This window comes from Daucus carota, chromosome 2 (assembly GCF_001625215.2).
Source record: "Daucus carota subsp. sativus chromosome 2, DH1 v3.0, whole genome shotgun sequence".
NCBI lineage: Eukaryota > Viridiplantae > Streptophyta > Magnoliopsida > Apiales > Apiaceae > Daucus > Daucus carota.
In genome coordinates, this window is record NC_030382.2 from 17,281,552 (window position 1) to 17,353,640 (window position 72,089).

Sequence of the window (72,089 nt, forward strand, 5' to 3'; positions counted from 1 at the left end):
TTAATAAGGTTCGTTTTAATGTCCACTAACGTTCGTAGAATAAATTCGACAGGATGTATTCTAACTTAGTGATTAAAACAATCGAGTGATCAAAGCACAGAAAACTGTGGATATAACAATTGCAAGTTACAAACAACTTGAAAGCTTTTACAATGCAATGAACACTTGAAAATGAAGAAGTGAAGCCATATTTATAGGCAAGCACTTTGAACTAGGTATGACATTGAAAGGAATGACTTTTAAGCTTAGGAATGACATTACAAAGGAAGATATGACATTGTTACACAAAGCCATGCCCTAAAACAAGACAGGAATGACATAAACAAGTAATGTCATACTGCATAGGCACGGTATGACATTCTATACTTGGCCACTAAGTCATTCGGTATGACTTTGAACACAAAAGACATTCGGTTGCCTTCGGTATGACTTTTTCAAGTCATACAAATGCAAGTCATACACACAACTGCCAAATGCCTGAGTGGATGACATGGTATGACTTTATTAAGTCATACCAGTGAATGTCTGATACCAACAAACGGTATGACATTCACAAGGTTATATCAGCTCAAGTCAGAATCAAGTACACGGTATGACTTTTAATTAGAAAGTCATACCGATTGATTAAGCCATGCAATACTCATCAGTATGTCATATTAAAGCCTATTCTGAGAATGTCTGCTCAATTGACACGGTATGACATTATCTGAGAATGTCATACCGAGTCCAATATGCATTAAAACACTTGATTTAATTAAATAAATACTTACTAATTACTCACTTAATTATATTAATTATATAAATTCATAAATTAAATTAATTCGAAGGTGAATTAATTTAATAAATAAATTATACAACCAATTTAATTAATTTGAAGAGTGAAATAATTAAATAAATATTTATAAAATTATATTCCTTTAGCAGCAGGGACTCCAGGCTTTGTTGAACGTTGTAGATTTCTGTCTTGATCGAACGGCCACTTGTAGTTGATGCAGAACACTTAATCTGAGTAGCTGACACACAAATGTACTGTCTGGTTCATCTGTATCTAGCTGAATTAAATATTCTTTATCAAATAAACATTTGAGACGTGGCTTGTTCGTCGATTCTTTGTCTTCGTAGTTCTTCTTCATTAGTAACAATAGTATGGAATCTTCTGAATAAATAAAGTATTAAAACTTTATACCTTCTGGACTTCTGGACGTGCGACAAAAGATTATTTGTACACTGAGGCTTGAACATATTAATGAACTTCTTCCAGTGGTGTGCAGCAGCATCCTGAAATTCTTCAGACATATAATTTCAATAAATCACTTGACGTTCTTCGTACGGATTCCTTCAAGAGTACTTGCTATTTACCTTGCTTTCTTATCAGAGTTGAGTTGGTACCTCTTTAATTACAAATAGGCTAAACATATGCCTTTCAATCTCCCCCTATTTGTTTGTTAACATAACATGCAAATTATCGAGAGGATAACTCAACTAACTGATAAGACAAAGGATTAACCATGATTTGTAAATAGCAAAAAGTTTCTGGTATTTCATTAAACATTCACCAGAATTCAAAAGATTACATTAGATTACAAAAGGATGTTCTTACTGAACATATATTACAAATCCCTAATGAATCTAAAGATCAACTTCTCCTTCTTCGATATCAGAAGTGTGAAGGATAGGAGTTGATGGTTCTTCCCTGGTTGGCACTTCAGATGTAGTGGATTCACCACGCTTCATTCGTTCCTTTGCCAGAGCCAGTTGATGTAGCACTTCCAAATCCACAGGGTCTTCGCGGAAGTCTGATGGCTGAGATTTTGTAACATTTTTCATCCTTCGAAAGTATTGAGCAACATTCTTTCGAGTGCAGTAAGCAAGAATCACATCATCAGCATCAGACTTAGCTTTAGAAGCAAAGCCCTTGGTTCTTAAAAGAGTGGAGACAAGAGCAAGTTGTTTAGCTGGATACTTTGGCAAGGCTTCTTCGTTGAGATAGACAGTGCTGAAGATCTCCTTGTGAACGAACTTAACACAGTAAGGATTCCTGACAACCTGAGGACTGTTGAATACAGCTTGTTCCAGCAGTTTGTCACGAAGAAGTTCATTCAGGTTGGAGCTGCGCTTTACCTTATTCCGAAGCACCCAGAGCTCAGATACAGAGAATGATTTCAGAGATTCGACAGATAGTCTGAAAGAACCATTCCTCTGTGTATAGACAATTAGCTCCCATTGCTCTAGCAAATTGTTGACCCCCACTGTCACATAATTCAATTCCAAAGCAAAGGCATGCATAAAGACATCCTCGTCAGGGTTTACCTCTCTAAGATCATAGATCAGAGATAAGAACTTGTTGTCATCGAAAGGCTCCCTTTGAGGTCCATTAAAGATTCTTCTTGCAATGTCCCAGCTTTTTCCTTCTTTCCTCCTTATATCAAGATTCTTCTGCTTGATTGCAGCATCATAGATTTTCTGTTTCTCGATCTTGATTTGTTCTTCTGTGATCAACTTGTCCTCTAGAAGTTTTTGGAAATCACGAAGCTTACGCTTCCTAGCTTCATTTTCAGCTTTGAACTTCCGGACATTCTCCTCATGTTCTAGGTCAACAGGTTCTTCATCCTGAAACAAATAACCCTCATCAAATTTACCTTCTTCTTCTTCTTCTGCTTGACGATAGGTAGCATCGAAGATGTCATCATCATCCATATCCTGTGGATAGTCATCATAACTATCAGAATTGAAAACATTGTCGGACTGATGTAACGGTTCTTTGCCTTTAGACTTATGAGTTTCCTTGTCAGGGGCAGATCCAGAAGTGGTATTATCCTTGTTGCTTTGATTTGAGCTATTGCCTCTATCATCCCTGTCACCTTTGTCTCTATTCTCCCCCTTAGTTGAGGGATCCTCTCTGGAGGGTTGATCATCAGACTTGTTGGAGTTTCTGAGGAGTTGATCTAACTTGCTGTCGATGGTCTCAAATTTGGACATGTAAAGCTCATGATTAGACCTCATTTCAACAGCCAAGTCATGGATTTCATCTTTAAGCTCATCCCTGTAAGAACTGGATGGCCTCTCCTCAGTTTTCTGTTGCAGGGTCACCAACTGTGCACCCTTGAGCTTCTCGTTCTCAGCAATCATTCTGGCAAGCTCAGCTCTTAGCTTTGCCATTTGTTCCTCAAACAGAGCAGGGTTAGTGTGTGCGCTCACCTCACGTACACTCAAAGCTGTTTCACTAGCCTCACGTGCATGTGTATCGCTCGGTGTTTACCTTACATCACTCTTTTCAGTCACTCTTCCTGCTGTACCTGTATATACTACCAATGTCCCCTGAGATGGGTTCAAAGGTAGTGGAGGAACAAATTGTCCTCCGGACGCCTGTGAGGGCAGATTAACTTGCACGCTGCCAAGTTCCGCCTGATCAGAAAATAAAGGGAGATCAGCAAAGTTTTCATAAATAATACATTGATTTTGAAAATCTGTGCACTCAGTAAACATAGTAACCTGTGTATCTGTTTGGGCTGGCACTAGCGTGAGTGCTAGCGCAGTGCTTGACTCTGTACAAGTTACCGCGGCCGGACGGTCAATTTCAATGGCCACATCCTGTAGAGAGAATGGGTCCAGAGACTGCTTATCTGCCATTTCAAAATCTGAGCCTTGTTGGGAAGGCACAGATGAGGCTACAGTTGTCTCCAAGGTTTCCACCCTTTGCTTCTTTGAGGGAGACAGAGCTGTGGGTTTATTCATTAAACTACTCGAACTCCGTTTCCTCGCAACTTTACGAACAGGTTGCATTGAAGTGTTGGTTGATGTGTTTGGAGAAACGAATATTTGTTGAAGAGAATCTTCAGCTAGGTTATGAACCTGTGTGTTGTCAGGTTCATTGCTGGTAGGCTGGAAAACAAAATCAAGGTCACAAACAAAATCACAACCATAATCTGACGTATCAACATTAAAATTAGATGATAAGTTAGAAAGTACCTGAGCTACCTGTAGGTCCTGACGAAAGGACTGCAGCTCTGGGTTGATAGGAGAGTCAGAGGGAAGGGGTTGTGAGGTAGATTGTGTTTGTGGGATGATTTGGGATTGTGTTTGGTGTGGGAGAGGTTCAGATGAAGATGGTTGATGCTCGAAGAGATCATAATCCAAAGTTTGATCTTCAAATGAAGGGTTAGATTGTTCTGTTTGATGGATGGGGGAGTGATATGATGATTGGTTGGATGAGTGGTGTGAAGATTGTGCTTCTTGGGATTGTTGAGGTGAATGCTGCTGTTGTTGTTGTTGTAGAAGTTGTTGTTGATGTTGAAGTTGTTGTTGATGGTGTTGTGTAGGTTGTTGAGTCTGCAGGGGTTGAGGTTCTTGAGGTTGCTGCTGCTGCTGCTGTTGTTGAGGTTGTGGTTGTGGTGCAGGAGCCACTTGAAGTTGATACGGTTGAAGAGGAGCATTGAACATTTGGAGCATGTGAGGAGTGGTGATTAGTGGAACATTGCCAAATTTATTCTTGTTATCCAACTGAGTCATAAGTTTGGTGCAGGCACGAGGAACTTGTGCCACAGGAGAGTTGGAGTAGTGTTCCTTTTCAGCGTCAGTCAATTTGTCATTCAGAAACAGCATAATAAACCTTGGATAGAAACAGGAAACCTTTGCATTCTGTTCAACAGATCTGTTCCTAAGAGGCCCTAACTTGGAAAGAATGGCTTGAAGAATAAGCTTTCCAAAGTTAATCCGACGATTATAAACAATGCTGAACCCAATCTTCTGAAGCAGCGAGGCTATTACATTAAAGTTCTTGCGAGTGGTCGGAGCAAACACTTTAGCCAAAGTGTCGAAGAAAAGATCCCACTCAGGCTTCAGATTGCCTTTCAACATTCTAGGCAAATTGATCTCTCCCTGATATAAGATTGTCTCGAAGAAATTTGAGAGTTCAGCTTCGGTAGGGAGTTCAGCAAAATTGTCCCTTGGAAACCCCAAAATCCTATTCACATCATCAGTGCTGATAGTAATCGTACGTCCTCCATGTATATCTCCAGAAATCCGATGATTATCCAACAAAGTGGTATTCAGGGCTGTCGTGTAGAAGTCCTGGATTGGCTGTATCTGGAGGTCTGCATGAGCTGTAATAGCAGTGCTGACGAGCGACTGGCTATTCAGAAACCGGACCCACGGTCTAAAACGAGCCAAACTAGCCTCGGGGTCAAAGAATCCATTCAAGTTTGTCTCCTCGATAACAAAGCGACCGGCCATTTTTTAAAATTAAGAATTGAATTAAGTGAGAATTTTTTTTTCAAATAAAATATTAATTCTCAAATATCTCACAAATTTCAATTAATAATTAAATATCAATTAATTAATTAATAATTCGAATTAATTGAGTAAATTCGAATTAAAACTTAATTAATCTTAAAATGGCCCAAAATAATCTCCAAACAATGCCTTGATCTCAACTTAGTCCAAAAATCCCCTAATATCTTCACAAAACCCTAATTTCGAAATACAAGTCAAAGAGGGTTTCAAATCATTTGACCCAAATCACCAACAAATCGATTTAAACCAACAATTCACAATCACAGTAGCTCAAAACCGGTGTAGACTCGGGCAAACTCGCTCGAAATCGGTTCAAAAACAGTGACTCAGTTCAACTCGGCGACTCGGTTCAAAACTCAACGAAATCGAGCAGCACTTCGACTTGTTTTCTTGATTAAAAGTAGTAACCAGCAAGCTTTATGGGCTTGAATTAAAGTAACCAGCAAGTTTTGATGCAAAAACTTGAAAAAATCGGACACAATAGCAATGGCAGTGTATGTATGCGTGAGGAAGATGAAGAAATGGGTAGGTATGAGATTATTCAGTTAAGACATACGAAGTATTGAAAGTCGGTATGACTTTATCAAGAAAAGACATACCGAAATCTTGAGAAAGAGTGAGACTGAAATTCGGTATGACATTACTTAACAATGTCATACCGAGGATAGCATGAGGGTTACTGGAGAATGCGGTATGACTTTCTCTAAGAAAGTCATGCCACACAGCGAAGTGTGCGACAGAAGCTAAACGCGGTATGACTTTATCTGAAAAAGTCATACCGAGCTTTTAAACACAGAATAATAAAAAATATTATGAATTTTGATTATTTAAAAGCAATAAAACCTTTTGCACATTTAATCAAAAATCCAATACACATAATATATAATATATTACACATATATTTTGTAAAATTCAACTTTAATTAAATATAAATACTTATGAATTTAACTTTAATTCATTAAAATGAATTAACTTAAAAACAAATATTTATGCTTGATTAATTTTGAAAAATACAAACTAAATACATATAATTATCTAAATGCATGGAGAATATTACAGGGGAGTATGCAGCACTTAGAAAATTATAGAGACGGATATGAACCTGCATAATTACACATAAGTTAATCAGATAATTTACAAACAATTATATAAAAACTAATAAAATAGATATAATTACACAGAAAATTCACAAAAATATATAATAATATATAAAATACATATATATATATACAAAGAGAATCATGGCATATTTAACATCCCTAGTTCACAAACCAACTTAGAGAAAGTGGATTCATCAAGTGGTTTAGTGAAGATGTCTGCAATCTGATCAGCTGTGGGTACGAAATGTAACACCACAGTACCATTCATGACATTTTCTCGAATGAAATGATACCTGATATCTATGTGCTTGGTCCTGGAGTGTTGCACTGGATTGTTTGAAATGGCTATGGCACTGGTATTGTCACAAAATATTGGAATTTTGTCGATCGAAATACCATAATCATTTAATTGGTTTCTGATCCAGAGAATCTGAGCACAGCAACTGCCAGCAGCTATGTACTCAGCTTCAGCAGTAGAAGTAGACACTGAGTGTTGCTTCTTGCTGTACCAGGAAACCAACCGACGTCCTAGAAATTGACAGCTTCCAGACGTACTCTTTCTATCAATCCTGCAACCAGCATAATCAGAATCTGTATAGCCGGTTAAGTCAAAACCAGTATTCTTAGGGTACCAAATACCTAACCCAGGTGTACCCTTAAGATATCTAAAGATTCTTTTGACGGCTATAAGATGTGATTCCTTAGGATCAGCCTGAAACCTAGCACATAAACATGTTGCAAACATGATATCTGGTCTACTTGCAGTAAGATAAAGTAAAGAGCCAATCATACCTCGATAGCTTGTGATATCAACTTTCTTACCAGATTTATCCTGGTCAAGCTTTGTGGCAGTGGCCATGGGTGTCTTTGCCGGAGAAGAGTCTTCTAGATTGTACTTTCTTAGAAGATCTCTGACATACTTTGATTGGCAAATGAATATTCCATCTTCCTTTTGGCTTACTTGAAGACCAAGGAAGTAGGACAGTTCACCCATCATACTCATCTCATAATTACTCTGCATTAACTTAGCAAATCTCTTGCACAAGTTGTCGTTAGTAGAACCAAATATAATATCATCAACATATATTTGAACAAATATCATATCATTATCATGCAATTTGTAAAAGAGAGTTTTGTCTATGACACCTCTAGTAAATTTATTTTCAATTAAAAATTCAGAGAGGGTGTCATACCATGTCCTTGGTGATTGCTTAAGCCCATAGACAGCTTTGAATAGGAAGTACACAAAATCAGCAAATTCTGGATTTTCAAAGCCAGGGGGTTGTTCCAGATATACTTCTTCTTCCAGCTTTCCATTCAGAAATGCACTTTTCACATCCATCTGATAAACTCTGAAGTTGGAGTGTGCAGCAAATGCAAGAAATATTCTGATGGCTTCAAGACGAGCAACTGGAGCATAAGTTTCATCGTAGTCAATTCCTTCTTCCTGAGAATAACCTTTTGCAACCAGTCTGGCTTTGTTTCTTACAACAATGCCATCACCATCTAACTTGTTACGGAAGACCCATCTAGAACCAATTGTAGACTTTCCTTTTGGTCTTGGAACCAGGGCCCAGACTTCTTGTCTCTCAAATTGATTGAGTTCTTCTTGCATGGCAAGAACCCAATCAGGATCAGCAAGTGCTTCATCTATTTTCTTTGGTTCTAATTGTGAAAGAAAACCAGAGAATAGACATTCATTTGTCGTAGCACTTCTAGTCCTTACACCAACATCAGGATCACCAATAATCAGATCAAAAGGATGATCTCTGCTCCAAATCCTTTCCCTTGGAAGTTGTGTCCTTGATGATTCAGCAGTATCATCATTAGGCTGATGTGTATGACTAGTTGATCCACCAGCTCCCCCTGAGCTGTTGCCAGGTTGACTTGATGATCCACTACTAGCATCAGTGGAATCTCCAGCATTATTGCCATTTCCTCCACCATTGCCTGGATCATTATCATTGTTGTCATCACCTGTTGCAACCTCAGGTGTCACATCATCATCTGAATCTGAATCTGGATAGTTGTCAAACTTCAGAGATTCAGATGGATCAGCAGATTGTAAACTTGGAAGTTTAGTGTCATCAAATGTAACATTGACACTAACTTTCACTGACAGAGTATCAATTACAAAAACTCTATAAGCATTATTTGTATAACCAACAAAAATTGCTTCATATGCCTTTGGCTCAAACTTGTTCAAGTTCTCTTCACCATCCTTGAGAACATAACACTTGGCTCCAAATACATGAAGATGTTTGACATAAGGCTTCTTGTTGTTATACAGATGAAATGGAGTTTTCATATGATCCTTGTTGATCAAAGTTCTATTCTGGGTGTAGCAGGCAGTAGACACAGCTTCAGCCCAAAAGTACAGTGGAAGCTTTGCTTCAGCAATCATAGTCCTTGCAGCTTCGATCAGTGTACGATTCTTTCTTTCGACGACTCCATTCTGCTGAGGAGTCCTTGGAGCTGAATACTGCCTTCTAATTCCCTTTTCAGAGTAATAGTTGATTAGAGTTTGATTCTTGAATTCTGTGCCATTGTCTGACCTTACAGCTTTGACTGGCACACCTTTATCCAATTCAACTAACTTTATATGATCAATCACTGTCAACGGGGTTTCATCCTTAGAAGCCAGGAAGTAAACCCAAGTAAATTTTGAGAAGTCATCCACAATAGCCAAGGCATATCTTCCTCCATCAATGGATGCAACATTTACAGGGCCAAACAGATCCATATGCAACAAATGAAGTGGATCTGTAATGGTATTGATGGTTTTGCCTTTGTGAGATGCTCTCTTCGCTTTTCCTTTCTGACAAGCTTCACAAAGATCATCAGTTGAGAATTCCAGGGAAGGCAACCCTCTCACTAGATCTCTCTTGACTAGAGAGTTCATGGTTTTGAAGTTGAGGTGTGAGAGCTTCTTATGCCATAACCAACTATCTTCAGCAGACGCTTTGGCGTAGAAACAATGAACTTCGTTTCCTGGTCCTGAAGATAAATCAGCTACGAATATATTGCCCTTCCTTATGCCACATAGAGAAGGACGCTTATCCTTGATATGTTTAATGATACATATCTCCTTTTCAAAATGAACATAATATCCTTTGTCACAGAATTGACTGACACTTAGGAGATTATGTTGAAGTCCTTCAACTATTGCAATATCTTCTATGATGATCCTTCCAATTTTGTACTTGCCATATCCCACAGTACGACCTTTGCTATTATCAGCAAAACTGACTGTAGGGCCAGCTCCTTCTCTTATGTCCTCCAGCAGGGATTTATTGCCAGTCATGTGCATTGACGCTCCACTGTCAAGCACCCAGGTAACACGAACAACTCCACTGGCACCCTGCAAAAGACAACTTGATTAGACAGTCTTTGGGACCCACACTTGATTGGGTCCTGCAGTCTTAAAGAACTGATTTCTATTAGGTAATACAACAGAGCCTCTTGGGCTGATATTTGGCTCACTTTTGACTGAACTTACTTCCTTAACAAAAGCCTTATAAACCTTGGTTTTAGGCTTTGGAACATAAGTTTCCTTCCTAACTCGAGGAGGACTAGCAGTCTTTGATCTAGCATGCTTGTGGTTTGTGTGTTGTCTTGGTGTCGTGTTTTCATTTTTAGCATGCAAATTATTAAAATAAGCAGACATAGTATTGAAAGCACAGAGCATACAGTTATCAACACCACAAAATTTATGACATGAATCAAATGTAGGAGCAACAGGAATATCAGTCATCATAGTAGGAACGTCAACAGATTCTACTCTAACTTTGTTAACAGTTTTAAAGTTCTCAGTAGAATGACATCTGTTATCTCTGTTCTTACTGTTCACAAAACTATTAGGCTTGTTGAATTTGGTTCTTTCAGAATTGACACCTAAACCAGCTTTAGGCAACCTAACATTGCCTTTCACTTTGATTGGTTTCAGTGATGTCGGGATCTCATCTTTCTTCTCATTACTCTCTTTCATTTTAAGGTCTTCCTGTTTGAGTTCATATTTAATGACAACAGGAGTTTCTAACAGAGGTTCAGCTTCTGAGGCCTTAAACAAAGGTTGAGGGGAATCTTTCAAAACAAAAGGAATTCCTCTCTCCTTTGCACTCTTCTTAAAGGGAGTAATGTTACTAGCCTTACCTACAGATTTGTTATAGTCAAAGCCTATTCCAACAGTTCTCTTGATCTCTTGTTTATCATTAAGTTCTTTGACTATCATGGAGGCATCCTTAAAGGCTTTACATTTCACTTTCTCTTCGTCTAGCTGAAGTCTTAAAGCAATATCACCTTTCTCTAGAACTTTGACTTTAGCACATTGTAATCCTAAATCCATAGTCAATTGTTCTATTTTAGGTTTTAATACTTTCATCTCATTCATTTTATAAGCATGAATATCTAAGACTAAAGTATCAATTTTAAGATTGGCAGCTTTCAACTTTTTAATAGCATCATCTCTTTCGAGTCCTAATTGCATAAAAAGTTTAGGGCATGTAGGATCTACCTGAAAGCTTCCAGCAGGAGGAGGTGAAGATGATCCAGCATTAGCCATGAGAGCAACATTCCCAATCTGCTCTTCTTCATCACTATCTGTATCATCCCAGCTTTTCCCTTCTGCTAGATAAGATTTGCTCTTGAAGCTTTGACTTCCAGAAGTACCATGATGCTTTCTAACCAGTGCATCATACTTCTGCTTCAGCTCATCATACGAATCTTTTCTTTTTCCTTGAACCTTGGGCTGTTTGCATTCAGTTGCAAAGTGTCCAGGTTCACCACAATTGAAGCATTTGAACTTGCTTCTGTCCACCATCCCAGTCTTGTATCCTCCTTTGCTTGTAGAAGATGAATAGCCTCCCTTCTGAAACTTACTAACAGTAGGTTTGTATTTATAGGAAGGGTTCTTCCGAAATCTCATGTTTCCAAACTTCTTGGCAAACAGTGATAGAGATTGATCTTCTAACTGTTCAAGCTCTTCCATTGTATAGAACTCTTCGTCACCACTGGAAGAAGCAGTCTGACCCATCTCAGGTACAACAAACTCCTGAGTGGTTTTAGAAGGAACAACAACATCCTTCTTTTCTTCCAGTACAGGTGACTCAACAACTAGAGCTCTCGAATGGTTCTGTGTTTTACCCCAGCCATATCTCTGTTTACTCTGAACTTGCTCCAGTTCATAAGTTTTCAAAACTCCGTAGAGTCTTTCCAGAGAAATCTCATTCAGATCTCTGCTTTCCCTGATGGCAGTGATTCTGTGTTCCAGATGTTCGGGAAGGGTTAAGAGAAACTTCATGTTGACCTCTTTCTTGTCGTAGAATTTCCCATTCAGATTTAAATTATTTATCAAATTATTAAGTCTGATAAATACTTCTGAAATCCCTTCACCGGGATGAGAACCAAACTGTTCATACTGAGCCATCAGTATCTCTTTCTTGTTTTCCCTAACTTCCTCTGAGCCTTCATTGATAATCTCTAACGTATCCCAGATTTGCTTGGCATTAGTACAATTAACAACAGCATTGTACATAACTGGATCTAGAGATTCCACCAATATTAGTTGAAGAGCATCATCTAAGTTCATCTGTTCACTCTCTTCATCTGTGTACTCAGAAAGTTCTTTCGGAATGATCTGATGAGGTATTAACACACCATCCTCTTCGTGTGCTAATATGACATTCATCGGAGTAGTAACACCTTTGTCCAAAATCCCGATGTATTTTCGGTTCGCGGTGCGGAGGAATAGGAACATGTGCCTCTTCCATAGGCCAAAGTGTTCTTTGCTGAACGGTGGGATTTTAATGCTACTGATCTTTTGTGTACTCATATTTAAGGATTTGAAGTGAATAGTGTTTGGATGAGATTTGGATTTTTGAAAGAAAAATATTTTAAATCAGAATTAATTTTTGGAATAAAATTAATTCGAATAAAAAATATTTGGACGTTACAGAGTGTGTATAGGATCTGATACGGAAAAATGGTATCAACCGCTCTGATGCCAATTGTTAGGTCCTGAAACGATTGTAGAAGGGGGGGTTGAATACAATCGTCACTAAAAATCGCGGCGGAATAATCTGATTTGAATTAAACTTGTTAATCAGATTTTAATTAATTAATATAACAATGTTTTAAGTCGTTATATAATTAATAAGGTTCGTTTTAATGTCCACTAACGTTCGTAGAATAAATTCGACAGGATGTATTCTAACTTAGTGATTAAAACAATCGAGTGATCAAAGCACAGAAAACTGTGGATATAACAATTGCAAGTTACAAACAACTTGAAAGCTTTTACAATGCAATGAACACTTGAAAATGAAGAAGTGAAGCCATATTTATAGGCAAACACTTTGAACTAGGTATGACATTGAAAGGAATGACTTTTAAGCTTAGGAATGACATTACAAAGGAAGATATGACATTGTTACACAAAGCCATGCCCTAAAACAAGAAAGGAATGACATAAACAAGTAATGTCATACTGCATAGGCACGGTATGACATTCTATACTTGGCCACTAAGTCATTCGGTATGACTTTGAACACAAAAGACATTCGGTTGCCTTCGGTATGACTTTTTCAAGTCATACAAATGCAAGTCATACACACAACTGCCAAATGCCTGAGTGGATGACACGGTATGACTTTATTAAGTCATACCAGTGAATGTCTGATACCAACAAACGGTATGACATTCACAAGGTTATATCAGCTCAAGTCAGAATCAAGTACACGGTATGACTTTTAATTAGAAAGTCATACCGATTGATTAAGCCATGCAATACTCATCAGTATGTCATATTAAAGCCTATTCTGAGAATGTCTGCTCAATTGACACGGTATGACATTATCTGAGAATGTCATACCGAGTCTAATATGCATTAAAACACTTGATTTAATTAAATAAATACTTACTAATTACTCACTTAATTATATTAATTATATAAATTCATAAATTAAATTAATTCGAAGGTGAATTAATTTAATAAATAAATTATACAACCAATTTAATTAATTTGAAGAGTGAAATAATTAAATAAATATTTATAAAATTATATTCCTTTAGCAGCAGGGACTCCAGGCTTTGTTGAACGTTGTAGATTTCTGTCTTGATCGAACGGCCACTTGTAGTTGATGCAGAACACTTAATCTGAGTAGCTGACACACAAATGTACTGTCTGGTTCATCTGTATCTAGCTGAATTAAATATTCTTTATCAAATAAACATTTGAGACGTGGCTTGTTCGTCGATTCTTTGTCTTCGTAGTTCTTCTTCATTAGTAACAATAGTATGGAATCTTCTGAATAAATAAAGTATTAAAACTTTATACCTTCTGGACTTCTGGACGTGCGACAAAAGATTATTTGTACACTGAGGCTTGAACATATTAATGAACTTCTTCCAGTGGTGTGCAGCAGCATCCTGAAATTCTTCAGACATATAATTTTAATAAATCACTTGACGTTCTTCGTACGGATTCCTTCAAGAGTACTTGCTATTTACCTTGCTTTCTTATCAGAGTTGAGTTGGTACCTCTTTAATTACAAATAGGCTAAACATATGCCTTTCAGATTGAATGATGACATTTCCAAGATTGATATTGCCATATCCCAAAATTTTCCCTATGTTGCCATCTCCATAGGAAACATTTGGGCCAGCCTTCTCCACAAAGTCTGATAGCAGGGCTTTATTTCCTGTCATATGTCCTGAGCATCCACTGTCCAGAACTAGGATGTTCTTCCTGTTGCCCTGCAATCACATACACAACTAATGATTAGTTTTAAGGACCCAGACTTGCTTGGATCCTTTGTTCTTGTTAAGTTTGTTAACACTAGCAGCGGAAGATTTATCAGAGTTTATATCAGAGTTTGTGCTAACAGACTTTTTAACAGATGCTGAACTAGGAGAATCAATCTTTTTCTTCAAAGAAGGTTTTAATTCATAATAACCATAATATAAACTATGGTATTCCTTACAAGTGTAAATGGAATGCCATAAACTACCACAATGAAAACAAGGACTCTCTGGTCTAAATCTAGTATTCCTAGTCTTAACTTCTGATTTTGGAGACATAGCATTTATGTCCTTATTTTTCCTGCAAAAAGAAGCAAGATGATTAGGATTACCACAATTATGACAAGTTTTTCTAGGAGCATATGGAATAGGCATATAACCATTGCTTTTGTTTATTCCAACCTTTCCATTTCTATTTTTCTTAGGTTCCTTAATCCTGTTTTCTTTCTTAACCTCCTTGAGCTTATGCTTAAGCTGTTTCTGAGTCATCAAACCAATATTAACCTGTTTAGGTGTATTAGTCCTTGATTTGTCCTGAGTCTTTGATTCTGCAACAAATCTTACTGGAACTACCCTAGGTTTTTCAATTTTAATGGTTTCTTGTTTATATGACCCAGTTTCATTTTTATCAGAGTAACCTAATCCTTTCTTCCAGTTTCCACTTTCTAAGATATTCTGAGTAGTCTTACCTGAGTTAGTCCAAGTTCTGATTATCTCTCTTTCCTTAACAAGTTCTGTTTCAAGAGAAGCATTTTTCTTTAAGAGTTCATTTTTAATAAAGATAGAGTCATCTCTTTCCTTCTGAACTTCTAGCATCAGAACTAGTTCCTTTTCAAGATAATCATTCCTTTTCTTGACATCTAAGTTCTCAGATTTTAGTCTTTCATTTTCGAAAGTCTGATCTCTATAACTAACATGCAGAGTTTTAAGAAACAATCTTAACTCAGTTATATCTTCAGTATCAAAAGCAAGAGTGGAATGAGGTACCTTAGTTTCAACAGTCTCAGTGTAGTTGTCCATGTTTGCCATCAAGGCATAGTTGACTTCTTCCTCTGATTCTGATGAGTATGCCCAGCTTCCTTTCTTTGTGATAAATGCTTGTTCTTTTTCTTTCTTAGCTTTCTTGCACTCAGTTGCAAAATGGCCTTTCTCTCCACAATTGAAGCATGTGTATTTAGACTTATCAGATTTTTCTTCTTTGCCTTCATTCCTTTTGAAGACCTTCCTATCAGAGTTTCTGTCTTTCTTTGAGAACTTCTTCCCTTTGTTGAAGTTCTTATAAGCCATCTTCTTGAAGCTTTTCACCATCAGTGCTGCCAGCTGCATCATCTCAGTATCACTGTCATCAGAGTCTGACAGTATATCAGAGTTTGAGTCATCATCAGAGTTTGATGACTCAGTATCAGACTTTTTGACATGAGCTTTTCCTTTGCTTTTCACAACTGTTTGTTCTTGAACTTTTAGAGCAACTGGTTTGGGTTTGCCACCATGTCGTTTGCTTCTTTGCTCCATTTCAAGTTCATGAGTTTTCAACCTTCCAAAGATGTCATCCAGAGACATCTCTTCAAGGTCATGGTTGTCTCTTATAGTGGTTACCTTCAAATCCCACTTTTCAGGAAGAGCAAGCAAAAATTTGAGATTTGAATCTTCTAAATTATACTCTTTATCCACTAGAGACAGATCATTCAGCAGCTTGACAAATCTGTCATAAAGATCAGTTAGTGATTCACCAGACTTTGCATCAAAGTGTTCATACTCTTGAGTAAGTATGGTTCTTCTGTTTTTCTTGATGGCTTTGGTTCCCTGACATCTGACTTCCAAAGCATCCCATATTTCTTTTGCAGTTTTACAGCCAATCACCCTATTTGACATAGCATTATCAAGAGCACTGTGCAACAAGTGCTTCACTTTTGCATCTTTACTGATTGATAAGATGTCCTCAGGAGTATAGTCTTTCTTCTCTTTGGGAATCATCTTCTGAGGTTCATCTCCAACTGCAACAGAGAGCTTTGTTGGCATGTGTGGACCATCATAAATCCTGTCCAGGTATTCTGGATCTGTAGACTCCAAAAACATAGTCATTCTGACCTTCCAGATAGGATACTCAGATGCCTTAAGGATCGGAACCCTAAGTGACTCATATCTACTGGTTTGTGATTTCTCAGACATGATTGTGTGATTAAGATCTCACTGTAGGTATATGAACAGAGCTGGCTCTGATACCACTTGTTAGGCTGAATAAACTCACTATATAAGATAATATAGTGAACACAATCAAAAACAAAACACCAATATAAGAGAATAATTCAACTAAACTCTTATTCACAAATCACAGTAGCTTACAAATAATCTCTTAGTGATTTATATCTTATCACTAAGAGCTGCTAGGTTACACGAATGATATTCAATTGATAACTCATCTAGAGTAAACCCTAAGCTGTGTTTATATACACAGTTACATGATATCTACTGATTGATTTATAATTATCTGCTTCCTAAAATAATCTAATCAGTAGCTATCCTTCTGCTGTCCTGATCTGCACAATCTCTCTTGATCTTTATCTTCCTTACTTAGTCAGATATGCTCCTGAAAATCAGCCGCCTGCAAACTCTGATCATTGCTTGAACTCTGATCCAGCTGTCAGTCGTTAAACTCTGATTTCCAGCTAAACTCTGATATTTGCTTCTGCACACTAAACAAGTTAGATACCTGTGACATCATCAAATATGTAACAGGCAATGATTTCTTGTTCCTTATCAAGCTGTTTTCTTATGATCTCTTCTCTTTTTAAGACAACCAAAAGATCATCTTTAGCTGTTTGACATTCAATCTTTAGTTTCTCAAACTCAATGAATTGAGTTTCCAGAGCACTGTTTCTATCACTAAGGAAGGTGTTAGCTTCCTTAATTCTACAGTTTTCCTTAGTGAGAGACTTTAAAGAGACATGCAAATGATATAATTCAGTAGACATTTCATTGATAGTAGCATTGCATTCATCTTTAGTTAACTCTACTAAGTTTGTAGTGAATACTTGACTACTGCTTCCAGTGTTTTCTTCTTGATCTGTGGAGTTGGCCATTAAAGCAAGATTGACAAACTCCTCCTCTTCATCAGAATCATCTCCAGCTGCCCAATCATCCTTTGTAATGAATGCTCTTTCTTTTTGCTTGAGAAGTTCATAATATTTCTTTTTGTAATCCATATTTTCACTGGAGCTCTTCTCAGCTTTTGGCTTTCTGCATTCATTTGCAAAGTGACCTGCATTTCCACAGTTGAAGCACTTGAACTTGGATCTATCCACCATGCTTCTGTCAGACTTGGGATTGCCTTTAAATGATTTTGCAGAATTCAAATTCTTATTGAATTTCAGTTTGGAGAATCTTCTTGACAGGAAGGCCAAGTGCTCATCAATCCCATCACTTTCTTCACCAGAATCAGCTACATCTTTTCCTTTTCCTTTGCTTAACTCTGAGCTCTCTTCTTTGACCAACTTCTCAGTTTCTTCAACTTGAGATTTTCCCTTGTCCTTGACAGTATCATCAAGAGATGCAACTAGAGCAACAGATGAATACCCTTTCTTTTGGCTTTTCTCTATCTCTTCATCTTGTTCCATTTCAAGCTCATAAGTCGTTAAGGTTCCATACAGTCTCTCAAGAGTGTAGTCTTCGAATTCTTGAGTGTTTCTGAGAGAGACTGTCTTGGGTTTCCATTCTTTGGGAAAAGCTCTCAAGAATTTCAAATTTGAATCCTTAACTTGATATACTCTTCCAAAAAGTTTCAAACCATTTAACAGCTTTTTAAATCTGTTAAATGTGTCACTTAAACTTTCTCCAGCCTTGAAATGGAAAGACTCATATTGTTGAATCAGCAACTGCATTTTGTTTTCTCTCACTTGCTCATTCCCTTCAAAGATGGTCCTGATGGTGGCCCAAACTTCTTTGGTAGTTGTGCAACTGATAACACTATCAATCATTTCTTGATCCAAACCATTAAACAGATGGTTCATGGTTTTCTTATCCTTGTGCACTTCTTCAGTATCTTCATGAGAGTATTCATGGATAGGTTTTGGAATCATCTTGCCTACCATGTCTTCACCATCAGCTCCAATACTGGTGCAGACCTTCATGGGGACATGAGGTCCTTTTTGAATGCAGTTCACATAACTTTCATCAATGGACAACAAATGCAGGTGCATTCTAACTTTCCAGTGAAAGTAGTTATCTTTGTCAAGAACAGGAATCTTCACTCCAGCATCCTTCTTTCCCATCTTTCTCTAGAAGTGTTGATCTTTTTCCCTGTTTGTTAGGAACCTCGCTCTGATACCAATTGTTATTTTACACGAACTATAAGAAAGATTGTAGACGGGGGGGGGGGGGTGAATACACTCTTTTACAAATTAAAAGATTCAAGAACACAAACACTTTAAAACAGTAAAACAGAAAAACACCAAGTATTAAAAATACGGGTGGATTGAATGATCCACCCGTGAGATTTTATGTTGAAGAATCTGTGGATTGATTACAATTCGCACAGCTGCAGGTTCATCACTTGAACAGTTTCTAACTCTCAAATTTTCTCTCAAGTTTTTAGAACACTTTCAAATTATACTACTAACTTGGTTATATACTCCAAGTTTTACAAAGCTTTTAACTAGAATACAAATTGCACTCTAATCTAAACAATGCTGCACATCTTTGTCCTATGCATGCTTTCTGAGATATCTTCATCTCTGACCATCATCTTGATTTGATTCAGATTTCCTTGCATGAGATAAGAATGTTTCCGGCTCTTCTTTATTTTCCTAATCAGGATTCATGTCTATTTTAGTGTAATTCGATCCCTGTGATTTGTCAGGCTTAAGCTCTAGTCACTTTCAACTGCTCTTTGCTTCATCAGTTGAAAGCTCTAGTTACTTTCAACTGCTCTTTGCTTCATCATTTGAAAGCTCCTTCCTCAGTTGAACGAATTACAGACTTCATCGGTTGAATGTTGTTCCAGTCTCATCAGTTGAATTCCTTAGCATCATCAGTTGAACACTTTGTCTTCAGTTGAATGCTTGGTCATCATCAGTTGAAACAAGATCCAGTCTTCATCGGTTGAACAGTTACATCTCATCAGTTGAATATCCTTCACTTAGATAGAATTACATGGCATTGTATATTTACAATTAGCCACCCTATTCAACCTATCCGTTGATAATTCTCAAAGACAAGAAGTATAACAATTACAACTGAAATTTTGATAAAGATTCTAAAGAAAACATGTTACAAAGTGATTATGTTATCATCAAAAATTATTGATTCCTAACACAATACAAAAACTATTTTTGGTTCAATTGTGTTTATCTTTTGAATTAATTGTTACCACTGTATTCAACCCCCTTTTTATAGTGGACTAAGGCCTATCATTTCTAATCGAAAATTTTGAATATATAATACTTGAGTGAGAACTCCATTTAAGATGACTTCACTTGACTTTTTTTATATATAATCATGTGGTTTTCTTTTACTTCAATAATCGCAAAAGTACGGTGTATTATAGTGAATATTAGAAAATATTAGAATTAACATATTGTGTCCCTAAAACATATTTTCAAAAAGGATGCAAACTTTCTCACGGTACTCCAATCATCACTCGTAGGCCTTCCATCAATGTTATTCAACTTGAGATGTTTTTTTTATCTAGGATCTTGTGTATCATACCTATCAAATGCCCTTTCATATTCCTCCGCCACATCTAGCGTCTCATATGTTGAATTCCATCTAGTATCCACATCTAGAATAAAAGATCTTTTTACCTCAACTATCTCATATTTTGCACATTTCATAAACACCACCTTTTTAGCTGGTGAATGTCTTATATATTTAACGGCAATTCTCACCCTATTAATTGATACATCAAATATCCCTAACCCATATTTACCAACTAAATTTAAAATATGAGCAACACACCTTATGTGTAAGTTCTCTCCATTCAAAACACTAGAATCCCTATTACTGATTCTACCTTTTAATCTGTCCAATGCAACATCATTAGAACTAGCATAATCTATGGTGATAGATAACACCCCAGTAATTCACCTCTCCACCAAACACTCCTCAATAGCCAATACAATTGCCTCACCTTCATGGCTAGTAATCGGACAAAAGTTTAGTATTGTTTTATGCAAGTTCCAATCTTTGTCAATAAAATGTGCGGTTAAACACATATAATTAATTCTTTGATAAGAAGTCCATGTGTCTGTACTGAGGCAAAGACGTTGTTTTTGTTCAAGTAATGAGATATTTAAATTATTTCTCCTAAGAGCATACATTCTATAAGATTCACGTGCAACCGTCCATCTTGTTGGAATTTGAAACATTGGTTGCACGGTAGCCTAAAATTCTCCGGAACCCTCCCCAAACTTAAATGGTAATTCATCAACAACAATCATCTTAATATAGTCCTCTCTAGCCAAATCCTTGTCAAAAGTCCAACTATTCAATGTTGTGAGGCCACTATCTCTATTATTTTAAAAAGCTAATTTGGATGGATCACCTTGAACACCATATAAGTGGAAAGTTTTCAAATGATTATGCAAATTACTGTACCATTACTTGAAGAATTTGCACTTAACTCCTTACCACAATACTTGCACTTTGCTTTCATTTTGTTGTCCTCACTTTCAAATTTAATATAGTTATTCCATATTTGAGCTCTAGATTCCATTTTATTTTGATTTCTTGGCTTTGAAGCTACAGTTTCAGTTTGAGTTTCGAGTTCATCTTAATAATCTCCTTCGTATTCCATCTACATATATAATAAAATAACTCATACAAGTCCATGCTTGGAAGTCTACTGTGCCTACTGTTGTGTATACAACTATACAACTATACACAAGTATGTAACATATATACACACAAATCTGAAATACACACAACTCATAACACAAGTATAAAATTCCCCAATTGGCAGTGGCACGAAAAGAAACAATAGCCACAAATCGATTCAAGAATAATGACATAAAACTGAATCGATTCAAGAATATATACCTGGAGGCTAGATCACACCCGATGTAGTTGGGATTGATTGTTTGAGGTTTTGAGCTCAGTTTGGAAGCTGATCGCAGCAGGTCGTAGGCTTGAGGCTCGTAGGTAGCGATGGAAGTTGGTCGGTAGTTAATGAACTGGTTTCTAATTAGGTATTTAGGTTTAGGCCATAGTCTTAGTAGATACACGATTATAATGTTGGAATATTTATATTATTCACTTAAATACTATTTCTTATAAAGTATATAAAATCAGTTAACCATTCGGTTTTCAGTTATTCGAGGTTTAAAAACCGAAAAACCAAAATTTGGCTACCGAAAACCGAACCGAAATTTAAATTTCGGTTAACCAGAACAAAAATTATTTTGGTTTTTCGGTTCGATTTTCAGTTAACCGAACGGAATGCACACCCTTACCTAGGAGAAGTTATATGTTCTCAAGACCTGTGAACTTGAGATCCAAAAAGATGAAAAAATGGACAAAGGATGAAGGAAGGGAAAGAGTGTGGCCTTGGTTGTTGAAAAGGATGAAGAACATGGGATGACACTTTAGAATGTGAATACTAAAGCTACACCAAAGATGAATGCTTGTGAAGGGAGGACATAAGCTGGTAAAGGAAATGGAAAGCTGATAGAAGAGGATGATGAATCTTCTACACAAGCTGAGCTTGATGATATTCATGAACATCTGGCCTTTTGTCTTATAAAATTCTTCAAGCTCAAGTTCAAGAGAAACTTTTTAACGTGTAAACCATTTAGAAGGGGTAGTCATCCAAAATCATCAAACTTGGTTGACAGATCAAAATTTAAATGTTACAAATGTGGTCTAGCTACTTGGTCAATTCTCTAATGAGTGTATAGAACCCATAGCTGAAAGGAAAAGCTCCTCAACTGAATATATTGATTACATAAATAAATACTTTAACCTCCGAAAGCAAAAGAAAAGAGCATTCATCACTACGGAGAAAGTCTGGGCAGCTGATGGAGATGATTCAGATGATGATCTTCTTGTGAATATTCCTTCATTCCTAAAGAGATGAATCAGAAGCCAAACACCTATAAGCAGTTGACTGTTAAAAACCACTAACACTTCCGAACTTTCTAATATTGTGAATGCTAGAAAATTATTGATGACATGTCAAATGAAATATAAATCTTATAATTTCTCTAAATCAATAACCAAAGAAAATTCTAGAATAAATGGCGCTAATGATTTATTGGTTGAGAGAAATGCTACACTAGACTCTGAATTACTTGAGCTTAAGAAAATCAAAAGGATTCCAATATAGCAAGGAAAGAGATAGTGGTTGTGTTTAAAACCGAAGATATATTTAAAAAGCGGTTGGAAAGAGAGCAAAAAATTATTGCTAAGTGAAAGGATACCATCAATGTCATTGATGGTACGCAAGCCTCGAACAAAGATTGAAAAACTTTTGAACAAGAAGCTGATGAATCAACGGATGATGATCATCCCTTCACGTATAATCCACCAACTGATAACAGTTATCCATTGAAGACTCAGAAATAAGTTAGGCTGAAAAAGCTTAATAAAAGATTTGGGTTCATTAACAAATATTTTGTAGGAGAAAGCAACACAACCAATGGAGTTGAAAAAGCAAATATATATAGGGCACTTACCTTTTGACGGATAACTTGAGACGGCTCAAGGATTTCCATCCAAAGATATATGTTATATTCATTTTTTTGGTGCTTAACATATCCTAATTTGAAAATTTCCGCGTAAAGTCATACTTTGGACAACCAATATACATTCCGTCTAAAGTTAGGAGCAAACGACAGTTTCTATAACATCGTCAAAAGCTCCAGAAGCTTAAAAATTTAAAATATTGAATGTCATCAAGTACTTTTTACGGCATGTTGACTTTGAGTTAAATTTAAAAGGGTCCATTGTTCTCACGAATTTCGCATTGGCGTCTAAAGATCCCTTACAGATATTGATACACTCACCAACCAAAAGAACATATGTAATGCATCTGTTACTTGTCTATAACTTACGTAAAATATATTTCACTTCATAAAATTTATTCACTCCAAGATTTAATATTGAATCTTGAGACATGATCAAGAAATGATCTTCTTCAAAAAATTCTTTAATGCAGCTTTATTTTTCTGTGATGAAAAATACACTAGTAGTTTATTCTACATCATTTTAAGGACTTCACTGTATAGTATATTTTGCACTTAAACTAAACACAAATAATTGATCTTAAGGAGTCAAAGTGACAAATGAATTATTATCGTGTTATATATTACTTGCCCAAAAAATCATATATCGAGTGTTATTATAGTAACAAAAATTTGTCATAATATTATACATTATCTTTGTTACAAGGGTTTTTCCAATATAGCAATAAACATTTGATAAAATCATTATGTATATTCTTGAGAGATATACCACAAACTAATTATAGGGTAATAATTTTGAAATAAGGTAGTAATTTGTCCTGCATAAAAGAAAATCTTAATTTAAAGTTGATATGCTTTCCTTTTGACAATTACAAATAACTAGCACAAGCTTTATATACCAATTGTATCCTAAATTTTAAAATCAGATTACAAACTAGTTTAACTATGTATCATAACATAATTTATCAATAAATTTCTCAAGATAAGAATTTGCACAATATAAATGAAATACTGCTTTTAGTCATTTGCAACACCATTTTTAATGATATGCAACATCATGTTTAGTCTTATGCAACACCATATAAAGTCAAATGCAACATTTCAAAAATAAAAAAATTTGACATAATTGTTCTGCTTTAACATTATTCCTTCCAAACAAGGCATCCAACAGTCAATACAACAAGTATCCAACGAAATTTAAAAACTTACTAAACCGGTTCTAACGTCTTATCAACAAGCATAGTTTAAATCGGATACATACTTCGGTTCTAACTATCAAAGTACACAAATTTAACTTCAAAAGAATAAATGAGCAATTTTTTCTTTTCTTTTCTAAAATAATGTCACCAAATGATATCAACTCTAGTCTCTGGAGGCAACTCATTTTTATTTATCCTCAATGCTGTTGTTCACTTCCCACGTGCTAGGTCAGCACAGTGGGCCCACATGTGGGCCCCCACCTGCCAACATTATCTATAATAAGCAACTGTAGTTTAACTGTAATGCAATGCTTCATTTGCTATGTTGCAAAAGATCTAATTCTTTATAGAAAATGCAATACTTTTGATGCAACGCTTGCTAAAAGCCGTTGCCTATGTGCACTTATGGCGTAGTGAAGTTGAAATTGAACTTGAAGGTATGAAATGTTTGTATGTGTATATACGTGTATTATTTGTGTATATATGTGTGTATATTGTTTTGAGTTTCTTGTGTATGCTTGTATGCAGATCTCGACCAATGATCGTAGTTGGATGAATCGTCGATTAGAAAGTAATCGAATAATACTTATCACAGAATGACCTTGGTGGGCTAGGGTTTATAGTTCTTTTTAGAATTTTTTTATCTGTGACAGCAATTTTGCTACACTCGAGAAACCATAGCACTGATTAAAAATCCTATCTTTCATACTAGTACCAATCATATTAAACTTTATTATCATTTCATTGATGACCTGGTGCAAGAGGAATAAATTTGTTTGGACAATGTTGGGACAAAGTTAGTCTCAAAGTTAAAAGTTCCATACTTGAGATATCAACTAGGAATTTTTAATTAGGAGGGGAATGCAATAGATAATTTATAATTCTCATGAATCAGGTGGCCAATATATTGTAGTCTTAGGTGAATTAAGTACAAGAGTCATGTTTAATGTATGAAAACATGAGTCTCTGAAATTATTCATTTGTCTTATTTATGATGAATTCTAGGAACAGTCCAGATATTTGCCTCAAATTTTAGAAACAAGATAAAATAAAATATTTATGATAAAAATTCCCTTTAACTTTTTTCCAAGTTTTGTTCAAGTTAAAAGATAGAGGAAGGAATGAGAAAAAAACTTTGTCATTAAGATTTTAGGGATGCACTAATTGATAACGAATTAATCTCATAGTGACGGTCAAAGCCACCAAGACGAGAGAATTTGACAATGTATGTATTTAGTAATTCCTTTGAAGAAATTTAGTAATTTCATTCATAAAGGTAACCATAATTTCTACCCAAAAGGAAAAAAAAATTACGTACTCAAATATGTTCCCCATGTTCCAAATTTGGAAGTAAGACCTATGAAAAATAATTTTTTGTTTTGTTGTGGCAAATTTTTTTCATTATAAACACATGTATGAGAGTAAGTTAATTTGTTTTTACACGTTGGTGCAACAGCATACCTAGAAAGTAAACATGAAGGTAATAAATGATATGAAATGGAATATTATTTGTCAAAAAAATTTTAGGTTAATATTCTGTCACATATATATGTCTAAATGTCTCTTGGTATGTTTATCTTTGATATGACTTTTTTTTTTTTATGCATATGATCTTGAACCTAGTCTCGGGCCAAGGTCATGGGCATGTATAATTAATAAGTGTTTGACAAATTGAAGTCTTATGTTTCTTGACAATTTCAACTTTGAGTGCTTAAAATGTCGGTCAAACCTCAAAAGGTATTTTGTTCACTAACGAAGGCAAAATTTGAAGACACAAACACAAGTAAACCAGGCAATACTACACAATTGTTTGTTCTGAAACGGAGAAAAAACAAATGCATTCAGACTTCTTAACTATTACAGAATGGAAATACAAAGATAAATACCAGAGCTGATTGCCAAGAACGTGGCAAGTAAAATAACTGCTACTCCTAATAACCACCCACTACTAATCCAAATAAACTCCTACAGACATACTACTACTGCATGACCAAGTCATGTATTACTTAATTTACTACGCAAATACTTTATTTAATAAATATGTTTAAAATAACTGCTACTCCTAATAACCACCCACTACTAATCCAAATAAACTCCTACAGACATACTACTACTGCATGACCAAGTCATGTATTAAGTACAGTAGAAACTCTTTAAATTAATACTCGGTAAATTAATAATATAATAATTTTTTGGGAGATCCCTTTATAATTTTCGGTCCCAAGAAAATTATAAATTAATAATTCATAGAAAATGAAAAAATATATATTATACTTTATTAAATAATGATTCAATAGTCTTCTGTTTTCCTTTTAGATTTCTCAATACCTTTTAGATACTTTTTAGATGACAAGCTGTCTTGTGAGATATGGTTTGTATACTCTAACATATTATGTAATTTATATATGCCAAACTCGTTTAAGAATATATTGAACACATTTTTTCTTCTTGTTTACATTTGTTGTATAATACTTCAGGAGTCATTATTGATTTCCAAAACATATGAACACAATAATTACTAATTTACGTTGAGTCCTAAAATTCGCTGCAACCTAGTCCTAAGAGGTATAGACTAATTTGTCTTTTTGTTTAGTATATTAATTTGTATACAACATGTTTTTTTGTTTGGTAAGTATAGTATAATCGGTTAAAAATCTTTAAATTAATAATTATTAATTTATCGATAAATTAATAACTCTCTAAATTAATAAACTTCTCCGGTCCCGACATTATTAATTTATAGGGTTTTTACTGTAAATACTTTATTTAATAAATATGTTTAGATTAATATCCAACAAAATTTAGTGTACACTGGCTTCAATCTACTAATAGTATCACGAACTTGAAAGTTCTCGATAACATAAACTGATCCTTGTGCCACTTCCATGCCAATAGCATGCCAGTTATGAGAATAAACGTAAGTATGTAGAAGAGAATTCTTAAGAGATAATTATACTTTAGATAGTGTGGATTTTCTACATGTGAGAAGTTATGCACATCAAATAAAAAAACAATACATATATACAGGAATGAAGTTGGTTGCAATTCATTAAACTTACATCATCATCCAACAAAATAAGATTGTGGCCTTTGATGATGTTTGTTCTTGGAAAAAAAATTTGCCAGAACCTTGTAAGCCTGATTTTAATCTTTCAATTTGTTCTGGGTTTTTGAAAACCATCAACGTGATCAAACATGAGAACTACCATCACAACAAACTGTGCAATTTTCTCACATGAATCTAAAGAGAGTATGTAATTCTATAATTAAAATTTTAGAATAAATAAAAAAAAATATATATATAGAGAGAGAGAGAGAGTAAGGTTCGAGGGAGAACCTTACTATCAAGAGAACCTAGGAATTTTAGATGCCGTTCATTTTTTAGAAAAAATATATTTATTACCTTCTTTAAATTAGATCACAATATATCAAATTCTAGTATCAACAAGGGCAATGTCTAACAGAATCTACTTGAAAATATTTACAGATCTTCTATATATGGTATTTTCCACATCTCAAGCAGTAATCAAATAACGTAATTTATTACCGAATCTGGAATCCAAATCTTGTATATTTAAGATATCTTTTATATTTGGTATTGCCCACAACTCAATCTATCAATTATAGTAAGATAATTAATATAATTATAGTAAACAAGGTGCTAAATACTTAACTAAACACTTTAAAGAATTTTAAAATAACATATACATTAAGAAGATTTTATTAAATATTCATTTATAATTTCAAACGTCATTAACTTTATTCCTTAGAATTTGATATTTATATTTTGCTGAGATTCTATTAAATATTTACTTATGAATTCAACTAAGTATTTGATATTTCAATTGGTGATTTATATTTTCTTTTAGTTATAAAGCCGTCATTTTTTAATATTGAATATTATAGTACTATTAAATAAAATATTATATTTTCTTTTAGTTATAAAACCGTCATTATATATTTTACTAATTATTCTATATTGCATATTTTATCTATTTAGGAAACTTATTTACTTGTATATTTTATCAACTTCTTCATGTTATAAATAAATTTAAAAATGTCCTCATCTTAATTAGATATCTTTAAATTTGAAAGAATCTTAAAGATACTCTTTTGAAGAATCTTAAGGAACATTTTATAGAATCTCATCTTTTACAATACAAAATAATAAATTTCTCAATATTTTGATCAAAAATTCAAAGAAATTCTAAAAGAATCTTTTGAAATATATCTATACACATATATTATTTTATAATAGAATATTCTAAATAACTATTTCAAGATTGATAAGTGATGATGAAATACTTAGTCAAACGTTTAACACAAGATTAAAATTATTTTAATAAAAAGTTGAACACACGTTAATATCTCCTTTTATATCTATGTGAATATCAGTAAAAAAATAGAATCTCAGTAAAAAAAATAATTTCCAAAGATTCTGGATATAATAGGTAACAAAATTGATTGTTAAAAACAAAAAAAGTTCTACCATGTTCTACGACGTGTATATAAATTTTTAAATTCGAAAGAATCTTAAAGATACTCTTTTTGAAGAATCTCAAGGGAACATTTTATAGAATCTCGTTTTTTACAATACAAAATAATAAATTTCTCAATATTTTGATCAGAAATTCAAAGAAATTCTAAAAGAATCTTTTGAAATATATATATACACATAAATTATTTTATAATCGAATATTCTAAATAACTATTTCAATATTGATAACTGATGAAATACTTAGTCAAACGCTTAACACAAGATTAAAATTTATCAAATAAAAAGTTGAATAATTATATTCATAAAATATTCTCAAAGGTGTTTTGATAGTATTCTTTAAAATTAAAAACACACGTTAATATCTCCTTTTATATCTATGTGAATATCAGTAAAAAAAATAGAATCTCAGTAAAAGAATAATTTCCAAAGATTCGGGATATAATAGGTAACAAAATTGATTTTTAAAAACAAAAAAGAGTCTACTGGATGTTCTACGACGTGTATATATTTAATTGTTTATTAATGTAAATCAACATATTCATATTAATAAATATTTAATGAAAGATTCTCTCAACTGTTTCAACTTTCAGTATAGAAATGCAGCAATGAAGATTTTCCTATTAAATTTATGGATAAATTATTATTAAATGAAATTCTGATTATTTATTATCAGAATTTTATTTATTATATATTACACCAAATAAATATGAATAGAACCGTTAAGAAAATCTGAGAATTTTTTTCAAAGATTCTAGATATAATAGGTAATAAAATTATATTACATTGATTGCTTTGATTACTACAACTGTAGAATTTTAAGACACTTAAAAACAGCAAGAAAAGTCATTAAAAAGGGTAATAAATTGCTATTTGATTCTATGTATTTTTTGTTGTACAGAAATACCCCCAACATCACTAGATTTGATTGATTTTGTAAAGATATAATTTCAGAATACATGACAATATTGTTACAAGAAACCAAATCATTGTTGCAACCGGAGTCCATGACAAGAGCCACAAATGCAACACTGAATTTTGACAATAATGTTATCAAAGCGTCTAATATTGTAACAGTTTTAGGCCTTGAAGCTACATTTTTCAGCCATTACAATAGGTCAAATAGTGTAGTGAGTGGATGTATTCGAATGTATCAGTAAAAAACGGGAGTAATTTCATGTATTACTATTTTTACATATAAATAATTGATTCCTACACTTACGAAAATAATATTGGATGGATTAATATGAATAATGATACATTATCATGTGAATAATCGCACTAAAAATTTGAAAACATACGTTGGTTAGAGCCATTCAGGAAGGAAAGAAAATCACATTGCAAGTATTATATTGACTTGTACAATCGACTCATTATATAATAAAACTAATCTTTATAATATAGGTTAACTTAAATTATATTGCACTTGTAGATTTTTGGGTGTAAAAAAGAGTTATTAAGGAAGGAAAAAAATTATATTATGTTATTGCAAGTATTACATTGATTTATAAAATGACCTCATTATGTACCAAAGCTAACCTTTATAATATAGTTAACTTAATACTCGGCTCATTTATGGTTAGAATTTAATATATGTGTTAGCCTATATATTTGTTGCAATTGCATTATTTTTGGGTAAATATAATTTTAAACTTTGTATTGATTATAAAGTAATAAATTTTGCTTAAAATTTTCAAACATATAAGCCTTAGCACTTTCTCATCACAATAATTAATGTCTAAAAGTAAATAAATTTAAAGACATAATTTTAATGATGGCTAATTTAATAAAATTTTAGAAAACATTTCGCAAATCTATTATAATTTTCTACTGTTTTATTGTTAAATTTTTATTATAATTTTGATATTTTCCTTACACTTTTGCTGATGGATATGTTTAATAGTAACATTGTCTATTAAATTTTATATAAATAACGTAATTATCAAGTTTAAGTATTTGTAATTAATTGTTTAAAATCTACATATACATTACAAACTTTACCTTGAAAAACCTATAACATAAAGTAATTTTTAAAACAATATTATTGTTACGGATCTAAAAACGAGGGTGTAAGCGTCGTGCTTTTAGAATGTTCTCGGAGTGCAAGATGCCTACGTATCTTTAGCTGTGTAAAGAATAAGTCTGAACGTAGTTCTAGTTTGGAGGGGTAGAGCCCTGTATATAGTAGTCTCGATGTTACAAACTGTGTGGAAGTATGATTCCACGTACCAGAAACCTCGTAGAAGTAGGCTTTTTATCTTGAGATAAGGTAAGACTCTTATCTTTGTGTAGTCAATATTTATCTAGAACTCCTCGATAATTATTCTTGAAGTATTAGAAGTATTATAGAACTGATAGAGTTCTTGGAGTCCTCTTATCGGATTATTATTTCGTAACTGGGCCTTCATTGGGCCTCAGGTCCAGTTAAGTCCCTTTTTATGATCCATACATGCACGGTCTGGACCTTTATTGGGCTTGTACCGGTTGAATATGAATTTTATTGTACTTGAGCCTTTATCAATCGGGCTTTTACACTTTGGTGTTATAAATAATTCCTTAATTATTTCGACTCTATCATTTGCCTCCAACTTTCGATAAGTTTCGTAAGAATTTATCAAACGTTATAGAAGTTTTACATGGCTTTCTGGGATTTATCGGATCGTCTTCATAAATTATCGAGTCTTTTATGTTGTACTACATGTATTTTTATCGAATAATAGTGCCCTCTAGCATTTTTGTAATTTTCCGAGGCATAATTTCATTTTATTGAAATTTTCACAATTAAATTCCAATTTCCCATAATTTTTCGAGCCTTAAATAATTTTTGGGAATTTAATTCCATTTTTCATGAATTATATTGAATTTTCCAGGATTTTCTCACATTTTCCCCAATTTTCGGGGTTTTTTTTTGGCATTTTATAAATATATAAGGCACTCAAATTGCCATGGCTATGAGACATGTCTCCTGGGCGTGGGTGCACGCACATGCCACAAATGGTTTGTCTCCTTGGCGTGGGTGACCCCGGCCAAGGAGATCTTCTGGATGCCACGCCAAGGATACTTGCTTCCCTTGTGTGGGTAGCTTTTAAGCTTAAAGAAAGAGTGTCCCCTGGGCATGGGTTACCTCTGCCGAGGGGAGGTGCTTCCTTGGCGTGGGTCAAACACTGGCTTTTGCAAAACTTCGATAAGTAATGTTTCCTAGGTATGGGTAACCCCGCCTAGGAGACATACTAGCACCTTTAAAATAAATATTGAATATTCTTTTATTTATCCATAATAATTGTCGATTATTGCCTCAATTCGTAAGTTCGCTCGTGGCGTGGGTCACCCCCGCCAAGGAGGCACCTTATTAAAACCGCATAGGAGGCTTACGAGAGTGTTCTTGTTAGATCCTATGGGCCTAAGTCTACGACCTGGAAAAAGAAATGGTTCTATGTATATTTAGAGGGGGCGGATTGGAACAATTATTTTTTCTCAGACTTTAGTCGGGCTGAGGACGGGGCCATTAGGTATCTTAAGTTAGGGGTCAAGGAGGAGGCTGCCATCAGGGTCCTAACCAGAGATGATTTACATCATAGCTCGATGCTTATTTCCGAGGCCTCGCTCCAGGAACACGGCCTAAGTGATTTGGGCTCTAAGGCTATGCCCCTTTTTATCTTTCCTATTTCGTTCTTTTGATTAAGTCAATGGGCCTCTAATTTTTTGTGTTTTGCTCGCAGCCCAAGCTAATTTGGGAAATATTTTCAAGAAAAGGGAGGCCGGAGCATCTCAGGTCGTCCCTACTAAAGTTTCCCGCACCAAGCGGGGAAGAAAAGTGGGAGATACCCCGGTGGTCAAAAAGGTTTCAGCCTTTCTGAGCCCACGGCAAGTCGTCGTTGACGATCATACAAGAAAAAAGGCTATCAGCGACAAGAATTACCAGTGACCGCAACCTCTATGTGAATTAATGGGGCCTGCTAAACAAGGATACCGTCCTGGGAGACTCAAGGCCGCCGCAGAGTGGTCCAGGAATGTAGTCACTCCCCGGGACAAGGTCCATGTGGTCGAGTCCTTGGACGATCTACAGATTGAGCTTTTAGCAACTCAGGCCGTGGATACGGTAAGGCCCATTTAATTTTACTTAAAAATAATTCTCTTGATTATTTTTAAACTTTGCTTTTGTTTTCTTCGTTGCAAATATTTCTCTTTCTTTTTCAGGTCAATACCTATCTTCAGGCCGCAGTTCATAACCTGAAGAAGGTGAGGACCGAGAAGACGATCGCTAAACGCGATCGTGATAAATATTTTGAGTCTTCGGCCGCCAGCTTTGAGCGGTTCCGAGGTGTGGAGGCGAAGTTGGCTGCTGAGAAATAGAAGGTGAGGACCCTGGAGGCGGAGTTAGCTCGGGTGCGCTCGAAAGCCATACCTGATTACAAGGCTTCTCAGGAGTTCGAAGATCTCCTGAATGTCGATTATCATGCTAACTTCCCCGAGACTTTCAAGTCTTTTTGGGAAAATATCATCGGCGAGCTGGGATCCCAAATCAAAGGGGTCACATTAGAGAGATTCCATGTTTCTCACATTCTAGGGAAATTGCCATCTTCACAATGGTTGTGGAGGAAATGTTGGATGGAGATTCACATGTGATTGACGTCCAAGATGGGGAAATCCCGGATGAAGGAAACAACCCCTTGGTAGGTTTCCTAGACAATGACAAGGAAGACCTCGGGGACAAGGCTCAAAACACCGAGGAGGCCAAAGTAGAGACGACATCTTCAAGGACCTAGATGTTTAGGTGCTTAGAAGTTTAAGTAGCCTTGCATGTCTTTTCATTTGTAAAACATCTATTTAGACTTTCGTTTTGTCCTTCGTGGCTGAATATTTAACTTCGTATATTGACTTGTTTATCTAAGTTTTCTTTTTTTTTCTTTTTCACAGCGTTCTCTATTTAGCTTCGAGCTTTTATTTTGTCCTTAACTTAGGATTTGTAATCTAAAATTAAAGAAAATACAAGTAAAATAAAACTTGAACAATCAAGTTGGGGAAATAATCCTTGAGATTTTATTATAATACAGTAAAAGAGATAAACTATCTTCGTAAATCAACTAAGTGGCAGTGGTCAACATGACCTTTATTCTGTGATAACTACTAGCTTTTACAGACTTCAAGTAAATATTTAAGCATCATATATTTTTAAGTTGGATGCATGCCAACTCCTTGAGACTTCATCTCTTTCCAAGGTCTAAAACTTGTAGGAGCCATGGTATTCTTGACTTGGTAGGATCCTTCCCAATTTGCGGCCATCTTTCCCTCAGGACCAACACCTGAAGCCTCAATTTTTCTAAGGACCAGGTCTCCTTCTCTGAAATATCATCCCTTAACTCAAAGATTATAATAATATGAAGCTCGCTTCTGATTTTCCACAATCTGGGCATGAGCCTGATTGCGGACTTTATCAATCATGTCAAGTGCAAGTCTCATGCTTCCTCAATATTGGCTGCTAGCTCATATTGTTGGATCCTGGTCGAAGTATGATTGATTTCAAGTGGCACCACTGCCTCAGCTCCATAAGCCAACTGAAAACGAGTTGTTCCACTCGAGACCTCATAGGTAGTTCGATATGCCCAAAGTATAGGGAGCAGCTCATCGGCCCATGATTCGGGGCTTTCTCAACTCTTTTCTTTAGTCCATTGAGGATTATCCTATTAGCCACTTCAGCTTGTCCATTTGCTTGAGGGTGAGCTACTGAGGTCAAGTGTAGTTCAATTGCGTAATCTTCACAATAACTTTTGAACTCAGCATTATTGAACTGAGTTCCATTGTCGGTTACCATGATTCGGGGTATCCCATACCTGCAAATGATATTCTCCCAAACGAACGGAGCGACTTTTTTGGTGGTTATCTTGGCCAGAGGTTTAGCCTCATTCCACTTAGTAAAATAATCAATTGCTATTAATAAGAACTTTCTTCGTGCACTAACAAGTGGAAATGGTCCTAGGATGTCCATCCCCCACATTGCAAAAGGGATTGGAATATTGATGGATGTCAACATCTCAGGTGGTTGTCGTACAGTTGGTGCAAATCTTTGACAACGATCACACTTCTTCATATAATCTTGAGCATGCTTCAGCATGTCTGTCCAGTAAAATCCAAGGCGGGTAACCTTGTGAGCTAATGCTCTTCTTCCATGATGTTGGCCACATACACCTTCATGAACTTCTCTAAGGGCTTCTTGAGCCTCATCTGGCCTCAGACACCTTAAGTACGGGATTACAAAAGACTTCCCGTACAAGATGCCTTCTATGAGTACATACTTTAAGGCTCGTACTTGTAACTTTCGGGCTTCATCAGCATTAGGTGGTAGACGACCGTTTTCAAGACACATCTTTACTTCATCCATCCATGTAGCTCTTGTATTGATTGGAGCGACTAACTTAGCGTCGATACTCGGGTTTTCAAGACCTGATAATAAACACTTCTCGAGCAGACCTCATTATCTGAGGAAGCAAATTATGATAAAACATCAGCCTTCGTATTCTCTTCCCTAGGTATATATTCTATCAGACATTCTTCAAGATGCGTCATCTGAGCCTTTACAATCTTCAAATACTTCAACATAGTTTTTTCTCAAGCCTCAAATTCACCATTAACTTGAAACATTACAAGTTTTCAGTCTGCACAGACTTTCAAATTCTTTACCCTCAGAGTTCTTGCCAAGCGTAGTCCACCTATCAAGGCTTCATGCTCAGCTTCATTGTTAGTGGTAGGGAAGTATAACTTAATAGAATACTAAACAATGAAACCGTCAGGGCTCGAGAGCACAAGTCCTGCACCACTTCCTTTTATTTTTGAAGCTCCGGTAAAAAATAATAACCAGTATTCTTTGGGCTTCGCTTCCTTACTAGGTTCTTACACCTTGTCCTCTCGCCCCCCCGACTTCCTGTTTGTTAATGGTACATTCAACGAGGAAGTCAGGTAGAGCCTGAGCTTTGATTGACGTTTGTGGCAGGCATTGAATATCGAACTCCAGGAGCTCTATTACTCACTTAGCTTGTTCTGAAACAGCTAAGTACACGTACAATACTTCGCCAACCACAGGTTTCAACAAAAGGGGTGGCTCTGCCGTATAATTTTTCAACTCATCGAAGGCCACTTGGCATTCACTTTTCCATTCAAAATTCTTAACTTTCTTCAATGCCTTGAAGAAGGGTAAACACTTATCACCAGATTTGGATATGAATCTTCCCAAGGCTGCAAACCTACCTGTTAGCTTCTGTACATCCCTTATAGTTTTTTGGGATTCCATGTCGAGGATGGCCTTTATCTTATCAGGGTTGGCCTCAATTCCTCGCTTAGAGACCATCAAACCTAAGAATTTCCCAGACCCAACTCCAAAGGCGCACTAATTGGTCGGGTTTAACATCTTCATCTACGTCCTCGGGACTTTAAAAGCCTCCTTCATGTGTTCGAGGTGATCAGCTTTGTTCAAGCTTTTCACTAGCATATCGTCTACGTATACCTTTTTGGTCTTCCCAATCGCAAGGCATTGGTACGTGGCTCCCGCATTCTTATGACCAAACACCATAACCAAATAACAAAATACACCAAAGTCAGTGATGAATGATACCTTGGGTACATAGTCTTTGTCCATTCAGATATAGTTGTATCCACTAAAGCCATCCATAAAACTCAACATCTCATGACCAGCAGTGGCATCTATCAGTGTATCAATTATTGAAAGGGGGAAACAATCCTTCCGGCAAGCGTCATTTAAATCCGTGAAGTCTACACACATCCTTCACTTTCCATTAGCCTTCTTGACCATGACTAGGTTGACCAACCATTCCGAAAACGGAATTTCTTCAATGAAACCTGCTTCCAACAACTTATCTACTTCCTGCTTTATGGCTTCCTGCCTTTCGGAGAAAAATCTCTCTTCTTCTTCTTGATGCGTTTTCTTTCAGGGTTTACATTCAACTTGTGGGTCATAAAGAGGGGATCGATCCCTGGCATATCAACAACTGTCCAAGCAAATACATCATGATTGTCCCTTAATAACTTCACAAGTTCCTCTTTCAAGTATCCGGGGAGTAATGCTCCTACATGGGTGACCTTTTCAGGTTCCTCAACATATAGTGAAATGGGAATCAAAACCTCGGCAAGCTCCTTTCTTCTTCTCAAACATCTAGGTCTTCTATGGGTAGGATTGCCCCCAACTCCTCCAGATTTCAAGGCTGCAACATAACAAATTCTGGCCATCTTCTGATCTCCTCTTTCTTCTCCCACTTCGTTCCTTCTGAAGGCATGCATCCTTGTCCTCCTAAGGATTGCATTGTAAGTCGATGAGGCTTTGATAACCAGGAAGTTTAACATGAACGTGGTTGGCCGAGGTTTTGTCCACATCGTGACTAGTAGCTGGATCATTCCTTCGATTTTTGATTTTACTCCATTGAAGCCATATATGGGCATTTAAGTTGGCGTTAATTGTGAATCAATATATCCCATCTTCTCAAAAGCATCATTGAACAAGATATCGACGGAGGCTCCGTTGTCAACGAGCACCCTCTTCACAGATGAGTTTCCAATCATTGGGATAATTACTGGAGGATCATCATGGGGGAACTTCACCTCTTCAACATCTAACTCAACAAATGTCTAGGAAACTTCGATCTTCGCCTTCTTCGGGGGTTCTCCAACTATACTCATTACTTCTCTTGCATAAGCTTTCCAAGAGTTACTGGATGTACTAGCAGCGGTTGGTCTTCCAGAGAATATATTAATCACAGGCCCTCGAGACTGAGTTCTCCTGTCACGATCATCATTATCCGGACTACGATTCTCATTGTCTTGGAGGCTTCTATCTCCATCCCTGGTATATTTAGACAGTTTGCCTTTACGAATCAAAAATTCAATTTCATCTTTCAATTGCCGACAATCATCAGTCTTATGTCATGTATCCTTATAGAATCGACAATACAAGTGTTAGTTTCTTTTTTTGGGGTCGGTTCTAATAGGCTTCGGCCATCGAACACTTCCATCTTTTTCAATATCCATCAGAATTTGACTTCTCGGGGAATTAAGCCTTGCATACTCATCGAACCTCGGTCCTAATTTCTTTTTAATAGGTGACTTCTCACCGTCTTCCCTTTTAGAGTATGTGGTATCTGCTCTATACGCGGTATCACTTCAACGCTTCTTGGGGTCGGTGTTTAGTCCCTAATTGTTCTGGGATTTTCTCAAGCTTTCTTCCGTCTTGATGTATTTTCCAGCTCTCTCTTGTAACTCATTCATATTGTCGAGGGCCCTCTTTGCTAAGGAACAGCGGAAATTATCATCCTTAGTGCCCTGTTGGAGGGCAATCATGGCTACCTTTTGATCCAAATCTGGGACCTTGAGAGCTTCTTTGGTAAAACGATTCATGTATTCTTGAAGGGATTCGTTCTTTCCTTGACGTAAGCTCATCAAAGAAGCAGAACTCTTGGCATGAGTCTTGCTCCCAAAAAACTGTCCTATGAAAGCCCTGCTCAAGTCTCCAAACGAAGATATAGAGTTTGGGGGTAAATGACTATATCAGTGATGCGCCATCCCGCTCAAGGTCTGAGGAAAAGCTCGACACTTGATAGCCTCCGTGACTGGTTGCAACAGTGTTGCAGTGAAATTTATGAAGTTCGTTCTCAGGGAAGGACTGAATACAATATCAAATCAATTATATTACTCTTTTTTATTTAGAAGTTCAGAGAAAAATTGTTGTTTTTACTATCAACTAAATTAAACTAATGCGAAATTAAAATTATGAATTAACGATGATAAAAGAAATTCAAGAAATTGGTGTTACTAAAAAAATATTAACTATGTTTATGCTAGCAATTAAAAGGAAAGAGGCGGTCATATGTCGACCCGTGATCACGTGAGAATAAGATTCGCGGGAGAACCTGTATGTTGTGATAATTGATCGCATCACGAACGTGCCAAGGGGAAAGACGAGTGATTTCCGAGTTACAGGATGGTTGTGCTAGATAAGAGATTCTGATCTTGAAATTATATCGAACGAATGGTTTTAAATTTAAATTTTGATTCGTTTATGAAAGTTTTTGGCACTCTATTGTTATGATTTTGCATCCCGAATATTCCCTGTTATACTTGCTGGGCACTTTGTGCTCATTCTTGCTACTTTATTTTTCAAAAGTAGGAAAAACAAAGATAATTTGATGACTGTTTTGGCTAGCCGAGGAAAAGGGAAAGAGCATGACTCGCGCTAGGAATCACCAAAGCTGCTTCTTGGCTTGGTGGAATCGTATTATATCCGAGCAAGTAATTTAGCTCATTATTTATAGTTAATATAGTATTGTAATAAGTGGAAAAGATGTGTACTCGATCCTTAGACTTGTGGAATGGCGTCCACTGTTGGACTTGTAAAATATTTATGCTGTAAAAGTTATGTTTTTAACGTATGGTACCATGACGACTCGTTGGTATATGACGTGTTTTAATAAACTTTTTTATTATCAATTAAGCCAAAAAATTTAAAAATTCGGTTAGTATGATCAGTTTGTATTTGACCTAAATTTATAATATGGACGATAACATTACAAATTTTATAAATCTATCGTGCATGGTAAGGGTTATAAGCGTGTGTGTGTGTGTATTTATTTATATTATGGCAAAGGTTATAAGCAAGTATATATATAGACACACACACACACACACACACATATATAGTCCTACTCTAATACAAACCAAATTAGCCTAAAAACCAGTTTATGCTCATTTTTTTATCACTATTTTTAACAACAGAAATCACTAATTTACATATACCATATTTCGCAAATATAAATATATGCAACGTATATGACCATCATATTCACCAGAACCATAATAACCACTCTTACTATCATTACCAGACGTTTCTATGACTTGCCACCATCGCCTGTCATCACCAATAGTCACGAACACTTCCCTTCATAACTTACAAAAACTAGCGACTACTTACCACCATCATACACCTCCTTTTACGGCTTGTTACGGTCAAGAACCTTTCTAAGATTGAAATTGATTATCTATAATCGATCATCAATAGTTTAGGTAAGTAGATTTTATGAATTTTGAATTATAAATCGATGTTTATATACTGTATAAAAACAGTTATTAGTGCATTATATATTAGTGATACCCGCAGTTATAAATAGTGATATGGAAACTGGTTTTTAGTTTGTATTTAAAAGTTGGTTTGTATTTGATCACTTGCTTATGTATATTTATACATATACATATAATCTTACTAGATATGACTTAAAGTTTAACTATATGACATATATTTATTTACTAAATAATATTGGACAAATTGCTAAAATACCTCCTTAATTTAGGACATTTTATACAAATAAAATTAATTAAAGATTATGAATACATGGAAACACATATTGAAGATATGAAAAAATTTAAATGAGAGATTGTATTTGTTTTGTCACAAAATACGTATTCGGGTGATGAATTATGAGAATATGATAGTGGCTATCAAGAATTCCTTTAATTTAAGAAAAGTTACCATCTAATCCATGGACATACAAATATGAGTAGAGACATTTACACAATAAAACTTTAATGTTGGATATGACAACACTCATAAGAGCTCCTACTCTCCTTTACTTCCTATCAAGTACCCTGAAAAATATAACACAAATAAAGTAAAATAATAAGTTTATGGAATAAACAAAATAATGATAAGATTTAAATCATGAGAGAAAATGAGTCAACAAAATAAAATTAATATATATATATATATATATATATATATATATATATATATATATATATATATATATATATATATATATATATATATATATATATATATATATATATATATATATATATAAAAGAAGATATCATAGATAGATTCTTAAAGAATAAGGTAAGTAAATTAAATTTGTATAAGTCAAATAATAATAATAAAATCTACATCATAGGGATAAGGAAATCTCTTTGTTTAGATACCTAATAATTTGATACATAACAAAATATAAATATCATAAGAAAATAAGTGAATATTGAAAGTTACACCTAGACGGGATGAATAGTTGTATAATGGCTAGCTAACAATGTCAATTTAAAATTTTTACCGAGTATTTCAGCTTAGTATTTTCAGTTAAGAAGTGATTACAGAACGCTATTATTCAGCAGAAATAAAAACAATAAGGTGGAGACATGTAAATACTAAATCGGTAAAAGCAATTTTAGCCAGGTTAGACCCTTATATCTAATAGTCTATGTCCTCATCCCTTACCAACTTGGTAAGAGAATATATTATTACTGAAAATACCAACAATTATAGAATAATAATATATCTCCCCTTTCCCAGTCACTTAAAGCAGCTTGCTGAAACCTTTAAGCACACAGTAAAATGCTCGACACTATTGTCCCATGCGCCACCTGTTCTCGAACTCTTGAATTCCTTGAGCTACCCTCCTTGAATTCCTCCTGTTTCTCGAACCCTTTGCACCTCAAACCAAGTACCCCGCTATCTTTAGTGACTAAACAATTACAATCATTTTAAACAATATACGAGATATTACAACTCAAACTATGTTCTCTAAGAAAGTATCAATAAAGTACTTAATAAAGCTCAGTAGAGAAGTAAAGTGTTTTCAAGATTGTGAGTTGTTAACTATACTTAAAACAATCAGCCATTTATATATGAAAAGAATATAACGACTACATTGGATTAATCCCCCATGACCGGTTGTTCTTCATGAACGTTGGTTCTGGTGAATTAATCGAACATATATAATCCATATAGATAGGAACTGAGATAAAGAAAAAGTTTAAAAGCATCGGTCCTACAAATATGGGATAAAGAGGAATTTAAGTTGAAAAGAGTTTGGATAAATCAAAGCGCTAACAAACCTCCTTAATTTTAGAAAAACATTTTTAATTAAATTGAGCTTATATATATAAAAATATTCATAGTCTAATTAGAAAACGTACACCTTTTGTTCTAACCAATGTAGAAGTCGAAATCATGTAATCTTTGAGAAGTTCTGCTTCTCATAGGATTCTGTCATAGCTTTTTATTTAGAAACAACTTGCTAAAGTTTTGTTGTACATAGAAACCTGCAAGACTGGATTAGACAAATAACACGGCAGGCTATAACAGTATAAATACATTATGTTAAGCTAAAATACTAAAGTAGCATGCTGAAATGTGATCCATGAGAATTTAGGATTTACAAATATCAATAACAAAAAATAGTGTATATTAACTGGCGCACTTTCTGTTAAATTAACCAACGATATTCCATTTTAAGTTATCATAGATGTAGTAACAAACTTAAAAGGTGGTTAATTTAACACAACCTGCGCGAGTTAATATACAATATCAAGTTATTTGCCTTGCACTTCTCCATTGAATAATTGCTAACTCCCATGTGGAATTTATAAGTTTCAAGTGTTTCTTTATTAATTAAAAAAATGTACCTTGATCTTGTTTTACTTTGAAAATTGTTATCTCATATCTATATTGTGTAAATTTGCTTGTTTCAGGTCTTGAAAAACTTTGGACTTGTTGATGTACGCAGATGGAAAATCCATACAGTAACATTATTTCGACGATGACGCCAAAACTTTCAAATGAACTATTTTCCACTTAAGTTTGTGTATCATGTCCTGCATACCTGTGTAGCATGTTCTTGCATACCATACCCGAATAGTCATAAGTTGACTTCATGAAATTGAAAACTTATTTGTTGAATGCTCTTCTCCCTGAATATTTAACCTGTTTTGGGTGTTGATACATGAATTCGTGTACTTGCTAGAAGAAGTTTCCGTTTCTTTCTTTGATGCATGGTTTTTATTTCATATGTATGTTACATTGGAAAAACTCCGGTGATTTTACTACATTTTGGCGTTTTACTCTGACCCTAATTATAGGAATAAGGGTAAATATATGTGGAGCACATGATTTTTAGGTTTTCATGTTGATAGCCATAGCATTATACTCACGCAGTTAGGAATAACATTGTGATAAACTATACCTAAAATAGAAGGAAATAAGTGATTCAACACTAAGTAGGTGGCTAGGCTTTATTCTTGAAATGGTTTCATAAATGAGACTTTGATTGTTACTCTTTTTCTTTGAAATGGTTTCATAAATAAAGCTTTAATTGCTAGTCAACCTCTTGTTGAGCTTTTTTCTTTCAATTTGATTTGCTAGATTAATTACGTAAATTATAAATTGGATCTTAAGTTATACTGCAATAAGATCCATGTGTTATGGGACACGGCTTATTACGACATAAATTTGGTAAGAAATATGTATTAAATTCCCCTTTTATAATGGAAAAGCTGAACTACTTAGCAACAAGCAAACAAGGTGTCAAGCACCACACATGATTTTCTCGCTGGAATGTGACTAGCTCCTATGTCAATGTAAACTTTATACCTAAAAAATATGTATTTTATACGGTACCCGAGATATATCGGAAAATGAATTGGCTTTTTCTTCCAGGTGCTTTTTCTATTGAAATGATGAATCATTTATGGCCAACCGTCCATACCACACCCAATAATTACATATAATCAACACCAATGAGTGGATATTTTATAACTTGGAGAGATGATAGGCACAAATGGATGGTTACTTGTAATTACTAAATATATTTAACTCTTTTATTTTGTTTCATAGATTGAGTCAAATATAATATAGTAGACATGAATTTTTACTTTGAAAAATATAATATGGTGCTGCTCAGATGGAAGAGGAGAAACTACTTGAACTAACAGTCTAACTCAATACCTAGATTATCCACTTCTGTTGGTTCCAACATTTTCATCAAAACCCAATGTGGTTCCAATGTGCCAAAACAGATCCATTTCAGAAAAATACTAAAAGGAAGCTGCCTTACACATGATTTGAGTTCCCTGGTAACTCGGAGAACCGTCATTGTACAAGTATAAGCCAGAAGTTGACTAATAAGTGGTTTGCCAATTGCAAACCCATAATATATAGATATTCAAAGTCAGGGAGCTGCTGGAAATTAATGTATCGGAAAATTTGTTTTTATTACCCTCCATGACACCCTTATTACATCATTGCTAAATGTGTGTGGGGGAGGGCTAATACAATGGGGGAATACATTATACAGGACTTCTACTGATGATTTCTTTAGTAGCCAACAATTTAGATGATGTTGTGCATTTAAAGAGAAGGGGGAAGCTTATGTAAAAATATATGTCACAAAAATATCTGTGCCAAGAAAATCTCTCCTTAATAACCTCAATGTGCCATTTATTTGACGCAGCAACCTAAAAACCAACACCGAAATAAGTGCTCCGCACCTCCCAAATAATGTTATTCAGAAGTTTATCCATATTATAAGCTCAAGTACAGACAGTCTTAGTTCCTCTCAAATGGCTAAAATTGGCGTCCTCCAATAGTCATGGTAGTGGAGTTCTTTCTCTTCGAGAAGACTTTCATTTCACATGATATTTTCTTCTTTTGCTATTTTCCTTTCACTTGTCACTATGAAGGCAATTAATTAGTTATTTGACCGTATAAAATATATTTGTGACCCATCAACTGCACAATCATGGAATGGTGCAGGTTTTAACATTAGAGTTTGTATAAGGTGATGATCTCAACTAATGTGTCCAACCTTCCAGGTAATTCTGGTAATATTATTGTATGGTTTTGTTGTCTAGTCATCCATTTAAATTTGTCATTTTTTTACATTCTCTCTCTTGAATAATGGATGGATTGATGTAAACAAATCAAACTCATTCTATTCTTTCTCTTAACATCACCCTTTCCAAAATTTAGTTACTAAAATATATCACACTATTATTATAATAAATAATTAGTTTCATGAGATGAAATTAAGGATTAATTATTATAGTATATTCTCAATCGATGAATAGAAATATATATAATTCATTAATCACCTCATAATTGTTTTAAAAAATATTAACAATTTTGAAGAAAAATAGGCAAAGAAAATAACTGAAAAAATCTTCATTTTCTTGTTTGTGGCTTTCACCAAGAAAATTTGTGTTTGACGTGGTTGCTCAAAAATTATAAATGTTACACACACACACATATATGTTACACATAAATATATCATGGGTTAGCATTCAAGTTTTTCTTTTTAGCTGATTGATGATTTGCAATTTTAATTGATAATATTCTAGGTTCTAATTTCATAACTACTATATATCTTTGAAATATTTTTTTATAATATGAGAGTTTGTTGTTGTTTTGTTACTACAAGGCTAATTTTTTTAAAACTTTCTCGATATTTTTTAATTTTTAGTTGGATTCTCATTTTCCAATTTTATGTCTATGGAACCTATACTCATACTGAGAATCTTATTAGGAGTCCATTTGGGTTTTCAAATAAACTTATATTATAAATGGAAAAGGTTATCTTGACAAAAAGAAATTAAGTAATGCTATGAACTTAAAAATTCTCAACAGTAATATTGAAACTTCTTTATTATGTGATTGATTGGAATGTAAGAAATCAATCTAATTTTTGTTTTATAATTAATTATGACAAGACACGGGATATTTGGAAAATAATTTGAGATCTAATTTGAGTTTATTAACATTTTCCAGAGTAAAAATCCATGTCTACAATATTATATTTGACTCAATGTGTGAAACAAAAAAAAAGAGTTAATTGAATATAGTAATTACAAGTAACCATTTATTGTCCCTATTATCTTTCTGAGTTACAAATATATTCACTTAGTGGTGTTGATTATATGTAATTATTAGGTGTTTTATTAATTGCCTATAAACCTCAACCCTCTAATATATTTCTTGTTAAATATCTTCCTACTATATAAATAACATATTTTATACACAATTTACATTTATATTAGAGCTAGTCATATTCCTGTGGAAGTGTGAAAATCATGTGTTGTACTTAACACCTTACTTGCTTGTTGCTTGAGTAGTTTGGTTTTTTCATATATGTCTTTCACTTGTGTCTAAATCTAACCATATCCTTATGTAATAGGTTCTTACATATACATATAGAATAACAATACTTAAAAGGTCTTTTTATTTTTTAACTATAATCTCAGTAACTCAAATTGAAATAAGAAAGTTTAACAAGAGGTTTATTAACAATCCAAGCCTCACTTATGAAACCATTTCCAAGAAAAAAGCCTATCCACCTAGCTAGGGTTCAATCTCTTTTCTCCTTTTATTTAAAATATAGTTAAGCACATATTATTGCTATGCCTATCAACACCAAAAATAAACTACTACAGAACACCAACCACATATATAAACCTAAAATCATGTGCTCAACATATATTTTACCCTTATTCCTAAAATTAGGGTCATATCTTTTAATTCTTGTGAGATATGTTTTAAGTGCGGTTGTAAAATTTCAAAAAGGAGTAACATGCTTAGCAAGATATACTGTAAGTTGGTTACATAGCACAATTTTTTCTAATGTAACATAGAAGTGAAAAAAAAAACCATGCATGAAAGAAAGAAACAAAAAATTCTTTGAGCAAGTACACGAATTCATGTATCACCACCAAAACCACCTATATATTAATGGAGTAGAAGAGCATCCAGACGAGAAGAGTCGCCTTCTCACAACATGCTACACAGGGATGGAGGACATAGTACATGCACTTAGATGGAAAATAGTTCATTGGAAAGTTTTGGCGTCACCGTCAAAACGACGTCACCGTATGGATTTTCTTGCTTCACATCTACAAGGCTACAAGTCTTTAAAACCTGAAACAAGCAAATTTACACAATCCAAATATGATATAAACTTGAAACTTGTAAAATTCCAAATGCGAGTTACCAATTATTCAATGGAGAAGTGTAAGGAAAGTACAAAAACTTACAAGCGTCTCAAAGACAATTCGAGCACAAACTTTCCTTCTTTTTCCTTCTAAGATCGTATCCAGACTAACATTTATGGATTGGTGGTCTCTTTCAATGACCGGAGTGACTGACGATCTGTCCTTAAGGAATCGAGCCACAGATCTGCACTCATTACGCATGAAATATTAGGTCAGCTGCAAGACAGGAAAGTTAAACTTAAAAATAGAAAATAAAATTCTATAAATGACAAATGAGTTTACCTCGTCCTTGCAGATAGTTGTCCACCTTCTGATTTCCACGAGGAGTAGCCAGGAGTGGTTTGCTGTGGCCCTGTTTAAATATATACCCATGATATTTAGAATTGTGCATACGTTAACAAATTTATTGAATGCCTGTACCAGAGCTCAGCAACCAAAAGTATAATGGGTCTACCTTGTGAATTATTATCATCCTCTGCCAAAAAAGATAATTCCTGCAATAAAGTAAAATTAATTCAGAGTTGTAGTCAGCAACTTAAAATGCGCAGTTGAACCACCTATCAAAATATTGGAAGTGTTTTACATAAAATTAATCTTTATAAATATTAATAAACATACGCCATCACAAGAAGTCCTGATTTCTGGATTATATGGACCTTCACCGGGTGTGCCCTTCAAAGACGCCGTTATTTCGTTAGACCCTGGTGTAGCAGCGTATTTTTCAAGGACCCGTGTGCTGTCCCAGTTGGTTGGCTCCACTTGATCAATCAATGAGCTGGTATCACCCCCAAGGGCATGTCCTCCAGTTGGAGAAGGAGTGAACTCGATGGGAGAATACAAAACCCTATTCGGGGAATTGTTTTCCGTTGATATTTCATGGTCAATTTCCATGTTGTCAACATTGACCGGAGCACATAAATAAGGTTTTCCGCAAATGAAGTCTTTCCGGTATGCCTCACAGAGGTCACTGCCCAACCCTGTACATAAAAACAAAAACTTTCCTGTAGAGATCTTACTGTAAAGATGGCCTGCAAATTATTCTAAAAAGAATAGGGAGCCATGGTGGTCAAAAAAAAACAAGAAGAAAAGGAAAGGGAGCCAATGTACCAGTTAACAAAGGCTCAAAAAATACAACATCTTTTCTGATTCTTTTGTTCTGCCTCCACCTGCCCAGAGGGTCTCGTCGGAAATTCTTTCTTGGACGCAGGATGCTGCTGGAATCAGCAATCCTTTTCTTCATAAACCTAAAAACACATACCCATATACTCAGCCACACATTAAAAGGGAAATAGCATAACTCTTTTTAACTTTAATGCAAGGAAATTTAGGCAATACTTGTCACTCAGAATTGTTGTGTTAATATCATATTGATGGCTTATCATTTCTTTGGGAAGGGTCTGCTGAGGCTGAGGAATTGAAGGAATCTGCAAGGTAGGTGATGCCCATCCTGCATCTAAGAAAAACAGATGAATTATATGTAAAATAATTTCAACTATAAAATATTCATTAAGTTTTGAATTTGAAACCCACCGTAATCACTGTCAGGGTCCAAAAATTCCGGAGTCTCTTCTGATAAAATAGAAATTGGCTGTTGGTGTTGTTGAGATGAAAGAGGAGAAGCTGCTGGAACTAACTCAACCCCTAAATTATCGGCTTCTGTTTTTTCCAAGATTTTCATCAGATCCCAATCTGGTTCCAATCTGTCTTCCCTTTGGTCTGGGCAAAAGAGATCCATTTCAGAAGCATACTGAAAGAAAGCTGCCTCACGCATGATTTCAGTTCCTTGATAACTTGGATAACCATCATTGTAACTTAGCAATGCAGCTCTCAGCTGGCGATTAGAAGGATCACAGTGTTCAGCACCGAGAGTTGCACCCACAAGTGTGCCAGAATAATCTGTAAAATATAGCAATAACCATATAAGAATCTTACCAGCCAAATTTTGATCTATAAAATGATAAATATTTAGAGTTTACATGATTTATGCATATTAATAATAATAATTTGAAAGACAAAAAAAGAATGTAGTGCATGCAAATATGTTCTCATTTTACCTTCAAGGGTTATTTCTTTGGTGTCCTTCAGATGATTGTCCCAAGAACTAAATAAATCACCAAAAACAAAAGACAAAAGGAAGTGATCAATAAGTGATATGAATATATCCGGTATTTATATTCCATCTAAGTAGACAACAAATTATTACCTCTCACTGAAATCAGTATCAATGTCTAAGGAATCAAGTTTGAACTTGTCAGGCAAGACAGACCCGAATGTTGCATGACTCAGATTCATCAGGTCTGTTGAAGTAAAAGCATTCCGTATCTCTATCAGGAGAGTATTGGAGTCTCTAAGAAGAGACTCCACTTGTTGGGCGTGTATTCGAACAATTCCAAACAGAAGATGACTAGACATCCTCATTGCCAGAGGCACTTCAGGGTACATGATCAATTCTACAAGACAAATGTAGAAAATAAGTAGCAAAATTTTAACTGTTAATTGAAAACAAAGTGCAATCATTAGTGCAAAGATGAGTGAATTATATTAGTAACTATTTGAATTGGTAAATATTTTATTGTTACTACTCATTTAACTAAAATCATATTTATTTTTAATTAAATAAAAAATTGTAAATATTTTCGATTTAAGTCAAGATAAAGAAATGATAAACAAACAATCTACACGCTATTTGAAATATATTTTCATTCAAATGATGATATTAAGTTTAACTCAACATTTTTTTCATAAAGAAATCATACAACACACATAAATATACCAAAAACAAATAGAAATATTCAAAATATATTTATAAATATCATTTGCACAAATACTAATCAGCTTATACATTTCCTACAAAATTATCTCATATTTCATAGAAACAAAGCACATTTCACCTGAATAAAATATTTAACATATTCATATCAACATAGAAATTATCAAAAATAAATCTTTAGCACCAAAGAAAACGAAATCTTTATACTGTAGATGTGGTAAAATTACATACCAACAGCGGTGCTAATATCAATGGATGCGTAGATTGACTTGGTGAGTTTGCTGTCACAAGATGCAGCGCCCAAAATGGTCCTTAATGGCCCTTTTCCTAGTGATCTATCAGCCATTAATATTGTAGAAGAAAACATATCCTTGTTATATATGTGTATATATGTGTGTCTGCAAAATGATGTATAGAAGAGAATGGGGCAAAAATTTAATAGTTCAAACAAAACAGTAGAGGTTGGTGAAGTAGACAATTTTTAAGTTTGCAATCAATTGTATAGTGATGTATATGGCAAAAATGTGGTTTGTTTTTATAACATCTGAATTGCATAATTCTTTGCTATAGACTAAATATATCATTTTTGGGGTCCACAATTACTTTTTATTTAGGTACCAGATTTTTATTGGTTGAGATTTCGGTGCATACCGTCATCATTATTAATGAGCTTAGATCCAATAAAAATCAGACACCTAATTAAAAATTTATTGCTAGTGTGAGCACTTGAAAAATCATATCTTTTGCATTCATTACCCGTCACTTTTTGTATCTTGAGAAAATCTAGAAAATATGTTACATAAACGTTACCAAAGAAGTCTATATTTTTTATATCTTGAAAAAAAATCTTCTAACTACATACTCGGTCCGTCTAAATATACATGTCCTTTATGAGTTCTCATTAGTGAAATCGATTATACTTTGACTGAAATATATATATATATATATATATATATATATATATATATATATAATTGGGAATAATTGAAAATATCATCTAAGTAAATATAATCTATTTTAATATGTAACTTTCTATTTGCTAAAACAGTAAATAAATGGTAGAAATTAGTCAATTTAACTTCTCGAAAATCAAGAGGTACCTGTAAATTAGGATGGAGGGAGTATTTTTATTTTTATAATATCCAGGAGTACATTATAGGTGTAAAACAAAGAATTGTGTATATGAAATATAATGAAGACAAAATACTATGCAAAAAAGGTCAAATACTATGTCATGTATGTTCTAGTTCACACCTAGCAAGGCTAAAAATGGAATCATTGTTAATTTCAATATTTATGTGCATTCACACTTGAACCAAATAATAACTTAAAAACTCACAAAATTGCTTGCAAAAAATTACATTTTTAGCATCAATATTTATTAAAAGGAGATTAGTAACAGAGAGCTAGGTTGTCATACTTCACCCTGCTCATTGATAGCTTGGTGTAAAGCTAAAGGAATACTTATAGTATAATAAATAGTATATTAATTCATTTCGACTATTTTAAGACGAGTAAGTACCGATCAATATCATTATTTTAATTTAAATAAAATACGATTACAAGTATATTATAAACCACTCACAATAAAAAAAAATACAAATACCTAACATAAAATATCTAAACTTTCACTTTTTCCTAATTTGCAAGCATCTTCTATCATTCACACTTTAGTCTAGGATACACATATGACAAGGACCTTCCATATCTCATATATGATATCCCAAGCATGTTGCAAGTAAAAAGAGATATTAAATAAATTTAAGCCCTTACCAAACTTGACCCTCCTTTACTCTTCAATCATGTTCATAGCTAGGTGGAATAACTCCAGAACTTCCAAAAATCATTATGGTGACCAATATTAGGATTCATAACTAAAAGGTCTAGCTCACCTTCTCTCACATCACCCTCCTTCCATTGAGCATGTTTCTCATTTTCTTCAACTTCCTCCCAATTGTCACAATGGTCTTCCTTAAACTCCACATCTATAAAATTGTGGACCTTTTTCTCAACTGGTTCATACATCTTATAGTTATATTTATCATTGTACCCCAATAACACGCATTTAATAATACTATTTTCATTTATCTTTATATGCTTAGAATGTGGAACATGTACATATCCTAGGCTTCAAAATATTTTAAAATACTTCACATGAGTCATTCCCTTTGACCATTGATTTGAAATGTGAGAGGCCCACTTAGTTGGCCCAAAAATATTGAGTAACCTTTTTGGCAGACAATTGACTAGGCAATATTCATAATAATATGATTAATACTTTCAACCATACTGTTCTTTAGGGTATGTACATTATGGTGAGTCACATGCTCACATAATTTGTTGAACTCAATAGAATTACTTCTTTTCCTCTATCCATTCACTTTATGTACAAGCCTCTTTCATTTTCAATTGAATTCTTAAGCAATTAAATTTATGAATTTTCACATATATATAAAGTGTGGAAAATAATCAATAATACATAATATGCACAATTTCTTTCCCCCCGATATTGAAGACATTGGTCCACACTAGTCCACATAAATTAGCTCGAAGCTTTCAATTTTCAATTTCTCTCCATCTGCTTGCTTCAGGACTAGAATGATGATGGTTCTTCCCCTTCATAGATTTTTCACATAATTTTCTTTGAATCTCCATCAGCCAGTGGAAAGAAGTGTACTTTTAGAATAAATATAAATATATATAATTTTGATTGAACACTTGAATCAGCTTCGGGGAACTTATATTCTTTTATACCGATAGGGATTTCCACCCCATTAGAACAAATAGTTTGTTTGTTATTTTTAGAGATATCATGAGATTTAGATGCTATATTAAAAAACCCTCTTTCTCTTGAAATTACACGACACTATAAATATTGTTTATAAATTTTTAATTAAAAAATTACTATCTGGTCCTTATCTTATGGATCGAAAGCTCTGAATAAGTCAAATATGCAAATTTGTGAATTTTTTTATTTATAATTCTAATATTGAGTCTCAATTGTAATTAAAAAATTAATTGGGAAAATTTTTATCGATTAAAAAAATATGATAATGATCAATAATAAGATATAAAATAGATCTTGATTAGACATTTTGTGTAAAATTATTATATGTTTGAGTATAATTAATTATAAAAATTAGAAAATTATGTGACACATACAAAAGAGAGATTTGTGTAACAGTCAAGAATTAACAAAAGGACTTAGCAAAAAATAAAAGAATTAACAAAAGGGAGGCAATTTGTTGTCTCATGAAGCTAATTTGTACTTGTGCTACATTATTAGTTAAAATCTAAACTGGGTTTGGGTCATTGAAGATTTGATTTGTGGAGTTTGTTTTGTACAAGAAATTATATGAAATTTGAGGTTAGTGACTTATGGAAGATTTATACTTCTCCAAGACATATAGCTCTACTCAGTATATAAGTCTTTCTATCTCAATCTATTGGGATGGATTTCTCAAAAGTAGAACTATGATTTTGTCGCAACGACAAAAATCAAGAGGCATCTTTTAAAGATAACTTTTGTTAGGTCCGGAAGCGATTGTAGAAGGGGGGTTGAATACAATGGTCACAAAATAATCGCGGAATAAATCTGATTGGAATATAATTTTTTAATCAGATTTTAATTAATTAATATAACAATGTTTGAAGTCGTTATATAATTAAATTGGTTCAGTTTTAATGTCCACTAATGTTCGTAGAATAAATTGAACATGGTATATTCTAGATTAGTGATTAAAACAACCGGTAACAAAGCACAGTAAAACTGTGGATGTAACAATAGCAAGTTTTAGCAAAACTTGAAAGCTTTTACAAGTGCTTGTGTTTGTCAAAGTGAATGAACACTTAGAAATGAAGAATGGTGGCCATATTTATAGGCAAAACCATTTGAACTACTAAGACAACTAAGGCTTAGACAATTAAAGAAAGACATGACAAAGTATGGCAAGCTAGGACAAACTAGTAGCCTTGCCATGACAAAACAAGACAAGGTAAGACAACTAAAAGCTAAGCATGACAACTTTAGTACTTGTCATGATAAAGTAAAGAAGGGAAAGACAAAAGATAGCAAGGTAAGACAAAGAGAAACAAGGCATGGCATGTCTTTGCTCCATTAGATGAGAGCATTTAGAAAGACAAGGCTTGTCTTTGTCTTGGAGTAGTCTTGGCTTGCTTTTCCAAAGTACATGTGCTTTGTCTTGGCATGTGATGAGAAATAAGGTAGGACAAAGCATTTAAATGTCTTGGAGTGTCTTTAAAGGAGCTAGACAAAGCAATTGTTTGTCTAACTAATATTGTAGTGCTTTAAAGTGATTTGTTCACTAAATAATAAATAAAATATAATCCACTTAATTAAACTAGTTGAATATATTCATTAGATAAATTAATTCGAGAGGGAATTAATTTACTAAATAAAATATACAACTAATATAATTATATTAGAAGTGAATATATATAATCTATTTAATATTTAATCACTTTCCTTCTTTAACCGAGCTTCTGTCTTCTTTGAAACTTTAATATCTTCGTCTTGAATTGTCAGTCGATTGAACTACCACCTTTGTTTGACGTAGAATATTTAATCCGATTAGCTGACACACAAATGTACTGTCTGGTTCATCTGTATCTAGCTGAATAAAATATTCTTCGTTATTTAAAACAATTAAGCTGTGGCTTGTTCGTCGAGTCTTCGTCTTGTAAGTTCATCTTCATAAATTGGAATCATCTGAATAAATAAAGTATAGAAACTTTATACCTTCTGAATTCCTGGACGTGCCACAAAAGATTATTTGTGCACTGAGGCTTGAACATATTAATGAACTTCTTTCAGTGGTGTGCAGCAGCATCCTGAAATTCTTCTGACATAAAATTCCGATAAATTATTTGACATTCTTCGTACGGGTTCCGGTGACTTGCTATTTACTGAGCTTTCTTATCTGAGTTGAGTTGTACCTCTTTAAATACAAATAGGCTAAACATATGCCTTTCAACTTTAGTCTCGAATACTTTTAAAGAGAAAATTTTACAATCTTGCTAAGTTTAGTCATAAGTGACAGGATCCCAAGGAGTGATCCCACTCTCATAATGGACATGGTAGCCCCAAAAATGATTTACCAAACTTGTGGATGGGTCCCATACACCATGAATTAGAATTTTCCTTCAAGCCATAAGCCCATTTTCACTTAAAAATAATGCTAGATTTTCTAAATGAAATGTAAATTTTCTATTTATTCTCCCTAAAACATGCTCGACAGCCGAGTAAAATTTCAAACTTTTTTAAAAAAATATAAAATTTCTAAAATAAGCAATTGCAGTATAATTACATAGCACTTTTAGTGTTAAGGGATGAGAATCAAATAATATTTACTGAATAAGGTAATTTGTTTTTGCCGAACACGATAATAATGCATCAGGTAGTTAGGTTGATTAACCTTTTTTGCTGCTCTCATATGGCAAGTTGATATTTTTGTTGATGGTTACATTGTGCAAACAATTCTAAATATTATATATGCATAAGTTTCATGCTGATTCAGCCAGCTCAAGTTTATTTTTCTCGCTAGTTAAGATTATGTAAAAAAATTAAGCATGTTTGATGTGGTTTTAAGTGTTTTTGGTGTAGAGAAACAGTCCTTGCAAAAAAAAACTCACCGTAATCATCTAATCCTAAATCTTTTTTCACTACAAGAAAAAAGGGTAAAAATGACCGGTTAAATATGACCGCATACGGTCATATTTAAGGTCCAATCCCGAAGGAGACAGGTCAAAGCTAAATATGACCATATAAATTTGACCGCTGTTAAATATGACCAAACGCAGTCATAATTAATGACGGTCATATTTATCCAGTCATATTTATAACGAGGGGCCCATAAAATTTTGGAGGCAAACTTCCCTCCAAAATTTTTTTGATGACGTCACTAATTTTGACTAGACTCGGTCAATAATAAAGTCGGTCATATTTATTTTTTAAGCGGGAAACTTCCCGCAATTTTTTTTTAAATTTTCCTGATCGTGATTTGACCCCGTGCAGTCGGATTTATTAATATGACCGAAAGTGGTCATATTAATAAATATGACAGAACACGGTCATATGTTATGTTCGACCAGCCTTGATCATAAGTACTCATATGACTAGCCTCACACATATTTAGGAAGTGACCGCCTGTGGTCATATTTATAAGTGTGACCGCCCGCGGTCATATTTATAAATGTGACATGCTTATTAAGTTGTCAAACTTCTTTCAAGATTTATGCTAATCAAATTTGAAATCCACTGATTTAGAGAAAATGGAGAAGGACATAGTGAAAATAATGTCCAAGCTTGAAGTCATCTATACTCCAAGCTTTTTTGATTCTATGGAGCATTTGCCACTACATTTGGTTACTGAGGCAAAGTTGGGTGGACCATGTAATGGGAGATGGATGTATTTTGTTGAAAGGTATTTGCATAACTTGAAGTTAAAAGTCAAAAACAAAGCTCGAGTAGAGGGTTCAATAGCAGAAAGATATATTGAGGAGGAGTGTGTACATTTTTGTTCACTATATTTTGAATCTAATTTGGCAACTATGCATAATACACTTCGACGAAATGAGGCACCTAGACAATCTCATGATCCTAATTTGTTAGAAGTTTACACCTATCCAACGCTAACAGGTCTACGGAATAGAGATAGAATCTTATATGATGATGAACATAGTCTTGTAAGATACTATGTTCTTATCAATTCGTGTTGGTGTGTGCACTCACCTCACGAACACTCGAAGAATGATCTCTATTCTCACGTGCATGTGTTTCGCTCGGTGTTTGCCTTTCTTCACTCGTGTTTATCACACCGTCATCAGTACCTGTATAAACTACCAAAGTTCCCTGAGATGGAACCATAGGTAGTGAAGGAACAAATTGTCCTTCCGATGCCTGTGAAGGCAGATGTACTTGCAAGCTGCCAAGTAGTCCCTGATCAATAAAGAAAGAGTGATCAGAAAAGTTTTCATTAAACATGTTTTGAAAATCTGTGCACTCATTAAGTGTAGTAACAAAAGGATCAGGTTGAGTGTTTACTAGCGTGAGTGCTAGTGATGTGCTTGACTCTTTACAGGGTACCGCGGTAGGACGGCAAATTTCAATAAACGCATCCTGTTGAGAGAATGAATCTAGAGACTGTATATTTACCATTTCAGTATCCAAATCCTTTTGGGAGGAAATGGATGCAGCTGCAGCTGTCTCAGGTTCATCCACCCTTAGCTTCTTATGAGATAGAGCTGCGGGTTCACGAATCATAGCACTCCCATTCCGTTTCCGGGCTACCTTCTTAACAACAGGTGTAGTAGTGTTGGTAGAAGTGTTTGACGAAGAACCAGAGGTTGAAAAGAATTCATCAGCTGGGTTATGAACCTGGGTGTTTTCAGGTTCAATGCTGGCAGTCTGACACACAAAACCAATTTCACAATCATAATCTGATACATCAACAGTAAAATTAGATGACAAGTTAGAAAGTACCTCAGCTACCTGTAAGTCGTCACGAAAGTTCTGTAGCTCAATGTCGATGTCAGAATCAGCTGGCAGTGGCTGAGAGGTTGATTGTGTTTGGGGGAAGTATTGTGTTTGGACATTTGAGGGTGTAGGTTCAGATTGTGATGGAAGGATAGATGATTGTTGTACAGGGAAGAAGTTGTGTTGAGGTGGTTCTGTTTCAGGTGGTGGTGAAGGGTGATGTAGAGGTGATTGGTGAGGAGATTGGTATGGAGAGTAGTGTGAGGATTGGCTAGAGGATTGGTAGTCTTGGATGAGAAGAAGTGGTGGAATGTGATGTTGTTGTTGCATCTCTTGTGGTTCTGGTTGTTGTTGAGGTTGTTCTTGTTGAGGTTGAAATGGTGGAAGTGGTTCTCCTGGTTGAAGTTGTTGCAGTGGTTAAGGAGGTAGTGCCACTTGTAGCTGATATGGCTGTAACTGTGCATTGAACTGTTCCAGCATAAAAGGCGTGACAGTGAGAGGAACCCGATTATGTTTCTTTGCAGCAGTAATTATGGTCATCAGCTTAGTACAAGACTTAGATGTAGGAGCCACTGGTGAGTTCATGTAGATGATCTTGTCTTCTTCAGACATCTTGTCATTCAAAAACAACATAAAGAACCTTGGATAGAAGCAGTCAACTCTTGCATTGTTTTGCACATTCCGATTCATTACGGGACCAAGCTTGTTGATAATAACCTTCATAAGAATCTCCCCAAAATTGATAGGATGATTATGCGCACAACAGAATCCAAAGACCTGTAGAAGGGAAGATATATTACCAAAATTTCTCCGGTCAGTGGGAGCAAATACTTTCGCAAAAGTATCAAAGTACAGATCCCACTCAGCTCTTAGGTTGCCCTTAGACATCTTTGACAGCTGGATTTCCCCTTGGTAGTGGATTGTCTGAAAGAAGTGAGTCAACTAATGGTCAGACGGAACCTCAGCAAAATTATTCCTCGGGAATCCAAGTATTCTGTTCACATCATCCGTAGTAATTGTGATTCGCTTGCCTCCTCTAATTTCACCAATGATCTTGTAATTGTCCAAAGTAGTTGAATTAACTGCAGTGGAATAAAAGTCATAGAGGGGTTGCACTTGAATGTCTGCATAGGCAGTAATGGCCGTGCTGACTAAACACTGTTCATTCAGAAAACGAATCCACGGTCTGAAGCGACGCGAGCAAGAATCGGGATCCAAGTACCCATAATAGTTAGTCTCCTTAATTTTGAATTGACCATTCATTTTTATAATTAAAAATTGAATTAAGCGAGAATTTTTCAAAAAAAAAGATAATTCTCAAATATCTCGCAAATTTCAACTAATAATTAATGGAAAATTAATTAATTAGTGAATGGTCCAAAATTCAATTTAGTCCAATAATCACCAATAACCAAACGCGGTCTTAAGTCCAAATAACTCCAAGTAAACCAAACACGGTCTTAGCACAAAACTAAATTATTCACAAACCAAAATCCACCGATTAGAACACAAAACCCTAACCACAAACTAAACAACTCAGTTCGTAGATTACACAATCAAAGCAGTCCGTGAATCTAGAGTTTAACAACCAGGCGATCAAATCGAGAGCAACAAGCAAGTACAGAGTTCGATTTCGTCAATTAAAACACAGCAAAACTACAGAGCATCGACGATTTCAAACAAAGCAGTCACTAATCGATAAGCACAAACCCAGTCGAACAACCGAAATCCCCAAATCAGAATCCAAAAACCCTAACTCGGTAACTACTAATCACAACCCAACGATTTCAGAACACAACGGCGAGTAAACCCAGTGCAAAAACACACAGACCCGAGGCAGAAAACACCAGTTAAAACAGCCACGATTTTCCGAAAATCGGACAGAGTTTCGACTATAAAACGGAGGAAAATCGCAAAAACCCAGCAAGCGTATTTCAGCTTGAAATCGAAGAGAACAGCAAGTTTTAGGAAAAACTTGAAAACCCAGATGATTTCGTGTATATATATGAATGTATCGCAGGCGAGTAGTGGTGTTTGAAGGTGATCGGATGTGCGTGTGTGTATGATTCTGGGTGTATGTAGGTTACTGCGATGGAGGAGAAGATGATCGATGAAGATGATGGGTTTGTACGGCTTGTAAGACAAAGGGGGTATTAGTGTTGTGGGAAAGACAAACTGGGTATAAGTCTAGAGGGTGTGATTTGAATCAACTAAGACAAAACGAGAATTTGTCGTACCGAACGCTTTGGTCAGGAGTGTAAAAGACTCGGCCAAGACAAATAAGTCATTTGTCTTACGGAGAGGTGTGAGTTAGACGCATGAGAACGAATTAAGACTACAGATATTTAGCAAAACAAAATAATAAAAAAAAATAAATTAAGACTACAGAGTGAGTTGTCTTAGAGGCTGTAGGAGTGACACGAGAGCGGTGATATGTGAAGACAAGTATGAGAATTGTCTTAGCATAAAATAGAGTATGGCTGGCAACGAAACATTAACGCAGGGCAAGACAAATTAAATATTTGTCTTGCTGAAGGTTATAACAGATATAATCACACGTGCAGCTCCGAAAACAACAAAAAAAACAGATTAAAAAGTATATATATATATTAAACAAATATTTTATAAATTCCAACTTTTAATTAAATATAAATATTTATGAACTTAACTTTAATTCAATAAAATGAATTAATTTAAATTCTAATATTTATACTTAATTAATTTTGAAAAATACAAAATAATTACAAATAATTAAAAACAATTATCTAGATGCTTGGAAAATAATACAGGGGAGTACGCAAGCATTTAGAAAATTATTGACTAATATACCAACATGCATAATTACACAAAATATTATCAGATAATTTACAGGTTATTATATAGAATCTAATAACACAGATATAATTACACAGAAAATTCATAAAAATATATAAAAATATATAAAGCATATGAAAAATATATACAGTGAGAACTATGTCATATTTAACATCCCTAGCTCACAAACCAGCTTAGAGAAAGTGGATTCATCAAGTGGTTTAGTGAAGATGTCAGCAATTTGCTCAGCCGTGGGTACAAAATGTAACACCACTGTACCATTCATGACATGTTCTCGAATAAAATGATACCTGATATCAATGTGCTTGGTTCTTGAATGTTGAACCGGATTGTTGGAAATGGCTATGGCACTTGTATTATCACAAAATATAGGAATTTTGTTTACTCCAATACCATAATCATTTAATTGATTCCTGATCCAGAGGATCTGAGCACAGCAGCTACCAGCAGCTATATACTCAGCTTCAGCAGTAGAAGTAGACACAGAGTGCTGCTTCTTGCTGTACCAGGAAACCAACCGTCGTCCTAGAAATTGACAGCTTCCAGACGTACTCTTCCTATCAATCCTGCATCCTGCATAATCAGAATCTGTATAGCCGGTTAAGTCAAAACCAGTATTCTTAGGGTACCAAATACCTAAACCAGGTGTACCCTTAAGATATCTAAAGATTCTTTTGACGGCTATAAGATGTGATTCCTTAGGATCAGCTTGGAACCTAGCACACAAACATGTTGCAAACATAATATCTGGCCTACTAGCAGTGAGATAGAGTAATGAGCCAATCATACCTCGATAGCTTGAGATATCAACTTTCTTACCAGATTTATCCTGGTCAAGCTTTGTGGCAGTGGCCATGGGTGTCTTTGCCGGTGAAGAGTCTTCTAGATTGTACTTTCGCAGAAGATCTCTAACATACTTAGATTGGCAAATAAAAATACCATCTTCCTTTTGGCTTACTTGAAGACCAAGGAAGTAGGACAGCTCACCCATCATACTCATCTCATAATTACTCTGCATTAACTTAGCAAATCTCTTGCACAAGTCATCGTTAGTAGAACCAAATATAATATCATCAACATATATTTGAACAAATATCATATTATTATCATGCAATTTGTAAAAGAGAGTTTTGTCTATGACACCTCTAGTGAAATTATTTTCAATTAAAAACTCAGAGAGGGTGTCATACCAGGTTCTTGGTGACTGCTTGAGGCCATAAACAGCTTTGAATAAGAAGTAAACAAAGTCATCAAATTCTGAATTTTCAAAGCCAGGAGGCTGTTCAAGATATACTTCTTCTTCAAGCTTTCCATTCAGAAATGCACTTTTCACATCCATTTGATAAACCTTGAAGTTGGAGTGTGCAGCAAATGCAAGAAATATTCTGATGGCTTCAAGACGAGCAACCGGAGCATAGGTTTCATCGTAATCAATTCCTTCCTCTTGGGAATAACCTTTTGCAACCAGTCTGGCTTTGTTTCTCACAACAATGCCATCACCGTCTAACTTATTCCGGTAGACCCATCAGGTTCCAATTATAGACTTACCCTTAGGCCTTGGAACCAGGGCCCAGACTTCTTGTCTCTCAAATTGATTGAGCTCTTCTTGCATGGCAAGAACCCAATCAGGATCCGCAAGTGCTTCATCTATTTTCTTTGGTTCTAATTGAGATAGAAAACCAGAAAATAAACATTCATTAGACGTAGCACTTCTAGTCTTTACACCAACATCAGGATCACCAATAATTAAATTAAAGGGATGATCTCTGCTCCAGATCCTTTCCCTTGGAAGATGTGATCTTGATGATTCAGCAGTATTGTCATTATGCTGAAATGTGTGACTAGTTGATCCATCAGCTCCCCCTGAGTTGCTGCCAGGATGACTTGATGATCCACCACTAGCATTAGTGGAATCTCCAGTGTTTCCACCATTTCCTCCACCATTGCCTGGATCATTATTATCATTGTTGTCATCTCCTGTTGCAACCTCAGGTGGCAAATCATCATCTGAATCTGAATCTGGATAGTTGTCAAATTTCAGAGACTCAGATGAATCAGCAGATTGTAGACTTGGTAGTTTAGTGTCATCAAATGTTACATTGACACTAACTTTCACTGACAGAGTGTCAATCACAAAAACTTTATAAGCTGTATTGGTGTAACCAACAAAGATGGCTTCATATGCCTTTGGTTCAAACTTGTTCAAATGCTCTTCTCCATCCTTGAGAACATAGCATTTAGCTCCAAAGACATGAAGATGTTTGACATGTGGTTTCTTGTTGTTAAACAGCTGAAATGGAGTTTTCATGTGATCCTTATTGATCAAAGTTCGATTCTGGGTGTAACAGGCAGTGCTCACAGCTTCAGCCCAAAAGTACAAAGGAAGCTTTGCTTCAGCAATCATTGTCCTTGCAGCTTCAATCAATGTACGATTCTTTCTTTCGACGACTCCATTCTGTTGAGGAGTCCTTGGTGCTGAGTACTGTCTGTTAATTCCTTTCTCAGAGTAATAGTTGACTAAAGTTTGATTCTTGAACTCCGTACCATTATCTGACCTTATAGCTTTTACAGGAACACCCTTTTCTAATTCAACTTTCTTGATATGATCAATTACTGTCAGGGGAGTTTCATCCTTGGAAGATAGAAAGTAAACCCAAGTAAATTTTGAGAAGTCATCCACAATAACCAAAGCATATCTTCCTCCATCAATTGACATAACATTCACTGGGCCAAACAAATCCATATGCAATAGCTGCAATGGATCAGTGATGCTGTTGATGGTCTTGCTTTTGTGAGATGCTCTTTTTGCTTTTCCTTTCTGACAAGCTTCACAGAGATAATCAGTTGTAAATTCTAGGGAAGGTAAGCCTCTCACTAGATCTCTCTTGACCAGAGAGTTCATAGTTTTAAAGTTGAGATGTGAGAGCTTCTTATGCCATAACCAACTATCTTCAGTAGATGCCTTTGCATAAAAACATTGTATTGCATTTCCTGGTCCAAAAGATAAGTCAGCTACATAGATATCACCTTTCCTTATGCCAAATAGTGAAGGACGCTCATTCTTGATATGTTTGATTGTACATGTCTCCTTTTCAAAATGAACAGAGTATCCCTTGTCACAGAACTGACTGATACTGAGGAGATTATGTTCAAGTCCTTCAACTATAGCAATCTCTTCTATGATGATCTTTCCAACTTTGTACTTGCCATATCCTACAGTTCGACCTTTGCTATTGTCAGCAAAAGTAACTGAAGGGCCAGTTGCCTCTCTTACTTCTGTCAGCAGGGAATTCATGCCAGTCATGTGCCTTGACGCTCCACTGTCAAGCACCCAAACAACTCGTACAATTCCTTTGGCACCCTGCACAAGACAACTGATTAAACAATCTTTTGGACCCACACTTGATTGGGTCCAGCATACTTAAAGAATTGATTTCTATCTGGTAAGACAACAGAGCCTTTTGGACTGACATTCGATTCTGACTTGACTGAACTTACTTCCTTAACAACAGCCTTGTAAACTTTCGTTTTAGGCTTTGGAACATAAGTCTCCTTCCTAACACGAGGAGGACTAGCAGTCTTTGCCCTAGCATGCTTGCAGTTTGTGTGTTGTCTTGGGGATGTGTTTTCATTTTTAGCATGCAAATTTCTAAAATAAGCAGACATAGTATTGAAAGCACAAAGCATACAGTTATCAACACCACAATATTTATGACATGCATCAAAAACATGGGCAACAGGAATATCATTCGCAACAGTAGGAACATCAATAGATTCTACTCTAACTTTGTTGACAGATTTAAAGTTCTCAGTAGAATGGCATCTATTGTCTATGTTCTTACTATTCACAAAATTATTAGGCTTGTTGAATTTTGTTCTTTCTGAGTTGACACCTAAACCAGCATTAGGCAACCTAACATTGCCTTTCACTTTTATTGGTTTCAGTGATGTCAGGATCTCATCTCTCTTCTCATTACTCTCTTTCAGTTTAAGGTCTTCCTGTTTGAGTTCATAATTAATGACAATAGGTGTCTCTAATAGGGGTTCAGCTTCTGAGGATTTAAACAGTGGTTGAGGGGAATCTTTCAAAACAAAAGGTATCCCTCTTTCCTCAGCACTCTTCTTAAAAGGAGTAATGTTACTAGCCTTGCCTACAGATTTGTTATAGTCATAACCTATTCCAACAGTTCTGTTAATCTCCTGTTGATCATTTATCTCTTTGACTAAAGTGGAGGCATCCTTAAAGGCTTTACACCTAATTCTTTCTTCTTCTACCTGAAGTTTTAAAGCAGTTTCACTCTTTTCTAAAACTCTGACTTTAGCAAATTGATGTTCTAAATCCATAGTCAGTTTTTCAATTTTAGGCTTTAATACTTCCATCTCATTCATTTTATAATCATGAATTTCTAAGACTAAAGCATTATTCTTAAGAATGGCAGCTTTTAACTTTTTAATAGCATCATCTCTATCTAATCCCAATTGCATAAAAAGTTTAGGGCATGTAGGATCTACCAGAGAGCTTCCAGCATGAGGAGGTGAAGATGATGCAGATCTAGCCATGAAAGCAACATTTCCAAGCTGCTCCTCTTCATCACTATTTGTATCATCCCAGCTTTTCCCTTCTGCTAGATATGATTTGTTCTTGAAGCTTTGACTTCCAGAAGTACCCTGATGCTTTTTCACTAAGGCATCATACTTCTGCTTCAGCTCATCATAGGAATCTTTTCTCTTTCCTTGAACCTTGGGTTGCTTGCACTCAGTTGCAAAGTGTCCAGGTTCACCACAGTTGAAACATTCAAACTTACTTCGATCAACCATTCCAGTCTTGTATCCTCCTTTGTTGGAAGAAGATGAAGAACCTCCCTTTTGAAACTTGTTAGCAAAGGGTTTGTATTTGTATGAAGGGTTCTTCCTGAATCTCATGTTTCCAAACTTCTTGGCAAACAGTGATAGAGATTGATCTTCTAATTGCTCCAACTCTTCCATTGTGTAGAACTCATCATCACCACTAGAAGAAACAGTCTGACCCATCTCAGGCACAACAAATTCCTGAATGGTTTTAGAAGGAACAACAACATCCTTCTTTTCTTCCAGTTGAGGTGTTTCAACAATTAAAGCTCTCGAGTTCCCAAGTGTTTTACCCCAGCCATATCTCTGCTTAGTCTGAACTTGTTCAAGTTCATACGTTTTTAAAACCCCGTAGAGTCTCTCCAGAGATATCTCATGCAGATCTCTGCTTTCCCTGATTGCAGTGATTCTGTGTTCCAGATGTTCAGGAAGTGTTAAGAGAAACTTCAGATTCATTTCTTTGTTGTCATAGTATTTCCCGTTCAGATTTAGATTATTAATCAAGTTGTTAACTCTGATAAACACTTCTGAAATCCCTTCTCCGGGATTGGAACCAAACTGTTCATACTGAGCCATCAGTATTTCTTTCTTGTTTTCCCTAACCTCTTCTGAGCCTTCGTTGATGATCTCTAGTGTATCCCAGATTTGTTTTGCATTTGTACAGTTCACAACAGCATTGTACATGACAGGGTCTAGAGATTCAACTAATATCAGTTGAAGAGCATCATCTAAATTCATTTGCTCATTTTCTTCATCAGTATACTCAGAGAGTTCTTTTGGAACAGTTTTATGAGGAATTACCACACCATCTACTTCGTGTGATAATATGACATTCGTCGGAGTAGTAACACCCTTGTTCAATATCCCAATATATTTTCTATTGGCAGTTCGAAGGAATAATAACATGTGTCTCTTCCATAAGCTAAAGTGTTCTTTGCTGAACGGTGGGATTTTAATGCTACTAATCTTTTGTGTACTCATTTTGAAGATTTGAAAGTGTATAGTGTTTGGATGAGATATAGAAATTGAAAGAAAAATCATATAATATTAAAATTAATTTTTGGAATAAAATTAATTCGAATAAAATATTATTTGGACGTTTCAGAGTGTGTATAGGATCTAACACGGTATATTCGTATTAACCTGGCTCTGATACCAATTGTTAGGTCCGGAAGCGATTGTAGAGGGGGGGGGGGTTGAATACAATCGTCACAAAATAATCGCGGAATAAATCTGATTGGAATATAATTTTTTAATCAGATTTTAATTAATTAATATAACAATGTTTGAAGTCGTTATATAATTAAATTGGTTCAGTTTTAATGTCCACTAATGTTTGTAGAATAAATTCGACATGGTATATTCTAGATTAGTGATTAAAACAACCGGTAACAAAGCACAGTAAAACTGTGGATGTAACAATAGCAAGTTTTAGCAAAACTTGAAAGCTTTTACAAGTACTTGTGTTTGTCAAAGTGAATGAACACTTAGAAATGAAGAATGGTGGCCATATTTATAGGCAAAACCATTTGAACTACTAAGACAACTAAGGCTTAGACAATTAAAGAAAGACATGACAAAGTATGGCAAGCTAGGACAAACTAGTAGCCTTGCCATGACAAAACAAGACAAGGTAAGACAACTAAAAGCTAAGCATGACAACTTTAGTACTTGTCATGATAAAGTAAAGAAAAGAAAGACAAAAGAAAGCAAGGTAAGACAAAGAGAAACAAGGCATGGCATGTCTTTGCTCCATTAGATGAGAGCATTTAGAAAGACAAGGCTTGTCTTTGTCTTGGAGTAGTCTTGGCTCGCTTTTCCAAAGTACATGTGCTTTGTCTTGGCATGTGATGAGAAATAAGGTAGGACAAAGCATTTAAATGTCTTGGAGTGTCTTTAAAGGAGCTAGACAAAGCAATTGTTTGTCTAACTAATATTGTAGTGCTTTAAAGTGATTTGTTCACTAAATAATAAATAGAATATAATCCACTTAATTAAACTAGTTGAATATATTCATTAGATAAATTAATTCGAGAGGGAATTAATTTACTAAATAAAATATACAACTAATATAATTATATTAGAAGTGAATATATATAATCTATTTAATATTTAATCACTTTCCTTCTTTAACCGAGCTTCTGTCTTCTTTGAAACTTTAATATCTTCGTCTTGAATTGTCAGTCGATTGAACTACCACCTTTGTTTGACGTAGAATATTTAATCCGATTAGCTGACACACAAATGTACTGTCTGGTTCATCTGTATCTAGCTGAATAAAATATTCTTCGTTATTTAAAACAATTAAGTTGTGGCTTGTTCGTCGAGTCTTCGTCTTGTAAGTTCATCTTCATAAATTGGAATCATCTGAATAAATAAAGTATAGAAACTTTATACCTTCTGAATTCCTGGACGTGCCACAAAAGATTATTTGTGCACTGAGGCTTGAACATATTAATGAACTTCTTTCAGTGGTGTGCAGCAGCATCCTGGAATTCTTCTGACATAAAATTCCGATAAATCATTTGACGTTCTTCGTACGGATTCCGGTGACTTGCTATTTACTGAGCTTTCTTATCTGAGTTGAGTTGTACCTCTTTAAATACAAATAGGCTAAACATATGCCTTTCAACTTTAGTCTCGAATACTTTTAAAGAGACAATTTTACAATCTTGCTAAGTTTAGTCATAAGTGACAGGATCCCAAGGAGTGATCCCACTCTCATAATGGACATGGTAGCCCCAAGAATGATTTACCAAACTTGTGGATGGGTCCCATACACCATGAATTAGAATTTTCCTTCAAGCCATAAACCCATTTTCACTTAAAAATAATGCTAGATTTTCTAAATGAAATGTAAATTTTCTATTTATTCTCCCTAAAACATGCTCGACAGCCGAGTAAAATTTCAAACTTTTTTAAAAAAATATAAAATTTCTAAAATAAGCAATTGCAGTATAATTACATAGCACTTTTAGTGTTAAGGGATGAGAATCAAATAATATTTACTGAATAAGGTAATTTGTTTTTGCCGAACACGATAATAATGCATCAGGTAGTTAGGTTGATTAACCTTTTTTGCTGCTCTCATATGGCAAGTTGATATTTTTGTTGATGGTTACATTGTGCAAACAATTCTAAATATTATATATGCATAAGTTTCATGCTGATTCAGCCAGCTCAAGTTTATTTTTCTGGCTAGTTAAGATTATGTAAAAAAATTAAGCATGTTTGATGTGGTTTTAAGTGTTTTTGGTGTAGAGAAACAGTCCTTGCAAAAAAAAACTCACCGTAATCATCTAATCCTAAATCTTTTTTCACTACAAGAAAAAAGGGTAAAAATGACCGGTTAAATATGACCGCATACGGTCATATTTAAGGTCCAATCCCGAAGGAGACAGGTCAAAGCTAAATATGACCATATAAATTTGACCGCTGTTAAATATGACCAAACGCAGTCATAATTAATGACGGTCATATTTATCCAGTCATATTTATAACGAGGGGCCCATAAAATTTTGGAGGCAAACTTCCCTCCAAAATTTTTTTGATGACGTCACTAATTTTGACTAGACTCGGTCAATAATAAAGTCGGTCATATTTATTTTTTAAGCGGGAAACTTCCCGCAATTTTTTTTTAAATTTTCCTAATCGTGATTTGACCCCGTGCAGTCGGATTTATTAATATGACCGAAAGTGGTCATATTAATAAATATGACAGAACACGGTCATATGTTATGTTCGACCAGCCTTGATCATAAGTACTCATATGACTAGCCTCACACATATTTAGGAAGTGACCGCCTGTGGTCATATTTATAAGTGTGACCGCCCGCGGTCATATTTATAAATGTGACATGCTTATTAAGTTGTCAAACTTCTTTCAAGATTTATGCTAATCAAATTTGAAATCCACTGATTTAGAGAAAATGGAGAAGGACATAGTGAAAATAATGTCCAAGCTTGAAGTCATCTATACTCCAAGCTTTTTTGATTCTATGGAGCATTTGCCACTACATTTGGTTACTGAGGCAAAGTTGGGTGGACCATGTAATGGGAGATGGATGTATTTTGTTGAAAGGTATTTGCATAACTTGAAGTTAAAAGTCAAAAACAAAGCTCGAGTAGAGGGTTCAATAGCAGAAAGATATATTGAGGAGGAGTGTGTACATTTTTGTTCACTATATTTTGAATCTAATTTGGCAACTATGTATAATACACTTCGACGAAATGAGGCACCTAGACAATCTCATGATCCTAATTTGTTAGAAGTTTACACCTATCCAACGCTAACAGGTCTACGGAATAGAGATAGAATCTTATATGATGATGAACATAGTCTTGTAAGATACTATGTTCTTATCAATTCACTGGAAGTGGGAAAATATTTGCGGTGAGATGTTTGTTTATTTTAACAATTTTGACAAAAATAGATGATCAAATCAAATTATTCACCTTATCAATTTTTTTTAAATATGCAGGGGATATCATAGGCTTGTGCAAAAACATTACCCGCACTATAATGATGCTCAAAGAGATCAAATTCAAAAGGAGCAATTTATAGATTTGTTCAAAAGAAGGCTATCGTAATGAGAAATTCGACAAAATACACAATGTACGATACGAAGGTCACGGAAAGTATTCGATGAAGCTCGGATACCCATATGAAAACCTCTATAAACTTTCGATAAATTACCATGAAATTTGTCGAAAGTTGGGGGGCAAATGATATGATTAATCAGATATTACGGCCCGATCCAATAAAGGCCCGAACAACCAGTTTAACTATATGACGTCCAGTTCTGGCCCAATAACGGTCCAAACCAAATACATATAAAGGCCCCGTTACGAAATTAAGTCCTGCGATACGACTAACTCTCTTGGATAAACGTCCGAGAATCCGAGATGAACATTAACACCCAAAGATAAGAGTTTTGTCTTATCTATTGCTCCGAAGCATACTTCGATAAGAAGTCTGGTACGTGGAATCATACTTCAACCCGACTTTTGACTCCGAAGCGCCTATATAAAGGGCCCTACCTCTCACAACTAGAACTACGTTTTGGACTTGATTCTTCTTTAAACAGAAGATACGTAGGCATCTCGTACCGAGACCAGTCTAAAGCACGAATCGCTCACACCCCTCGTTTTTAGATCCACAAAAATAACCATTAAATAGAAACCTAATTTAAAATAAATTAGATATCCAAAAATTGAATTATTAAAAATAATATAATGTACAAGTTGTATAAATGAAAACTAGTGTTGACCGTTGTATTTAATTATTAATATTAGTAGTCTAAATTACTAATCAAAAAGATTAATATTCTTATTACATATTTTTTTTTAATTTTGCTAAGATAATATTCTTTTTCAAACAATACATACATACATATATAATGTGCCCCTCAAAATTATGTGCCTTGTACCGTCGAACACCTCGCACACCCTCAGGCACGGCCCTGGTTACAAATTAATAAAATTATTTTATAAATCCATCAATACTTGTTTGTCTCTAGAAACTAAAAAAGGCTGCCAAAATTTAATATGCTATCCATGACCTTGATGTACTGATTTGGCACAATATTAAATATTATCTATTGATTAGGTGAAGTAGAAACTTGCAAACCTAAAGCGAAAATAGTAATCAAATTTATCAGATTGACAATATTCATCCTCCCTTATCAAAGAACCGGCTCAAGAGTTTAGATATAAGCCAACCGCAAACCTACAGATCATTATTAGGATTTTGTTATAAAATTGGGATCCGATTTTATGATTGATATTCTAGGTGTTAATACAAGCACCAGAAACTACCTCGTATACTATACACACTCGAACTCAAGGAAAAAGCGAAAGCAAGAACATTTATTCTGAACTGAATTAAAAGTAATCAAAATAATCAGACAGGAACCCAATCAGAGACATTACTTGAGTATTGCCAAAATATTCCGAATTACAAAGCACATAGATCTAAACAGGAATTCGGAGGCTATCGGCTGATGAGGTACACTCCGGAGTAGGAGGCGATGAGGATTCCATGCAAGCTTGTTTGGAGAAAATATTTTCAATTCGACTAAAACCTAGGCTAAGAATTACTATATTTCAACTGAAAATACCGTTGGAGTAATATATTTGCTCTAGAGTTAGACTTGGATTTGAAAGATTCTCTGACGAAGCACAATTTTCCCACGTCGAGAAAACAAAGACCAAAGCATGTCGCATATGTATAAATAGAGGGCGATCAATAAGGCTCATGGCCTAGGTCAGTGACCTCCATTGCACTAAGGCTCATGGCCTAGGTCAGTGACCTCCATTGCACTGAGGAGGGGCCCATTGATTGTTAACTATAAGTTACTTTAGACTTTAGAGATTTGTACAAAATATTTTTACTAGTCACAATTGATTTTGCAATTTCGAGAATTTTATGAAATCGATTTTGTGACGGTCCGGGAATCTGGGGGCCTGGATCCGGACGTCACCACACAAAAACCTTTTTAAAACACTTTGGTAAACCTGTAATAATTTTTTTTTTGAAAAGATAATGAAATCAAAGAATTTAAAAATTGAAATTCAGAACTTGAAAGCCATAATAAAAGATTTGAAAGAGAACATTTTAACCCCCTAAAAACAACAGGATCGCATCTAGGTTACAGTATTGAAATAAGAATCAACCACTATCAATAAATAATACCTTACAAGATCAGATCATCTTCGATAAGAAGAATCATTGTAAATCTATTCCAACCATGACTTACATCTTCATCTCAATAGCTCAACTCTAGCTAGCACCAACCTTATCAATCTTCCTGAACACTCTTCGATCACTGGATCCTCAGCTCTGACTCCTCACTTAGCCTTAGCCTTACTCATAATCTCAATTACACGACTCATGTTTAAGCCTTTCTGGAATGGTTAAGAAAAGAATAGCAAGAGTGAGCAACAATGCTCAGCAAGTATTAATAAACAATGACAGTTCTGAAATGATATAACAAAAATTCCCATGTTTAAGATATAAAAGTATTCAATCTGAGTTCACAATTTCAGGTATTGTCTAAAAGGAACACAATACCTTGCAGCAATGAAACACTGAGGAATTCAATCATCCACAAGAATTATTGAATTGGACTATCACATTTTTTATTAAAAACACAAGGTTAGGCTGCTGATCAGTCATTCCGAACCCCGAGCAGGCCCCGCCATGCTCTATCACTGGATCCACGACACTCATTGGCCTAGTATGACCACGAATCAGGTCTGACCACTCATTTGGTCCACATACTTTTATAAAAAAAATAATCCAATTCTATAATTCAATTCAACATGTCAATGTAAATCAACAAGACAGATTCACAATCAATATCAATAACAGGATAATTTCAAATCAAGTTTTGATAATCATCTTTTCATAATCATAGTCCATCCTTTCATAAATCATAATTCAGGAAATCCCTAACTATTCAGCATCCTCCATCATCGCCTAAGTTTACTGAATTTATCCTGCTAAACCAGCATGACAATGGTCGGTTGAATAATCAAGATGATCCTTAGTCATTCTAAGTTCTAACTATCACTGAGCAACACATGCTTCAATGACAATATGAACTTCAAATTAATTTATAAAACGGAAGTTTTTAGAATCTTGAGGATTTGAAAGAATGGATCAGAATACTTGCACTTTAAAATATAGAAAAGAAAGATACGAATATTTGCAATATATACAAAAGGAATGTATTAGAATATTTGCAAATGTATCGAAAAGCAGGGTACATGATACT

The 72,089-nt window shown here is 34.8% G+C and overlaps 2 protein-coding genes across 2 annotated transcripts; both read right to left on the reverse strand.

Moving 5' to 3' along the window:
* Nucleotides 1–45,986: 45,986 nt before the first annotated feature.
* On the reverse strand, nucleotides 45,987–48,256 carry LOC108192468 (sister chromatid cohesion 1 protein 3). The gene is made up of 7 exons (XM_064086260.1): nucleotides 47,894–48,256; nucleotides 47,699–47,816; nucleotides 46,982–47,607; nucleotides 46,818–46,857; nucleotides 46,646–46,715; nucleotides 46,406–46,547; nucleotides 45,987–46,289 (listed from the first exon to the last, which is right to left on the reverse strand). Exons 3-7 carry the CDS (start codon nucleotides 47,252–47,254, stop codon nucleotides 46,185–46,187), a joined length of 630 nt encoding a protein of 209 aa, XP_063942330.1. The 5' UTR covers nucleotides 47,255–47,607; nucleotides 47,699–47,816; nucleotides 47,894–48,256; the 3' UTR covers nucleotides 45,987–46,184.
* Nucleotides 47,328–51,158, reverse strand: LOC135150402 (uncharacterized). Its single transcript, XM_064086689.1, has 7 exons — nucleotides 51,026–51,158; nucleotides 48,567–48,813; nucleotides 48,418–48,464; nucleotides 47,894–48,259; nucleotides 47,699–47,810; nucleotides 47,530–47,607; nucleotides 47,328–47,340 (listed from the first exon to the last, which is right to left on the reverse strand). Exons 1-7 carry the CDS (start codon nucleotides 51,156–51,158, stop codon nucleotides 47,328–47,330), a joined length of 996 nt encoding a protein of 331 aa, XP_063942759.1.
* Nucleotides 51,159–72,089: the final 20,931 nt, after the last annotated feature.

What these genes read in the sequence shown, in the direction of transcription:
- LOC135150402 (XM_064086689.1), bottom strand. Translation starts at nt 51,158, where the DNA reads ATGTATGAACCAGTTGAGAAAAAGGTCCACAATTTTATAGATGTGGAG. An exon ending in GGACCCTGACAGTGATTACG is followed by an intron (nt 47,811 to 47,893) that starts GTGGGTTTCAAA and finishes TCTTAGATGCAG; the next exon opens with GATGGGCATCACCTACCTTG. An exon ending in ACAACAATTCTGAGTGACAA is followed by an intron (nt 47,608 to 47,698) that starts GTATTGCCTAAA and finishes ATGTGTTTTTAG; the next exon opens with GTTTATGAAGAAAAGGATTG.
- LOC108192468 (XM_064086260.1), bottom strand. Translation starts at nt 47,254, where the DNA reads ATGGAAATTGACCATGAAATATCAACGGAAAACAATTCCCCGAATAGG. An exon ending in CAACTATCTGCAAGGACGAG is followed by an intron (nt 46,548 to 46,645) that starts GTAAACTCATTT and finishes TAATGAGTGCAG; the next exon opens with ATCTGTGGCTCGATTCCTTA. An exon ending in GAATTGTCTTTGAGACGCTT is followed by an intron (nt 46,290 to 46,405) that starts GTAAGTTTTTGT and finishes TGCTTGTTTCAG; the next exon opens with GTTTTAAAGACTTGTAGCCT.